Source organism: Sphaeramia orbicularis, chromosome 10, assembly GCF_902148855.1.
Source record: "Sphaeramia orbicularis chromosome 10, fSphaOr1.1, whole genome shotgun sequence".
Taxonomy (NCBI): Eukaryota; Metazoa; Chordata; class Actinopteri; order Kurtiformes; family Apogonidae; genus Sphaeramia; species Sphaeramia orbicularis.
This window is the reverse complement of record NC_043966.1, coordinates 54,137,915-54,210,003: the sequence shown is the minus strand read 5'-3', so window position 1 is coordinate 54,210,003 and position 72,089 is coordinate 54,137,915. Positions and strand designations below refer to the sequence as shown.

The following is a 72,089-nucleotide window of genomic DNA, read 5'->3' as shown; positions in this document are numbered from 1 at the left end:
CAGACTGGTCACATCTAAACCAGTTCACCACCACAGACTGGTCACATCTAAACCAGTTCAGCACCAGACTGGTCACATCTAAACCAGTTCAACACCACAGACTGGTCACATCTAAACCAGTTCACCACCACAGACTGGTCACATCTAAACCAGTTCAGCACCAGACTGGTCACATCTAAACCAGTTCAACACCACAGACTGGTCACATCTAAACCAGTTCACCACCACAGACTGGTCACATCTAAACCAGTTCAGCACCAGACTGGTCACATCTAAACCAGTTCAACACCACAGACTGGTCAGATGTAAACCAGTTCAACACCAGACTGGTCAGATGTAAACCAGTTCAACACCAGACTGGTCACATCTGAACCAGTTCAACACCAGACTGGTCACATCTAAACCAGTTCAACACCAGACTGGTCACATCTAAACCAGTTCAACACCAGACTGGTCAGATGTAAACCAGTTCAACACCAGACTGGTCACATCTGAACCAGTTCAACACCAGACTGGTCACATCTGAACCAGTTCAACACCAGACTGGTCACATCTAAACCAGTTCAACACCACAGACTGGTCAGATCTAAACCAGTTCAACACCACAGACTGGTCAGATCTAAACCAGTTCAACACCACAGACTGGTCACATCTAAACCAGTTCAACACCAGACTGGTCACATCTAAACCAGTTCAACACCACAGACTGGTCACATCTAAACCAGTTCAACACCACAGACTGGTCACATCTAAACCAGTTCAACACCACAGACTGGTCACATCTAAACCAGTTCAACACCACAGACTGGTCACATCTAAACCAGTTCAACACCACAGACTGGTCAGATGTAAACCAGTTCAACACCAGACTGGTCAGATGTAAACCAGTTCAACACCAGACTGGTCACATCTAAACCAGTTCAACACCAGACTGGTCACATCTAAACCAGTTCAACACCAGACTGGTCACATCTAAACCAGTTCAACACCACAGACTGGTCAGATGTAAACCAGTTCAACACCAGACTGGTCAGATGTAAACCAGTTCAACACCAGACTGGTCACATCTAAACCAGTTCAACACCAGACTGGTCACATCTAAACCAGTTCAACACCAGACTGGTCACATCTAAACCAGTTCAGCACCAGACTGGTCACATCTAAACCAGTTCAACACCACAGACTGGTCAGATGTAAACCAGTTCAACACCAGACTGGTCACATCTAAACCAGTTCAACACCAGACTGGTCACATCTAAACCAGTTCAACACCAGACTGGTCACATCTAAACCAGTTCAACACCAGACTGGTCACATCTAAACCAGTTCAGCACCAGACTGGTCACATCTAAACCAGTTCAACACCACAGACTGGTCAGATGTAAACCAGTTCAACACCAGACTGGTCACATCTAAACCAGTTCAACACCAGACTGGTCACATCTAAACCAGTTCAACACCAGACTGGTCACATCTAAACCAGTTCAACACCAGACTGGTCACATCTAAACCAGTTCAGCACCAGACTGGTCACATCTAAACCAGTTCAACACCACAGACTGGTCAGATGTAAACCAGTTCAACACCAGACTGGTCACATCTAAACCAGTTCAACACCAGACTGGTCACATCTAAACCAGTTCAACACCAGACTGGTCACATCTAAACCAGTTCAACACCAGACTGGTCAGGTCTAAACCAGTTCAACACCAGACTGGTCAGGTCTAAACCAGTTCAACACCAGACTGGTCAGATGTAAACCAGTTCAACACCAGACTGGTCAGATGTAAACCAGTTCAACACCAGACTGGTCAGATGTAAACCAGTTCAACACCAGACTGGTCACATCTAAACCAGTTCAACACCAGACTGGTCACATCTAAACCAGTTCAACACCAGACTGGTCAGATGTAAACCAGTTCAACACCAGACTGGTCAGATGTAAACCAGTTCAACACCAGACTGGTCACATCTAAACCAGTTCAACACCAGACTGGTCACATCTAAACCAGTTCAACACCAGACTGGTCAGATGTAAACCAGTTCAACACCAGACTGGTCAGATGTAAACCAGTTCAACACCAGACTGGTCAGATCTTCAGTGTTATTTTTACACTCCATAAAATCCTGCTGCAGGGCCGGACTGGAACCTTTGGAGGGCCGTTTTTGGCCCACAGCCGCATGTTTGACACCTGTGGTTTATTCTTTCCAACTGACGGCTTTGTTTTGATCAACTTACTAATTAATCATGTTACACAGATTTTCAATTAGTGGAATGAAGTGAGTCCTGTGTAAACCTGAGGGTTTGTCCATTATTCACAGGCTGAACCTGCATGTGTTGGACTTTTATCTGGAACTGTGACACAGTCACATATAAACCAGGTTTATGCCCCCCCCCCCCCCCCCCCCCCAGTCCTTTGTTATTTGATGAAGCAAATAAGCCAAACAGTATACCACAGATACCAGCTTCACTTTGGATGATCAATATGAACCAAATGTGAGTTTGATTGGCCGACGATATCTATTAACAATGTCCAAAAAAACAGATTTTTCAACAGAAGCTCCCCCAACTATTTGGAAAAAAAAAAATTAAATAAAAAAAAAAACATTTAGTGTCCAAATATGACAACATGTAAACCAGTGCATGAGGCAGAAATAGAGGGACAGGGTGTGTGTCTTTTTTTTTTTTTTTACTCATTTTTGGATTATTTTGTTCATTTTGTTGATTATTTTGGTGTTTTTTGTTTTTTGTTTGTTTTTTTTTTTTGCTGTTTTTTGATTGTAATTTTTTTTTTTTTACTCATTTTGTTGATTATTTTACATTTTTTTTATTATTTTGTTCATTTTGTTGATTATTTTGGTCTTTTTTTACTATTTTTTTTGATAAACCAAACCCAAACTAACCAATGCACTGATATCTATCCCATAATATCCAACTCTATTCTGACATTAGTCCTTATTGTTCTGGATCCCAGACCCTGTTAGAACCCAAACAGCTGGATTCAACGGGTCCACAGACACACATGTCTGAGTTAATTATGATCTGAGGATAATCATATGTAGATCCACTGTGTTAATGCTAAGATGAGACATAATATTGTTGAAATTGCTTTTATATTTTCCAAAGATATTTCAGGATGTACATGGTTGTTCAGCTCATTCCCATTTTTTCCAGTGTAATTGAACTTTCAGACTCAAACCTGCAGAAACCTTTGGATTCTTATTCATAGTGGATCATGTGAGTGCTCTGACCCACCGTAGATCACATGACCCCTGAACTCCAATGACAGCGCTGACATATGAGGAATCTGACCAATCCAACCTGTGTGAATCCACAGCAGGATGGATGGATGGATGGATGGATGGATGGATGGATGGATCCAGGCCTGTGGTGGACCCCTCTGTCATTTCCATGCCTCTGTGTGTTTGTGTGTGTGGAAGCGTCCTGTACATGAGTTATGACCGCTGCAGTCACATTCAAATGTTAATGTGCATCAACAACACAGGAGACAGTGGAGAAAAGCACTGGGTTTAACTGGTGGTGCACTGGGTTTAACTGGTGGTGCAGTGGGTTTAACTGGTGGTGCACCGGGTTTAAGTGGTGGTGCGGCGGGTTTAACCGGTGGTGCACCGGGTTTAACCGGTGGTGCACCGGGTTTAAGTGGTGGTGCGGTGGGTTTAACTGGTGGTGCGGTGGGTTTAAGTGGTGGTGCACCAGGTTTAAGTGGTGGTGCACCGGGTTTAACTGGTGGTGCACTGGGTTTAACTGGTGGTGCACCGGGTTTAAGTGGTGGTGCAGTGGGTTTAACTGGTGGTGCACTGGGTTTAAGTGGTGGTGCAGTGGGTTTAACTGGTGGTGCACTGGGTTTAACCGGTGGTGCAGTGGGTTTAACTGGTGGTGCGGTGGGTTTAACTGGTGGTGCGGTGGGTTTAACTGGTGGTGCGGTGGGTTTAACTGGTGGTGCGGTGGGTTTAACTGGTGGTGCGGTGGGTTTAACTGGTGGTGCGGTGGGTTTGTGTGTTTGTCAGGTTACAGCTGCAGTGCATTTGGAAACACACCAAACGCTCTGGAGCTTCAGTTAAATTTATAGCTTTAAGTGCTTGCGGTGTTTGGATACTAAATGTGTTTTTTTCCTGTGCGTCATGTGGTCGTCTGTCAGCGAATGCAGAGATGGATTAAACTGAGGACGTTTACCGCAGGACTGTGAAGTCAGAGTCTAAACGTTGTGTTCGTACAGAAGCCACGTCTGTGTTCATGTGAGTTCAGCAGAGGTCAGTTTCTGGGCTCGTTCTGCTGTTCAGACCGTACATGAACCAGGACTGCAATGGAGGACGAGTCTGAAACTGAAACTACATCCATTTGAATGAGTGTGTGTGTGTGTGTGTGTGTGTGTGTGTGTGCGTGTGTGTGTGTGTGTGTGTGTGTCCGTCCACAGCTGACTGTACAGTTTGTTATACTTCTGTATTTTTGGTGAATGAACAGACTCATTTTTAGTTGACTTTAGTTTATTTCAGACACAAACATAATCGGGTCATTCCATGGCAATTCAATCAATGGTCCCCACATGACCCCCTCAGAAAATTCTGAAAAAATTCACACTTGTTCACCTACCAGACAAACCAACACATCCAACATGTTAACCCTTTCATGCACAAAAGATGAGAACCTTAATCAAATTTTTTTCCTAAGTGTTTTTATTCCTCTTTAGGCATGAAAAAAACAACAATGCGATTAAAAATTTTCTTCTGAAAAATAAAAAATAATAATTAAAAAAATAACACTAATAATTTTTTAAAAAATTAAAAATACATAAAAAAATAATAATGAAAAAAAAATCTTATGAACCTATTTTTCATGAAGTTGCAAAACTGTCCACTCAGCTGGACACCACACGTTTAATTTTTGACACACAGAAATATGTATTTACTGATGAATTGTGTGGAAGCTATGGGGAGGGCTTATGCTCAGGAGAGATCTACATAATGTTACCAATTCATGCCAGCAAAGATATGTAGTGTCTTAAAACTTTAATAAAGATATGTGTAAAAAAACAACAACAACAACGAAAAGAACAAGAAAATCTATGAATATACAAGAGAACAGCTGTAGAATAGCTGTCCACTGTAGAGACCAGTGTGCATGAAAGGGTTAATGTCATATCTGTAATAGTTTAGCAGATACAGCCCTTTGAAAATTAATGTTTGGTTTTTTTTTGTTTTGTTTTGTTAATTTTGCAGTTGTGCTTTTGGTCCAACTCTGAGCAGCTGTCTGTCCTCAGGTATTCCATCCACACTGAAACTGAAACTGAAACTGAAACTGAGTGTCTGGGCTGAAACCCCCTGAACAGAGCAGACTGTGCATCAGAAGAACTGTGTGCTCCTTCATGTTTGGTCCATGAGGCCTTGAAATCAGGCCCAAAGGCTCATTCTGCAAATGTCCTCTGTCTTCAGACTGTCACTGGGACAGAATGGATGAATGGACACACCTCATGTTTTTACATGGATTCTTCTGGTCCAGATGCAACAATCTACTGAAAAAGACCACATTTAAGGAAAAGTGTTGATGTGAGGACATGAAGAAAATGGCTCCATTTCAGTTTTTCACAAAAATCCTCTTTATTTGAGCACCCACATGAGCATGTGGACAGTTCAGGAACATTTGGACATTTGGACCATGTCTTCATATATGTTTACAGATGTTGTGCACAAAATTTTAGCTTTGGGATAGAACTGGTTCTATTTTTAATTTTTTTTTTTTTTTTTTACTGAATGACTGTATTTTCTTCCAGTTGTATCCAAACGTAGGTGTAAATGTCATTTGAACAGTAGAATGGCATTGGTTATTGCACCAGTTCTGATAATACTGCAGATATTTGAACTAGGCTGTGGAACTGCAGGATGGCTCAGATAGAAGAAGGACACATTTACCACAACTGGCTCAGGTTCATGCCTGGAGTAGAGACTTCTGGGAAAGTGGATGGAGCTGGTCAGCGGACCCAGTTCCACCAGGGTCAGCTGACCCAGTTCCACCAGGGTCAAAGACAGAAATGGAGCTCAGATTTCCCAGAATTTGTATGATGCTGTCCAGCCTAATTTTGGGAATTCTATTTCTAATCCTGAACAAACTTATTGATCATGGAGGAAAAATGCGTAGTTGGATTGATCTGACAGGAGGAATGTCACAGAAAGACATTATCAAGACAAACAGGCTTTCTGAAAACTGGGGATTCTGGGAAATCTGAGCTCCATTTCTGTCATCCTGCAGTTCCACAGCCTAGTTCAAATATCTGCAGTATTATCAGAACTGCTGCAATAACCAATGCCATTCTACTGTTCAAATGACACTTACACCTACGTTTGGATACAACTGCAAGAAAATGCAGTAAAAAAAAAAAAAAAAATAGAACCAGTTCTATCCCAAAGCTAAAATTCTGTGCCCAACATCTGTAAACATATATGAAGACATGGTCCACATGTCCAGATGTTCCTGAACTGTCCACATGCTCATGTGGGTGCTCAAATAAAGAGGATTTTTGTGAAAAACTGAAATGGAGCCATTTTCTTCATGTCCTCACATCAACACTTGTCATTAAATGTGGTCTTTTTCAGTAGGTTGTTGCATCTGGACCAGAAGAATCCATGTAAAAACAGGAGGTGTGTCCATTCATCCATTCTGTCCCAGTGACAGTCTGAAGACAGAGGACATTTGCAGAATGAGCCTTTGGGCCTGATTTCAAGGCCTCATGGACCAAACATGAAGGAGCACACAGTTCTTCTGATGCACAGTCTGCTCTGTTCAGGGGGTTTCAGCCCAGACACTCAGTTTCAGTTTCAGTTTCAGTGTGGATGGAATACCTGAGGACAGACAGCTGCTCAGAGTTGGACCAAAAGCACATTTACAAAATTTAAAAAAAAAAATTCAAAGGGCTGTATCTGCTAAACTATTACAGACATGACATTAACATGTTGGATGTGTTGGTTTATCTGTAGGTGAACAAGTGTGAGTTTTTTCAGAACTTTCTGAGGGGGTCATGTGGGCACTTTCTGAAATCTGGTTGATTTGGGATGGAATGACCCCATACAAAACATATGGAAGAAAAAAAAAATAAACTAGAAAAGCCCTCGGAGAGCGCGCACCTCCGCCAAGGCAGATCAGCGGGCCCTGTGGCCCCCCCACCCCCCCACCCCCAGTCACCACCAAAATTTAATCATTTGTTCCTTGTGCCAGTATCAACATTTCCTGAAATTTTCATCCAAATCTGTCCAGAACTTTTTGAGTTATCTTGCACACACACACACACACACACACACACACACACACACAGACACACACACCTACACACAGACACACAGACACACACACACACACACACACACGCACACACACACACACACAAACCAATGCTGGCTAAAACAGAAGCTCCTTGGCGGAGGTAATAAACAGTACGAACATAAAATATCCGATGACAGAAAACAGAAGTGTTGGTGCTGATGGGAGCAGGATGAAGCCGGTGCTGCAGTCCGACCCTGACCCCAGTCCTCAGACTCACGTACAGAACCTGAATGGGATCTGAAGTGGGTCACACCAGTCAAAGAGTATCATAATCAGGGTGCCATTTGTTGAGGGGGATGGGGGGGTTAACCTCCCCTCTGGTTTTTCCATCCCTACTTCTGCTGAATGAATTTCACCCTGGGGGTGTGGGGGGGTGTGGGGGGTGTGGGGGGATGTGTGTGTGTGTGTGTGTGTGTGTGGGGGGGGGTCCATCCAGCCTGCTGTAAATCCCATCAGGTTGTGTCAGTTTTCTTCCTCCTTCATCCTCCATCAGTGACACTAACGTTCACCTGAACCCGACTGTCACAGTCTGACAGTTCACCAACGTCCACATGCACTGGGGGGCCATAAAGGAGGGGGGGCAGGACAAAGTCATAGGCCCAGCATTTGTGGGGGGGGCCATAGAGCAGTGGAGGGGGTCCAGTAGATACAGGTTACAGTTGTGACAGTTTAGTGTAAGATCTGCTGTAGAACAGAGGAATAGAACCAGGAGTTGAAAGTATGGAACGTTTGACTTTCGTTTTACATCAGTGTTAGTTATGGACCACACCCCCACAGATAGAACTGCTGTTGCCACCCCCCACCCCCTCTGTGTGTTTGACAAATCACACCCTGATCATAATAACCTATAATCCAGGGTTCTCAAACTGCTGTTCTTTCAGGTTCCACATTCGGTCTGATTTGATCTGCAGTGGACCCAACCAGTCAAATAAGAACAGAAGAACCCAGAAATAATGACAACTGCACATTTATGCCTTTTTCTTTAGACATTTCAGGTTGTTCAAATTTGTTCAGGTTATTCACATTTTATTGTTACAGGAGTTTGGAAATGTAAATATTTTCATAATTGAATGTTGTTTTTTGCACTAAAACAAAAACTTGGAGTTGTTAATTCAAGATTTTTGGCTAAATTTAAGTTTTTGGGTTTTTTTTTTTTTTTTGCTTAATTGAAGATTTTTTTGGCTTAATTGAAGATTGTTTTTACTTAATTGAAGTTTTTTTTTTTTTGGCTTAATTCAAGATTTTTTTTCGTTAATTCAAGATTTTTTTTTTTTTTTGCTTGATTCAATTCAAGACTGGAATTTTTGACTTTGCAAAAACATCCCAGGTGCCAGATTGGAACCTTTAGTGGGATATATTTGGCCCCCGGGATGCATGTTTGACACCCCTGCTATAAATAATGACAACTCCAAATTTGTTTTTGTTTTTCTTTAGACATTTCAGGTTGTTCATATTTGTTCAGGTTATTCACATTTTATTCTTACAGGATAGCTTGGAAATGTAAATATTTTCATAACTGAATGTTATTTTTTGCACTAAAACAAAAACTTGAAGTTGTTAATTCAAGATTTTTTGCTAAATTTAAGATTTTTTTTTTTTTTTTTTTGCTTAATTCAAGATTTTTTTTTTTTTTTTTTTTTGCTTAATTCAAGATTTTTTGCTAAATTTAAGATTTTTTTTTTTTTTGCTTAATTAAAGATTTTTTGGGCTTAATTGAAGATTTTTTTTTTTTTTTTTTTTTTTTTGCTTAATTCAACATCTTTTCCTTAATTCAAGGTTTTTTTTTTTTTTTTTTTTTTTTTTTGCTTAATTCAATTCAAGACTGGAATTTTTGACTTTGCAACAACATTCCAGTGGCCGGATTGGAACCTTTAGTGGGACGCATTTGGCCCCCGGGACGCATGTTATGACAACTCCAAATTTTTGTCTTTGTTTTAGTGTAAAACAAGTGAAATTACATGAAAATATTTACATTTACAAACTATCCTTTTAAAAAAAAAGTGAATAAGCTGAACAAATATGAACATCCTGACATGTTTTAATAGAAGTCAGTGCAATTTTAATAATAATCTGTCTGATATTAAATGTTGTGTGTATTTGCAGATCCACTGTGATCTGTAAGTTATAATACACATGTATAAATGATAAACTTCTCCCCCTCAGACCCAGCTATGGGTTTTCTGTCCACATCTGTGGACGAGAATTTCACAACTTTGTACAAAAAAAAGAAAACTATCCACCACAAAGGACATTCCATAAAATTTTAAAAACTGCATCTGAAAAAACTGTTGCATCATGATGTTTCCAACATAGGCACTTATTTAATAAAAAACAAAAAAAACTGGTAGTTTGCTGACATTTCCTGGGTCTGAGGAGATGAAGCAGAATATTGTTAAAATTGCACTTTTTTTTTTTTTTTTTTTTTTAATAAACCAGCTTGTTCAAGTTATTCACATTTTTTAAGGAACCTTTGTTGCTGTAAACCTTTTCATAATGTCTTTTTCCTTTTCCACTTTTCTTCTTGGACTGGTCCGGCCCACTTCAGACCACATCAGGCTGAATGTGGAACCTGAACTAAACAGAGTTGGACAGCCCTGCTCTACACCCTCCATGTCTGTAAATAAATTCACCCTAATTTGGCCCCAGCTCAGACTTTCAGATAAAAATAAACCACATTCAAAGCATGCAATTTGTGAAGAAGAAGAAGAAGAAGAAGAAGAAGAAGAAGAAGAAGAAGAAGTGGGCATTTAATTCCCTGACTCCATGATGAGACACCTGAAGATGAAGTGAAAAACACAAACATTTTAATCTGACATCCAAACACATGAGCCTTAGACTGGTGTGGGCCGTTGTCATCCAGGAAACAACTACATTTAGTATTTTAATACAGATTAATATTGATTAAAGCTGCTGCGTGAAGCAGCTTAAAGGAAAAAAATAAATAAACCATGTCATGAGAATCACTGTAAATATTGTGAAAGCCGTGTCAACCCCAGTGGGCTTTAAAGGAAAAGGAAGCAACTATAAAGTACAAACAAGCATTAGTAACAGAAAACCCATATTCACACTGACATATGGAGCATTATTAAGGACAAATGAGTCCTTTGACAGAGCAGAGTTAGTGTCACTGCCTTCCCACTGCTCCACATTACTGCCACTAATTAACTGTGACCTAATTTAAAGCTTTGAAAAGACGTGTTTATTGTGGGTGACGTCAGAAAGCTATTCCACTGAACAGAACAGAAGCATTAGCATGAATTTAGAAACAAAACAAACAGCACTGTTGTGTTCTGTCAAAACAGAGTTTGTACTGAAAACATGTCACAGATCCAAACCAAGAACAGACACTGAAACTGGAGGTGGAGGAATGGGTGGAGGTGGAGCTTTATAAAAGCTCAGATTCCGGTTGAAGGTTCTTCTGTCAGAAACAGATCCGACTGAATAAACAGTGTCTGTTTCAGTCCAGTCTGTCCTGAACTGAACACAAACCCAGTGGGTCCGTCCACTGGCACTGATCCAACTGCATGGGTTTGACTGGAGAAGCAATGTTGGAGAAGATGACGGTGTTTCTACAGTAACTATGGAGCCTCTGAACGTCCAAATATGGTCATATCTGATGACCATGAAAAGATGAAGAACTGTATTTGACACCAATTATTGACATGGATTGATAGGATTAATGGATCAACAAGAATTGTAAATTTCCCTGTGGGATGAATAAAGTATAGGGTGGTCCAAAAAGTTTTGTTTTTTTCAGATTCTCTGGATTCGAACCCTGCATTTGGTTCCATATCTGGACAAATTACTTCAGTCCAAATTTCATGCAAATTGATTCATATTTAGAGGTGTCCCAGACAGGTGCAGATGTCTGTATATACTCTAACAGAACTATCCAAATGAATAAGGCAGATTAGAAGAATTTGTCATTTTATTCTCCAAATCAAACTGACACTCACATAAAAATGTTCCTTAGAAAGTCCAACAACCACTGTTGGTTTACTGAAATGACCAAAAATGTTCCTGTGTTCTTTGACAACTTGTTGCCAGTACTGTTTGTGATCTGCATTTGTTGTTCGGCTACAGTTGAAGTCTGGAATAAGCTCCGCCCCTCTGTCAGTGACATCACTGACAACTTTAGTGGAATGCCCAGTTTTCTCCTCCTTCTGAAAGTCTGCATCATCAGCCCAGTCTACTGGAGGAACTGTTCCGAATGTTTGTGGCAGATCCAAAGGTTCAAACAAACGCATGGTGCTGGTGGAGACAAAAGTAATTCAGGGTACGGGAGGGTCCAACTTCCAAACTCTTATTTTTATTGGATAATGCGGCTGCCTACACGAGTTACTGTGAGGTCAAGAAGTCAACTTCCTTCCTTCTAATGAAATAGTCAGCTAGCTAATTTACGCAGAGGGCCCTTGACTAAGAAGATGGCTAAAAGAAAAAAAGATGACGAGTACCGTACATTTGAGCAGGAATGGACAGAGGAACTCGCCTTTGTGGAGAGAGCAGGTTGTGCGGTGGGTCTAATATGCGCTGATAAAATTTCTTCAATGAAACGGTCAAATATAAAGCAACGCTTCGAGACACGCCATGCTACATTTACTTCGAAATATCCGGTGGGGCACAGCAGGCAGAAAGCATGCCAAGAGCTACTACGCAGAGTGCAAGCTAGTCAGCAGCAACTCCATGTATGGACCCAACAAGGGGACTGGAACTCAGCTAGCTTTGCTGGTTCTTTAGCAATAGTGAGGAACGGAAAGCCATTCACAGATGGCGAGTATGCTAAAGCATTCATGCTTGATGTGGCCAGTGAACTTTTTGACGACTTTTTGGATAAAGAGAAGATAATCAAGCGTATAAAAGACATGCCTCTGTCAGCAAGAACTGTTCATGATCGTACCATCATGATGGCAAAACAAGTGGACGATATGCAAGTGAAGGACAAATGCAGCACCTTACTTTTCCCTTGCTTTGGATGAGTCAACAGACGTAAGCCATTTATCCCAGTTCAGTGTGATTGCTAGGTATGCTGCCGGTGACACTGCGTGAGGAGAGTCTGGATGTTTTGCCAATGAAACTGTCAACAGGAGGGGAGCATTTATTCAAGTCTTTCATTGAGTTCGCTAAAGAAAAAAAATCTACTGATGGATAAATGTATTGCGGTGTGCACTGATGGTGCTCTGTGCATGGTGGGGAAAAACAGGATTTGTAGCACTTCTTCGTGAACATGAAAATAAACCCATATTGAGTTTTCATTGCATTCTACATCAGGAGGCGCTGTGTGCTCAAATGTGTGGTGAGCAGTTTGGTGAGGTGATGTCGCTGGTCATTCGGGTGGTCAGCTTTATTGTTACCTGAGCTTTAAATGATCGCCAGTTTAAAACACTGCTGGATGAAGTTGGGAATAATTATGCTGGTCTGTTTTTGCACAGCTGTGTGTGTTGGCTATCAAGAGGGAAGGTGCTCAGCCGTTTTGCCGTTTGCCTGAGTGAAATCTGGACTTTTCTGGAAATGAAAAACGTCGAGCATCCTGAGCTAGCTAACACTGAGTGGCTCCTGAAGTTTTACTGTCTAGTACAGGGGTGTCAAACTCATTTTAGTTCAAGGGCCACATTCAGCCCAATTTGATGTCAAGTGGGCCGGGCCAGTGAAATAATAGCATAATTGTTATGGCGCTAGTACAGGCACAGAATCCAAATGCAGAACTCAGAGTCAAAATGTAAAGTTCAAAAGATTTATTAGTCACACACAGGTGTAAGAAAAATATAATTGACAAAATCTTGAGGATAATGGGTGGCAATTTCCTCTTCGAATCAGTCCTCCGGACCGAGAACGGCAACCCGTCTCCCCGTGTGGTTAGCGGGGTCTTTTTCCTGACTGGGGAAAAGCAAAGGGAGGTCAGGGACGGAAACAGGTCATACACAGGTAAGCTATTAATCAGGCGACAGGACATAAGGGAAAGGCAAAAACTCACGTACCAAAAGTCAGGCAAGGCGATCAGAACCAGGAATCAGATGAGGCAGAAAAAACCGACAGGGAGCAGGCAGTAGGCAAAAACCGGGTAAGCAAAAAAGGGTCAAAAAACAGGAATCCAAAACAGACAGACAAGATCAGAACGCTGGTAAGTACTACAAGAGTAACAAACTGGCAACTGACAGAGGGAAGAGACAGGGTTTAAATACACAAAAGGGAGGGAAGACAACTAGACACAGGTGGAGCAAATCAGGGCGGAGACAGGTAATCAGGTGAAAGGTAAGAACGATCAGGGAACAGGAAGTAAAGACGACAGACAAGACACATGAGGGGAAACTTAACAAAATAAAACAGGAAGTGACAAACAAAACATAAGAGACAGACAAAACCAGACTAACGTCTGGCTGCAGGCATGACAATAATAACCTATAAATAATAACTCCAGATTTTTGTCTTGGTCCTAGTGCAAAAAAAGACAACAACATTATATCATGAAAATACTTGCTTTTATAAACTATTCAAAAACAAAAAAACATATGAGGAACCTGAAAAAAGTGAAATTTCTTAAGAAAAATAAGTACATTTTTAACAATATTATCCCTTAACTTCTCATTAGTCCATGTGCATTATGGATCCGATCTACAAAGACACTAAACACTGAGGAACAGGGAGGAAAATGTTAAAATTGTGATGAATTTTCTTTAGACATTTCAGGTCGGTCATATTTGTTATTCACATTTTATTGTTACAGGATAGTTTGTATATGTAAATAGTTTAAATAATTTAATGTTATTTTTTGCACTAAAACAAAGACAAAAATTTGAAGTTGTCATTTATAATGTAATTTTTTTCTTCACATCAAACCAAAAAGAAAATATGGAGTCATTATTTTTTGTAGGTTATTATGTTATTATTTGACTGTAGATCACATTGGTCTGTATGTGGAACCTGAACAAAAATGAGTTCCACAACCTTGACTGGAATTTTTGCACTTTGTAAATTCACCCCAGGGGCCGGACCGGAACCTTTGGCGGGCCGCATTTGGCCCCCGGGACGCATGTTTGACAGCCCTGATCTAGTGGACATGACTGAACACCTGCACCAGCTCAATGTGAAAATGCAAGACAATGGAAACACAGTCTTATCCCTTCAACAAGCAGTGTTTGCATTTGAAAACAAGCTGGAACTCTTCATCGTGGATATTGAAACAGGTCGTTTACTACACTTTGAAAAACTGAAAGAATTTCAAGATGCGTGCACAGCAAGTGACCCTGTTCAACATTTTAATCTCCAGCAGTTAGCTGGCTTCACGTCTGATCTCCTGCAGTCACTCAGAGCACGCTTTGGAGAATTTCATGAGCGCACTCGTCTTTTTAAGTTCATCACTCTTCCACACGAGTGTGCAGTGGACAAAGTCGACCTGAGTTCCATCCCTGGTGTCTCTATCAGAGATTTTGAGGTTGAAGTTGCTGACCTGAAGGCCTCAGACATGTGGGTGAATAAGTTCAAGTCACTGAATGAAGATTTGGAAAGACTTGCACAGCAGCAAGCAGAGCTGGCAAGCAAACACCAGTGGACAGAAATGAAAAAACTTCAGCCTACAGACCAGCTGATCATCAGAACTTGGAACGTGCTTCCTGTCACACACCACACACTGCAGCCGTATTGACCATGTTTGGCTCTACGTATGCATGTGAGCAGTCATTCTCACATCTAAATAACATCAAAACCAACCTACAATCACGTTTAACGGATAAAAGCCTCAACACCTGCGTGAAGCTTAACCTCACCACGTACCAACCGGACTACAAAGCCATCAGCAAAACCACGCAGCACCAGGAGTCGCATTAATGGTAAGAAGTATTTTACTTATTATTGGTCAACTCCAGTATAACAACGTTATTAAAAAGAATAAATTAAGTGACTTATTATACTCTAAAATTGTTGGTCTAGCTTGAAAATTCACAATTTTTGTTATATTCAGTGTTAAAAAACTATTATATGGCTCTCACAGAAATATATTTTAACATATGTGGCTTTCATGGCTCTCTCAGCCAAACAGGTTCCTGACTCCTGCTCTGGAGGATACAGCAGTTCAGAAGATGGATGGATTATTTATTAGTAGTATTTATTATTTTGTTATATTTTATTATTATTTATGCAGTTTTATTCAGACCCAAATGTATTTTACTTTTCATTTCTTTCTTTCTCTTTTTAAATCGTTTAAATTAAGTTGTTTTAAATATTGCATGTCTAATCCTTTCTGACCACATGTCTGTTTGAACATTAGTGTGTATTCTTTTGAAGTGTCTAACCTTGTATCGTGTGTTCTATAGTTGTTCATTTCAGCTCATAAATGCAGTCACTAGTGTTGTTATTATTATTATTATTATTATTATTATTATTATTATTATAATCTTGTGCCTTGGTTTTGTACCTTTGTAAAGGCCAACTGTGTGGTGTCAATGCCAGCTCCAGTTCCACTGTACGCCGCACTGAACACAAATGAACTCCAGATCAGATTAATGTGTGAATGTGCTAATGTTTGTAGGAGGCGCTGCTCACTTGGTTATACTAGTGTTAGTGTCTTTACAACGTCAGACAAAGGAGATGTTTCCAATGACACTTCAGATCAAGAGCTTTATCAAGGTTTTACATTCGATTTATTTCATTGTGACTGAATGACAATGACGCTGAGAAAAGTCCAACACTAACACTTTATAATAAATACACACTGTGAAGAATTAGTTTAGCATTAATACATACTGAATTCATCATTTATAAAGTATATTTCTGACATGAATACTCATTAGTATATGGTTTATAAGCACAGTTATAATGGTTTAACTCAACATTAATAAGCTCATCTACACTGTAAAAAAATCTGTAATTTAACAGAATTTTCACTGTTTCTTTTACAGATTTTTCCTGTATTTGTAAGATACAGGAAAATATCAATGAAATGACAAAAAGTAGACTGTGATTTTACATGTCAAATGTAAAATAACACAAAAAAACTATAACTGAATAACCATAAAATTTACATTTCTTTAAAAAAAAATGGGTTTTTTTTTTTCACAGAAAAATGCAGTTAAAATACTTTTGCAAATGTATCGGAATTCAACAAATATTTCTTTTCTATTTATGAGATTAAACTGTTAATTTAAAGTTTAATACTGTAAAAAAAACAAAATAATAATAATAATAATAATAATAAAATTACTGACAGTTAACAGTAACAGGAGTATTAGTTCTGTCAGTTGAACCAGACTTGTTTGTTAATTGACAAATATCTTGTGTAATTACAGGAGGTTTCACAACAAAAATGTTGAATAAATTTATTTTTGTGAATGTATAACATGTATAAGCACTGATAAACTGTCCAAATACAGTTTTTATCAGTGGATTGGACAACTGAGTCTCATTGAAAATTATTTCTATATATATTTATAGGGAATTGGATTGTTTCAATACATGTAAATATTCTTTATTAAACATCAAAAAGTCAAAAAAAAAAAAGCAAAATCTCATGTAAAGTTAAGGCAAAAAACTGTATTTTAATTATGGAAAATTATCATATTTTTATGAGATGGTTATTTTCTGTTATTTAACAGTATTTTTTTGGCGCCCCAGCTGCCAGAATATTACTTTTTTTTTTTTTTTTTTTTTTTTACAGTGTACAATCTGCTTAATTAATAGTGTGTACTTATTATAAAGTGTTCCCAAGACGTTAAATGTTGTCTGATTCTGTGCTTTAATGGTATTTGATCTACTCAGTAGAACCACATGCACCTGTCCAAATGGTCCTCCTGTTGGATTTTACAGCTAATATGGTTTTATCTTCGTATTTTTCTTGCCAACCTCAGTCACAGTTCAGTAAAAGTGTCCCTTGGTCTTGTCCAATTAAAACAGGTGTGACAGGAACACTCACACTGTGTCTGTCCAACCACAACCTGTTCAAGAGCAGAAAAAATCCACTGAACGATGGAGTTCTAAAGTGAGCAGGAGGAAAACGGAGCGGCTTCCAAACTGTCATTAGCCCATCAAACTGGAAGAACAATCCAAGGCACTCTCTTTAACCCTTTCATGCATAAATCCAGAATTTTTTTGTGTTTTTATTCCTCCCTAAAGCATGAAAAAAAACTCTCCAATTGAATTTTTTTTTATGGAATTGCAAAAATATGCAGTCAGCTGGACACCATGTGTTTAATTTTTGAAGCAAAGAAACATGTATTTACTGATAAACTGTGTAAAACCTGTGAAAAAATGTTTTAAAATGCTGCTAATCTGATGTTTTGTCACATTTTTACGTACCCTAATATTAGTTATTACTCACTTTATGGAGATAATATGCAAAACAAAACAAAAAAAATAAAATAAAATAAAAAAAAAAATCTGTTAATTACAGTCTCATAACAAACACAAGGAGTTGATTTCCACTCAAACATGTGACTGCAGATTAAGTTTATCTAGAACAGTAAAGTGACAGTACTGGTCTGAATGTCAGTGTGTGGGATGGTGCACAGGTTCCACTGTGTTGGATCTGGAACTGAAACAAAAAAAACCCATGAATATACAAGAGAACAGCTGGAGAACAACTGACCACTGGAGTGACCACTGGGGTGACCACTGGAGTGACCACTGTGTATGAAAGGGTTCAACATTCAAATGCCTTCATTAACCCTTTCATGCACACTGGTCACTACAGTGGACATACCAGCCAACACAGTGGACGCTTATGCCTCATCCCATACACTGACATTCAGACCAGTACTGTCACTCTGCCGTTCTAAATAAACCTGATCTGCACTAACATGTTTGAGTGGAAAATACATTGTCAATTTTTTTTTGTTTTTGTTTTGTTTTTTTAAACAAAAAGTTGTTTTTTTTGCATATTATCTCCATGAATTGAGTATAAAACAGTATTGTGTTCAAATGTGAGAACACATCAGATTAGCAGCATTAAACATGTTTTTATCTCCTAGTTTTCACACAGTATATCAGTAAATACATGTTTCTTTGCTTCTAAAATTAAATGTATGGTGTCCCGTTGAATGGACATTTTTGTAACTCCATGAAAAATAGGTGAAAAAAAATTCAATCACATTGTTTTTTTGTTTGTTTGTTTGTTTGTTTGTTTTTTTATATCTAAAGATGAATAAAAACCACTTGGGAAAAAAATCTTGATGAATGTTCTCATAATTCATGCATGAAAGGGTTAACATGGCACGGTCATATCTAGACCCAAAAACACTTGGACATGTTTGGGCTTCAAACCTTCATCAGGAAGTCAAACAGGAGCCTGGAAAAATGCAGTAGGTTCATAGACAGGAGGATCTGACCAATAGGAACTCACCAACTGGGCATGAAGGTAACGGCCTGCAGGGGGCGTCCCTGCACAGGTGTTTGTGTCAGACTGCAGTGGAAGCTCAGCTGACCTAAAATGACTCCCATTAAATGCTCAAATCTGTTCAGTTGTTTTCATTTCATTGACTCCAAATGTGTTGGAACACGTTCATCTCTCAGACCAGTTGGTTCAGAATCAGTTTGATCCCAGATCAGTGGACTGGATGTTGTTCACTTCTCCTCCATTCCCATGTCTGTGTTTGTTCATTCCATCTCTGCTCAGTGCATTTGTCCGTAGACGCTCAGCGTCCATGCACTTCAATGGGACTGAGTGGAACTGGTTCAAAAACCACTACAAACCGGACCAGCACTGGACACATGACACCCTGTTGTTCCGCGCCCAGACGCTCGGTGTCTCTGGGGGTGAACGGAGCTGTGGGCGGAGCTCGGCCGGGCCGGTTGCCGAGCTTCCGCGTGCCGATCGGAGGACGGGTCTGAAGGCTGAATGCGGTTTGATTGACAGCTGTTTTCAGATCTGCTCCTTCACTGACACAGTTCAGTTTAATACCGTCACACATTCTGCTGTGAAATCACAGAAACCAAATGAACTGTTCATTTACTGACCTGGAAGAAAACACAACCACTGGATGAACTGGGTTCACTGGACTGAATGTCAGCGTTTTCTTGTTTCAGTTCCATAATTGAATCATGTCTTGTTGAGTTTCAGATGGTTTTGTAGATGGTTCAGTCAGACTGTTGGACAGGTGGGAGGTTAGCTGAATAGAGGTCATGTGTCAAACTGAGGTCAGAACAGCGTTATTTCAAACTGTGTGTGTTTCAAAGACAGAGGTGGACGGTGCAACGCCTCAGCTTTACTTCTACAACAGCTGAAGAGAAAAAGGGTCCAGTCTAACACCTGGAAGTGTGTGTTAATGTGGTTTTATGGAACAGACGAAGCACAACAGCCTCAGTTCAACATTCCTGTGATTTTGACCGGCTTTGCTCTAATACGACAAGTTTTATGACGGAGCCGTAAGATGAGCTTCCCCTGTTTGAAAGAGCAGCAGACGCCTCTGATGTGCACACCATGTGTGAGTGAGAGGAAGGCAGTAGGTGTGACTGTGACACAGGTGTGGACACTGAAGGGCTCCAGGACAGCACTCCTGAAACAGGAGGGTTTTTGCATTTGTGATCATAATTCACGTCATGTAGAGCTGATCAAACAAGCCAACAAGAAGAGTCAGTCAGTTCTAGCCATTTTGACACCCTAGGTGAGATATGAATTTGGAGCCCCCCCCCCCTTAAAATACACACACACACACACACACATACATATGGGGGGGGGGGGGGGGGGCACAAAGAGGAGATACATGAAGCATGAGAGGAGATGCACAAAGCAGCCAGCAGTAAACCATATAGAAACATATATAAACCACTTATAAACATATATAAACCATTTAGAAAAATATATATAAACCACTTATAAACACATATAACCCAGTTCAGCAGCAGTAAACCACACCTTATCAGATCTCTCATATCTTAATCATCTACAGTTCCATTATTAGCCAACTTTGCTTCATTTCAGTTCAGCTAGCTGTAGCTAGTAACATCAAATGTTTTTTAACATTATAACAGGTTACATCCTTCTATAATTGGATTACTTCTCTGCCTCCTCTTCTAAACTGTGCAGCTAAAGCCTTGGAAGGCCTTTTCATGCTGATAAACTCTCCATCCTTTACCTGGATGTTCAGTTCTACACCTGTCTGGCTGACATTCAGCTCACAGTGAGCACCGGTCTGGGAGAGTTCACCTGACAAATTACTGGGGAGGTTGTTGTTTTGTTTTTGTTCTTTTTTCCCTCTCATTTCTTTATTTTTAAGACAATTAATGATAAATTATCATGTTGTCAGTTATCAGCCTATGCCACAAACCAGCCCTGCACGCACGGACACACATATGCATGCAGGCAAACACACACATGTACAAATGTAAATGACACCTCTGATATTCTAATCCGTCTAGCTGACCTGACCCAGGCAGAACAAATGCACACATGTTGACAACTTATGCTAAGCAGTTGGAGATACGAACTGCCTCCTGTCCTGTCCAACTTTGCTTTTTTCCTGTCCTGTCCAACTATCGGGTAACTGTAGCATTTACAAGTAGATAGAGTAACAGCGGGGATGGCCAATCACATGTACGATAGCAAAACTGCAGAGCCAATCGGAGAGTAATAATTAGGTTAGAGGCGGGACTTCTGGCAGAGACCGACTTCATTGACTAAACACTACGGACAGCGGTTTTATTGGTCGGGACAATACAGTAGTGGATGGATATTGGTAGGGACGTGTCCCTAGTGTCCCTACGCAATTCTATGACCCTGTGTGACTGTTCAGCACAAGTAACAATTCACTAGAAAACACAGTGAAAATAATAAAATACATTCACATTTCAATCATTTTAATGAGAAAATGTGTTTCACATGAAAAACAGGTGTAACTGTTCAGTCTGAGGAACAGTTCACTCACCAGTTCGCACGAGGGATAAAGCGGAGGTACAAAATGGCGGCACTTCAACGCCTCGGATTTCTTCAACTAAGAAAAGTACACAAAGAAGATAAAAATAATGAATTTCTAAACCTTTAATAATAATAATAAGAAGAAGAAGAAGAAGAAGAAGAAGAAGAAGAAGAAGAAGAATACATTTTATTTATAGGCGCCTTTCTTGGCACTCAAGGACACCGCACAGTAAAACAGGAGAGTATAAAACAAGCAATAAAGCAGAGTAAAAAATAAAAGGCAGGTTAAAAAAATTGGACAATGCAGTTGTGTTCACAAAGAGACAGAGGTCCTAAACAGATGTGTTGTGAGTCTGGATTTGAAGACAGGGAGTGAAGTGGTGTTTCTGAGGTCTGGTGGCAAAAGGAGTTCCAGAGTTAGGGAGCAGAGCAGCTGAATGCTCTGGTCCACATGGTGGTGAGACGGGCAGAGGGAACAGTGAGGTGGATGGAGGAGGAAGATCTGAGGGTACGAGAGGGAGGGGCAACATGAAGGAGGTCAGAGATATGGAGGAGTGGAGTTATGGATGGACTTGAATGTCAAAAGAAGGATTTTAAATTCAATCTGGAACTTAAGCAGGAGCCAGTGGAGCTGTTGGACAGGAGTGATGTGGTGAGTGGAGGGGGTCCTGGTGAGTGGAGGGGGTCCTGGTGAGGGGAGGGGGTCCTGGTGATGACAAAAGCAGCAGAGTTCGGAACTAATTGAAGTTTATGGAGGGATTTGTGTGTGAGACCAAAGAGGAGAGAGTTACAGTAATCTAGACGAGAGCTGACAAGACTGTGAACAAGGATAGCAGTGGTATGGGGGGTGAGGGAGGGGCGTAAGTGGAAGTATGCAGACCGAGTGATGTTATTGATGTGGGATTGAAAAGATAGAGTACTGTGGAGGATGACACTCAGACTGTGAACCTGTGGGGAAGGGGAGACCGTGGAGTTGTCAATGGTGAGGGAAAAACTGTTGGTTTTGGATAAAGTGGATTTTGAGCCAATGAGGAGAACCTCGGTTTTGTCACTGTTTAGTTTGAGAAAAGTGGAAGTGAACCAGGATTTTATGTCTGCCAAGCAGTCAGTGAGGGAGGAGGGTGGGGAGGGTGGAGGGGGTTTGCAGGTGAAGTAGAGCTGGGTGTCATCCGCGTAGCAGTGAAAGTTGATATTGTATTTCCAGAAAATATTGCCGAGGGGAAGAAGGTAGATGGTAAAGAGGAGGGGCCCCAGTACGGATCCCTGGGGCACACCTGAAGTGACGGGGAAATGGTGGGATGTGAAGGATTTGATCTGGATGAACTGAGTGCGGCCACAGAGGTCTGATTTAAACCAGTCTAATGAAGTGTGGGTGATGGAGATGGAAGAGAATCTACTGAGAAGGATGTGGTGACAGATGGAGTCAAAGGTCGAGCTGAGGTCAAGGAGAAGGAGGATGGAAGGTAGACCAGAATCTGCTGCACTGAGGAGGTCGTTGGTGATTTTTGTGAGTGCTGTTTCTGTGAAGGGGGCGGAAACCAGACTGGAACTGTTCATACAGATTATTGTGAGAGAAATGAGAATGAAGTTGAACAGCTACTGTTTTCTCGAGAATTTTGGAAATGAAGGGTAGACTGGAAATAGGGCGGAAGTTATTGAAGTTGGTTGGATCTGAACCAGGTTTTTTCAGAACTGAGGTTATTGCAGCAGTTTTGAAGGATGCAGGAACAGTTCCAGTGGTGAGAGAAGAGTGAATGACTGCAGTGATAAAGGGGGCCAGAGAAGGAAGGCAGGCTTTCACCAGGACTGTGGGGAGGGGGTCCAGCTGACAGGTGGACGGCTTGGACTTATGAATAAGTTCTGATATTTCATCGAGGGAGGGGAGGTCAAAGGAGGATAATTTTAGCTTCATTTCAGAGCATAAATGAATCCAATAATATTTAGAGTGAAACATGTTGGAGTTAACTGAGCAGATTTCTGAGTTTACCTTCCCACGGGTCAAGGTGAAGTTTTCGCTTCATGATGGAGGAAAATCCAGCAAAGCACTCGATAAGAGTCTGAAAAAGGAGTTGTGTCACTGCCGACGGTGGAGCTGACTGCTGCATTTGACCTGTTTTACTTTTCTCTCCTTTATTTGTCGCTCTTTTCTCCGTCTCAGTCCGTCCTGCTGAGTTCAAGAGCTCCCGGCAGAAGGAAGAGGAAGTGACGATAACGGAAGGTTCTGGAGAAAAGGGGTGGGACAATGAGCCCATTTACAACAGCTCATAGGTCAGGAGCTGTGTGTCAAACATTTTTCCAGGAAGTTAACTCTTTGGCTACTGAACAAAATTTGTTTATTACTAATAGGAAAATATAACAATCAGAAACAGAACTGAATGACAATTTAGTGAATACGTTCTGATTATATTATATTATATTATATTATATTATACTGTATGAGTTACAAGCACCATGGTCATCTGGACAGAACATGTGAGAAATACAACAGACAGAAATACAACAAATAGAAATACAGCAGATAGAAGGGACATGTGCTCAGTAATTCTATGACTGTACCAATAATTCCTAATATTCTGATATTTGAACTGTCATGTGGTTTGTGGGTCTTCCATCTTCACTTCTTGTGGACACTTCTTCTGTGGAATGGGGTTTCATTGACCCTTTCAGTCTGGATTATTTAGACTTAGATGTCTGTTATCACCACCATCCATCAAATCAATGTCAAAACTGTGTCAATCAAACAACAACCGTCCAATCAAATCCTGTTTTTATTGAAATCAGATCCATTTATTCCAGACTTTTATTGACTCACAGATCCAATTAAACTCCAATCAAACACAAACAGAGGCTTTTCTCCGTTTCCATTTCCAAGTGATGACAGAGTGATCAGATGTGATCTCAGCAGGTCCGTCCGTCCGTCCATCGTTGGACAAACGGTGGAATTTCTACTGGAAGCATCAATCTACTTTCAAAATCAGGAGTTTGTTGACAGACGGCAGAGTTCATCTGAACGGCACAAACACAACACCAGAACCATTCAGACTGAACAGTGAATGGAGGACAGAAAACTGTGGTCCACTCAAAGCTCCCAAAACTCTGGTTCATGTTGGACCTGATGAGATGGAACCTCATCTGGATGTGGATTTGGAGATCTGACACATTTACCCACAATTCAACTCTTCAGTCAAACATGGTTGGAGGTTTAGGATCACGCCAGGGAATCAGTCTTTTTTTTTTTTACACATAAAAAGTCATATTTCAGTCTAAATGTTGTTCTACTGTTTTAATAAAAGCATCATACCCAGAGTGAAGAACTGTGGACATTCTGAGTAAAAAGTATTTTCAAAAACAAGTCAGAATCTGATCAGAATGCTGTCGTATTTACATGTGTATAAACTCTGTGAACAGAAGCTCAGACGCTGATGGATGTTGAAGCGTCCGAACAGAATGAAGGCATTTATTGGTTCAGCTGTGAAACTGTTGATCCGATCCAAATATCAGCTGGACTCACACTGAACCACTGGGACTATTATGGGATGTTTCTTCCACAACTCTCATCGTGTTTGACTCCGCCTTCATTCTGATCCACTTCACGGAGACCTGGAACAAACATGGCAGCACACATGTCCAGTTCAGACTGATGTGTGAGACTCAGTCTGAAGTCCAATGGATCCACTGAGGACAGATGTGAACGTACCTTATAGAAGAAGAAGAGGCAAAGATCAAATATGAGCAGAGCCGGGACCAGAACCACCACCCTGATGATCAGATTTGTCACCAAGTCTGAAACACAAGAGAAACAACCTGTGAAACAACGACCATGGAACATGTGTTTGAAGACAACGAAGAAGTACCAAAGGACTGGAAGGAAGGAAGGGAGGGAAGGAGGGAGGGAGGGAGGAAGGAAGAAAGGAAGGAAGGAAGGAAGGAAGGACAAGTTCCCACAGAAGTCAGCCCAGAGTAAAGGGCAGGACTCCAGAGGCAGAACACTCTCGTCCACACCTGGACAGATTTTCACTAGAACTCTATCAGAGGATCAGAGCAGCAGCAGAGGACCAGCTGGGTTCAACCAGGCTGGATTTGACCAGAACAGGTCAGGTGTTGATCCCAGAGCACCCAGTGGATCCTGGTGGAACAGTCTGTAGAGTGGAACCTGCCTGCAGTAGTCCACTTCAACCACTGTCCAAAAGCATTTATGACACAAACTGCTCCAACACTCTGGAAACTCAGGAGACACTACGGAATACCAGAGAAACTAGTCAACATTGTGAAGGCCATGGACCAGGAACCAAGTGCACAGAAAGGACAAGTGTCCCAACCTGTCCATGTACAGACAGGAGGAGCACAAGAGTTCTGTTCATCCTGGCAGTCGACTGGATCATGAAGGAACCGACCAAAGGAAGACCACATGGACTCCAGTGGACACTCTGGTAACACCTGGAGGACCTGGACTGTGTGGACGCTCTTGTCCAACTGTCTCATACACATGCACACAAGGGAGGAGGGTGGATTCAGACACTGGTGTGGACACTAAAGGGCTCCAAGGAAGCACTCCTGAAAGTTGAAGTAATAATTGTCAGGAAAAAAATTCAGTCATTGACATGTTTATGATGCATATCTGAATACAGTAACTGAGTACAGTTACTGCCTGATGAAAAAAGACTTTTACTTTCAATTCATACATGTAATTGATTCCCCACAAACATGGATGTTTAAAATCACATCTAGAATCTGAGGTTTGATTGGGTTTCCCCACAAATAAACAGCTGCTCTCTTCCACACAAAAACATGAAAATAAGTCAAAATAACTTTTCAAAAGTGTGTCTCTTTGGCATTAAATACTGTCTTTTATTCAATATGTGTATTGTTTATTGATTTATTTTGCATATCCATAACTAATCCCAGACATAATAAAACAGGACAGATGCAGTTAGAGGCAGAAAGCCTCAAATGGCTTCTGTTAAAGCCTCCACCTCATAAATGCAGAAACATTATAAAAGTTATGAGACTTCCATAGTCTGTACACATTCAGAATTAATAATAATAAAAAAAAGACTATATTATATGGAGTCTTTTTATCAATATATAATCAATGCCATATCATAATTGATTTCCTTCAGTAGTTCTTAAAGGACATCTGTGACGTGCTATTTCCAAGAACAAACTCAACTGTTGAGCCTGTCCACGTTCATACCCTTGAACTAACTTACACTGGGACTCCTACACAAGTGTCTTCTGTCCAGTTTTCTTCTCTTCCACATCCTTCAAATCCTAATTACTGAACACACACACACAGATGCACACGAACACGGACGCACGCACACACACACACACACACACACACACACACACACACACACATACAAATGTAAAAGGACATGACTCCACTGATTTAAACTCCGTCCAGCTGACGTGACCCAGGCAGAAGAACAGTCCAAACCTGTTGAACACTTCCACTGGCTGTTGTCTCACATACACATGCACTGACGCCTGTCCGCTCCAACCAGCATGTTGGAAGGAACTTTTACAAGCAGATGGAGTGACAGCGGGGACGGCCAATCACATGTACGTTAGCGGCAGAGCCAATCAGAGAGTGAGATTTAGGTTAGAGGCGGGACTTGTAGCAGAGACCGACTGTTAACCCTTTGTGTCCAGAATCATTGACTACGGACAGCGGTTTTATTGGTGGGGACAACGCAGTAGCGGCTGGACATCGGTATGGACGGGTCCCTAGTGTCCCTTTGCAATTCTACGGCCCTGCATGTACAGAGGAAACACAGACAGATGAACTGAAGCTACAGCCCACACAGACATCCAGGAAAGTCCAGAGTTCTTCATTCATTCATTCATTCATTCTTTTTTTTTTTTTTCTTATTTTTTTATTTTGAACATGCAAGGAAAATAAAACAAAACAAAGCAAATTAAGACATAAACAAAATAACATTTAAATGGACAGAATCAATCTTCAAGCACATATAAGTCTGAATTTTGCATGGTCAAAAAGGAGTAGGAAGAAGTATAAACTTATTTAATCCTACCCCTCTGTGCTTTTACACTTTTATTGTTTACTTTATACAGCAATCAGCCGATACTATTTCCCTAATTTTAGCATTGTACCACAACAATCCATAATACAGTAACTGAATTATCCACAACAGTATGTTCGTATCAGTACAGTCATACAAACTGCAAACCGCCCCAGTGCACGCTGAAGGTCCAGGTTCGATGAGGCCAACAGGACAACATCATCTGCAAAAAGCAGAGATGAAATCCTGTGGTCCCCAAACCGGACCCCCTCCGGCCCCTGGCTGCACCTAGAAATTCTGTCCATAAAAATTATGAACAGAACCAGTGACAAAGGGCAGCCCTGCAGGAGTCCAACATGCACCTGGAACAGGTCTGACTTACTGCTGGAAATGCGAACCAGGCTCCTGTCATACAAGGACCGGACTGCCCTTAGCAAAGGGCCCCAGACCCCATACTCCTGAAGCACCCCCCACAGGATATCACGAGGGACACGGTCGAACGCCTTCTCCAGATCCACAAAACACATGTGGACTGGTTGGACGAACTCCCATGAACCCTCGAGCACCCGATGGAGAGTATAGAGCTGGTCCAGTGTTCCGCGACCGGGACGAAAACCGCATTGTTCTTCCTGGATCCGAGGTTCAACTATCAGTCGGATCCTCCTCTCCAGTACCCTGGAATAGACTTTCCCTGGGAGGCTGAGGAGTGTGATCCCCCTGTGGTTGGAGCACATCCTCCGGTCCCCCTTTTTAAAAAGGGGGACCACCACCCCGGTCTGCCAATCCAGAGGTACTGTCCCTGACTGCCATGCGATGTTACAGAGACGTGTCAGCCAAGACAGTCCTGCACATCCAGAGACTTAAGGTACTCAGGGCGAATCTCATCCACCCCCGGAGTCCTGCCATCGAGGAGCTTGCCAACCACCTCGGTGACTTCAGCTTGGGTGATGGACCAGTCCACCTCTGAGACATCAGCCTCTGCTTCCTCCATGGAAGACGTGGCAGTGGGATTGAGGAGATCCTCGAAGTATTCCTTCCACCGTCCGACAACATCCCCAGTCAAGGTCAGCAGCTCCTCCCACTTCCTCTGTAAACAGCATTGGTGGTGCAGTGCTTTCCCCTCTTGAGGCGCTGGACGGTTTGCCAGAATTTCCTCGAGGCCAACCGATAGTCCTCCTCCATGGCCTCCCCAAACTCCACCCAGACCCAAGTTTTTGCCTCCATAACCACTTGGGCTGCGGCACGCTTGGCCTTCTGGTACTCATCAGCTGCCTCGGGAGTCCCACGGGCCAACAAGGCCCGATAAGACTCCTTCAGCTTGATGGCATCCCTTACTTCCGGGGTCTACCACCGGGTTCGGGGATTGCCGCCACAACAGGCACCGGAGACCTTGCGACCACAGCTCCGAGCAGCCACTTCGACAATGGAAGTGGAGAACATGGTCAACTCGGACTAAATGTCCCCAGCCTCCCCCGGGATCTGGGAGAAGCTCTCCCGGAGGTGGGAGTTGAAGACCGCACTGACATCAGGCTCTGGGCAGATGTTCCCAACAGACCCTCAAAATATGTTTGGGCCTGCCGAGTCGGTCCGGTTTCCTCCTTCGCTAGCGGATCCAACTCACCATCAGGTGGTGATCGGTTGACAGCTCTGCCCCTCTCTTCACCCGAGTGTCCAAAACACGCGGCCGGAGGTCTGATGATACGACAACAAAGTCGATCATCGACCTCCGACCTAGGGTGTCCTGGTGCCAAGTGCACTTATGGACATCCCTGTGTTCGAACATGGTGTTTGTTATGGACAAACTGTGACTAGCACAGAAGTCCAATAACAGAACACCACTCGGATTCAGATCCGGGAGGCCGTTCCTCCCCGTCACCCCCCTCCAGGTCTCACTGTCGTTGCCCACATGGGCATTGAAGTCACCAAGGAGAGCAATGGAGTCCCCAGTTGGAGCACCATCCAGCACCCCTCCCAGGGACTCCAAGAAGGCCGGGTACTCTGCACTGCTGTTCGGCCCGTAGGCCGAAACAACAGTGAGGCACCTGTCCCCGACCCGGAGGCGTAGGGACGCGACCCTCTCGTTCACCGGGGTGAACTTCAACACATGGCGGCTGAGCTGAGGGGCTATGAGCAAGCCCACACCAACTCGCTGCCTCTCACCGCGGGCAACGCCAGAGAAGTGGAGAGTCCAGCCCCTTTCGAGGGGTTGGGTTCCAGAGCCCAAGCTGTGTGTGGAGGTGAGCCCGACTATATCTAGACAGTATCTCTCAACCTCCCTCACAAGCTCCGGCTCCTTCCCCCCCAGCAAAGTGACATTCCATGTCCCAAGAGCTAGACTCTGCATCCGGGGATCGGGTTGTCGGGCCCCCTGCCGTCGACTGCCACCCAATCCACATTGCACCCGGCCCCTATGATTCTCTTGGTGGGTGGTGAGCCCACCGGAGGGCGGGCCCATGTCACTCCTTCAGGCTGGGCCCAGCCAGACCCCGTGGGCATAGGCCCGGCCACCAGGCGCTCGCATTTGAGCCCCAACCCCAGGCCTGGCTCCAGGGTAGCGCCCCGGCTGCGCCATACCAGGCGACGTCACGTTCATGAGTTTTTTCATTATCATAAGGGCTTCTGAACTGCTCTTAGTCTGACCCGTCATCCAGGACCTGTTTGCCTTGGGAGACCCTACCAGAGGCATAAAGCCCCCGACAACATAGCTCCTGGGATCATCCGGGCACTCAAACTCCCCCACCACGATAAGGTGGCAGTTCAAGGGGGAGCAGAGTTCTACAGTTCCACAAAATATCAAGTAATCCTGTCACAGTGGATAAAAGACCCCTGGAAGACTCCAACCTTTGGAGGCTCATCGACAAACAAGGCAGAGCACAAGCTGAAAATAAAGGCAAGAATCAGGAAAGAAAGAACAGCATTCAGCCACTGGACACAAGTTTGCAAAGACACAAAGACCTGACAACGCACACAGATACAGCTTTAAATTCAAATGTGAAATCAGGTCTGTTCTGTGGCTGTGAAACATGGAAGACACAAAGACAGTCCAGACAAAGTCCAGACTGTCACCAACCCATGCATGAGAACAATCCTGAAGATCAAATGGAAACAAGGAGACAAATGAAGAAGCGTGGGACACAAGTGGACCGAATCCAACAGAAGAAGAAGAAATCCAACTACGGAAATAGACTTGGACTGGACAGACCCTCAGAAACCCAGGAAATGACATCACAAGACTAGCACTAGAGTGGAACCTACAGGGAACAGGAGGCAGAGGAAGACCAGGGCCAACCTGGAACCGCTGTGTAGAAAACCACATACACACAATGAAGTTCTAGAGGAAGGAGCTGACAAGGACTGACCAAGAATAAAGGTGGAGTACCCTGTACCCTATACCCTGTACCCTATACCCTGTACCCTGTACCCTGTACCCTGTACCCTATACCCTGTACCCTGTACCCTGTACCCTGTACCCTATACCCTGTACCCTATACCCTGTACCCTGTACCCTATACCCTGTACCCTGTACCCTATACCCTGTACCCTGTACCCTGTACCCTATACCCTGTACCCTGTCAGGGGTGGAAGGAAATGGTGATGACCTCATCTAATGGAACCAGTATATGGAACCAAGACCTGACCCATTGAACCAAGCCCACATCAGAACACTGACCCCACAGGACTGTACTGGAGGCACTAGACATGATGGACAGTTTATTCCAGTTTTTTTTTTTTCAGCTTGTCCTTTTTCTTCTTGGTTCAGGCCAATGATTGGACGCCTCTGAAACAGTTCCATCTGTTCCTCGACCACAGGACATGTTTGATCTCATGGTTGTTTCAGACAGAAGTTGCTGGTTGCCTCAGTTAGTCTTAAATTGCTTGTTGCAGCTCAGACCCATGGGTCAGTGCAGTAATTCTCCACTGGACAGATCTGAACTAGTTCTAATAAAATCGTGGTTCAGACGTTTGTGTTTTTCAGACTGAATGTGTCTGTGGACACTCGAGACAGAATGAACAAACAGGACCAGTGTCTCCAACTGGTCCGATCCAGACCAGTTTAGGTTGGACTTGAATCTGTGGACATTGTGGACCCTCAGACCCACAGGTTTTAGTGGGACTGGTTTGTAGATTCCATGAGTTGAGTTCTGAGCTGAAGTTGACTTCAAAGTGATGGTTGATGTGGTTGAAGTGGACTGGTCCTATTGGACAGATTGGACTCCAGTGCATGTGTCCAACTGTGTTGGTCCAGACCTCCATCTGCTGTAGGTCATAGACTGACTGATACCAGCAGACCCCCTCTAGACCCTGGACATGTGGACCACACACACACGTACAGATGCACCTTCAACTGTGGAACCTAACTGGGCTCCACATTCAACTGGATGGACTGGCTTTAAACCTGGCTTTAAACCTGGCTTTAAACCTGGGTTTAAACTCAGCTGTGCTTTGAACTGAGCTCAGATTACAGCTCCTTCGACAAAGACACTTTAGAGCTTCCTACAATATTCTGCCATTTAGCAAATAGAAATAATTTTGGTAATCCTAATTGACCTAAAACAACAGAAGTTTAGTCTGATTTCATGTCACACAGTGAGAAGAAAAAGCTTTTTATAGTGTATGTAAACTTCTGGTTTCAACTGTATCTGGAAACAACAGGACCTGATCGTGAGCGTCGTATGTCAGACCTGAGGAACAGTTCCAGTGACATTAGTGTTTATGGAAAGGAGCGCTACATTCAACTGGATGTACTGGCTTTAAACCTGGGTTTAAACCTGGGTTTAAACTCAGCTGTGCTTTGAACTGAGCTCAGATTAAAGGAGTGTTTGTTGGTTCAGCCCAGTCTCTGACAGGTTCAACTGGACCGGCTTTACCTGATCTCAGTTCTACCATCGTGGTTCTGCTCACACCTGTTCACTCTGCTCACTGGGAATGTTGTGGAACATGGTCATGTGACTGTTACTGATGCATTGTGGGTGTTTTGTGTGCGTTTGTCCTGACGTTACCTCCGACAGTGAGATAGAGGGCGGGGCTCTGAGACGACGTGAAGCTGCGGTTATAAACGTCCACGTGATAAACACATGTGTAGTTCCCTCGGTGGGCGTAGCCCATGGAAGACAACAGGAAGTGGGCAGAGTGATTGACGGCCGGCAGGGTGAGGTTCAGGGGCTTCTTGGTGTCGGAGATCAGCCGGAAGGAGCCTCCTGGGTACTGCGGTCGGACGGAGCATGTGACGGTGAAGTCGGAGCCCACCAGCACCCGGAACCCCTGCTGGTAGACCTCAAAGACCCCGTCAGACAGGGAGATGTTGGGCTGAGGCAGCAGATCTGTCCACACACAGAGACATGATTGGACCAAGCAGCACACATGAGCACAAACAAGCAGTCAGAGAATCCATCCTCCTCAGAGACACAGATGGATCTGATCCACAGGAGTTTGGGATGGGATGAACACTGACCAATGAAAACATGAGGAATGGCTCATTTAGAGCACAGCTGACCTTCAAAGGCATTATGGGTAAAAAAGGACACGTGGTGCTTTTACAGTCTCACATGTCAACATTTGGTCCTTTTGTCCTAAATGAGACTAATGGGAAATCTGTTTGTGTTTTCAGCCTCATCTGGTCCAAATGAAGACGTTCATTTGGGATCTGGACGTTCCAAAGGTCAAAGGTCAATATTTGACACATTTGACCAAAAAAAAAAACAATGAACTGAGACAAAATAATCAACTGATGAAATGAACAGATTCATTCGATGGAACTTTAAACGTCAGAGTCAGAACCATCTGGTCACTGAGAATTCAGTTCAGACACAGTTTGTGTCCGTTTGTACCTGAACACACCACGTCCACAGCAGAGGAGTGTCTATAGAGATCATATAGTCCAACACAGTCCCTGGGTCCAGATGTCAGCTTTACACAAGGAACTGACACCCTCCACACAGGTCTGCGTGGAGAATCATCTGTTGTGTTGACTGAAACAGCTGATCCACAGTCCAGATACTGACACACAGCAGATCCAGACTTCAGGTCCCAGTGTTTATAGGGGTCTTCTACTGGTCTCCACTGTCCCTGGTGTTGGATCTCCAAAGCACCAGCACAGCGGCTCGGCTGTCCCACCAACCTGACCCCAGCTGGATCTGAGCAGAGACACAAAGACATGAGTCACACAAACACACTGTCAGATGAAAGCCACGCCCCCTTGGTACCTGTACAGGTGAGTCCTGCAGCTGTTCCAGGTGAGCAGGTCTTCCCAGCTGAGCTGGACCTCCTACAGTCCAGGACCGCAGACTCATTTCCTTCACACTGGAGCTCACTGGTCCAGACTGGAGCCTCCCCCTCTCCATAAAGCCCCCCCTGGAGGAGCCCAGGAGCCCCACAGCCCAGCTCCCTACAGACCACCTGGGTGTCGTTCAGGTCCAAATCCTCTTCACACACTGAGGACCAGGACCGGTTGGAGCGGACCTCCAGTCTGCCTGAACACCGACTGGAACCATGGACCAGTCTGACAGAGTCTGTGGACCCACAACAACACACACACATGTTTAAAGACACTAAAGCCCCTGGACAGACGGCAGTGTGAGGGTGGACTCTGTCAAAGCCTCCTGTCAGTCATTAGTGACACAGGAACTAAACTGGACTCATGGACCAGTTCAAGCAGAACCACAACGTCCTCAAAGAAAACAGCAGAACACAGAACACACCAATAAAAGGCCCTTTAGTGTTGAATGTGGAGCTGAAGGACACAGTGAGTGTGTGCTGTTGTTGACCTGGATTCCAACAGAGGGCGCTGTCTACATTCAGACTGGACTCAAACAGGCCTCAGGTCCACTCTGTGGATCCTCAGTCACAGGTTAGAGTTAGTTGAACGTCAGCGTTGGTGGACACACAGTCATTCTGAAGTCAGACTGAACATTCAGTATGTGTGAGTGGGGTCTGTTCAAAGGCACACACACAATCCCAGTGGTCAGTGAATGCACCATAATGCAGTGGGTTTGATCAGTGACCTGTGCACTGGTTCATCTCAGACCACTGGAAACATGTGGCTCATGTCAAACATCTGCATTTAAGGACATGCTTTAGTGTCAGTGATGTTTCCATGGTGTCCTCAGAGTCCAGCAGACCCACATAGAGCTGGAAAAAGAGCACATGGACCAACACAAAGTCCAGTTCAAACTAATGGACTCAGTCCTTCTGAGCTGTTCAACAGCCTGTTGGAAAGCAGAGTCATGTGACCACGTTCATGGACTGGAACTGAATTCAGCTGCATGTGTTTGATGGTTCAGTCCAACTGTCCAATGTGTGGACCTGGTCTGACTGGGTCTGGTTTGACCCAGCTCAGATAAAACACACCTGAATCGACTCATGGAAGAACTGGGACAGAACCAGGACCATCATCAGTAGACTTACCTGAACAGTTGAGGGACAAGGCGGAGTCAGTGAAGTCAGGATCTGTTCTCACACAGTCCATCAGTGCAGATGTAGAGAGAAGACAGGTGGGGCTGATGGACCACGCAGGACCATATGGACCAGATGAACCAGGTCTCCCAGAAACAGCAGATCCACAGTCCAGTCGACGACATATGACATCTGCTGCCTTCAGGGTCCAGGGGTCAGCATAATCACCAAATTCCATGATTGTCCATTTTCCATGATGTTTCATCTGTACTTCACCGTTACAGCGACTGGCTCCTCCCACCAGTCTGACATCATCAGGATCTGATCAAATACAAGTGACAGATAAATGAGCTCAAAGTGAGTGAACTGATGTCAGCTGGTGTCAGTCAAAGCTCCGCCCACCTGTGCAGGTAAGGTCCACAGCTGTTCCAGATGAGCAGGTCTGTGCCCCTGAGCTTCCACAGTCCAGCAGAGCAGACTCATGGCCTTCACAGGTGAACGTCTGCACCACAGGAGCCTCCGCTGCTCCAGAGAGCGCCCCCTGGAGGAGCCCAGGAGCCCCACAGCCCAGCTCCCTACAGACCACCTGGGCACCACGAAGGTCCAAGTGTCCTTCACACACTGAGGACCAGGACCTGGACTGGTTAGACCGGACCTCCAGTCTGCCTGAACACACACTGGACCCATTGACCAGTCTGACAGAGTCTGTGGACACAGATGGAAGAAGACTGGAATAAGACTAGAGTCTCAAGTGGACTCTAATGGACTCTAGTGGACTGGAGTAGACCAGGGTCTGGGGCTTGGACTACATAGTGGATTTGACTGGACTGTAGTGGACTGGAGTAGACCAGGGTCTGGGGCTTGGACTATATAGTGGATTTTACTGGACTGTAGTGGACTATATAGTGGACTGTAGTGGACTGTAGTGGACTATATAGTGGACTGTAGTGGACTGTAGTGGACTCACATTCATATGTGTTTGTGTTTGTTTCTTCTGTGTGTGACATGATGTTCATGATGTCCATAGCACTGAAACTGCGTTAGTCAAAGTAACTAATGACTTGTTATTAGCTGCTGACGATGGTTTGGTCTGGATCCTGGTCTTATTGGACCTGAGTGCAGCTTTTGACACTATGAACCACAGTATCCTACTGCAGAGATTAGAATGGGACAGAGGCATCAGAGGAGCAGCCCTCTGCTGGTTTAAATCCTATTTATCTAATAGGTACCAGTTTGTTCATGTAAACCAACAATCATACACATATTCCAGAGTTAGTTGCGGCGTGCCACAAGGGTCGGTCCTCGGGCCCATTTTGTTTACACTATACATGCTGCCTTTAGGTAACATTATTAGAAAACATGGCATTAATTTTCACTGTTACGCAGACGATACACAACTGTATTTATCGATTAAACCTGATCAGACCAGACAAGTAGATAAACTAAGTTCCTGTGTCCGTGACATTAAAACCTGGATGATTATCCAGGATGATAATTATCTTTTACTTAACCCTGAAAAAACAGAAGTCATTATAATAGGCCCTAAAAATGCAAGAGACTCCGTAACTGACCAGATAGTCACTCTGGACAATGTGGGTGTAGCCTCCAGCGCCACAGTTAGAAACCTAGGAGTTCTATTTGACCCAGATGTATCATTTAAACCACATATGAACCAAGCCTGCAGAACCGCCTTCTTCCACCTGCACAACATATCCAAAATTAGAAATATTCTTTCTAAAAATGATGCAGAAAAATTAGTTCATGCGTTTGTTACATCTAGATTAGATTACTGTAACTCCCTTCTCGTAGCATGTCCTAAAAGCTCTCTAAAAAGTCTTCAACTGGTTCAGAACGCGGCAGCGAGACTACTAACAGGAACAAATAGAAGAGAACACATCACCCCTGTGCTCCAAGCCCTTCACTGGCTTCCAATCCAGTTTAGAATTAGATTCAAAATCCTCCTCCTCACATACAAGACCATTAATGGTATGGGCCCCTCCTATCTCAGAGATGCTCGGGTGCCGGACCATCCCAACAGAACCCCTCGTTCTCAGAATGCAGGTCTACTGGTAGTTCCCAGGGTCTGTAAAAGTACAGTAGGAGCTAGAGCCTTTAGTTACCAAGCTCCTGTTTTATGGAATCAGCTTCCAGTTAACATTAAAGAGGCCGACACAGTCTGTACATTTAAGGTCAGACTAAAAACATTCCTATTTGAAAAAGCTTCTGGTCAGGCTAGTTCAAACCAGACTGAAGCCACAGTTCAGTCTAAGCTGCCCTAGGAGCAGTAATGCTGGGGGAAGTCCAGGCACCGAGTCCTATCTCCTGTTTCTGCTTCTACGTACCACTTCTGTCTGCACTTATATTTTTAATATTTAGCCAACTTAGTCTGTGCAGTACTATTCACCCGGTGTCCCCTTTCCCCACTCCCCTCCGGGGGAGTGGGGAACTTTTTCAGCAACTTTTTCAGCAACCTTTTCAGCAACTTTTTCAGGACTTTTTCAGCCGTAGCCGATTGGGAGCCAATGACGACAGGATCTGCGCTGACCCACCTGTGTCCTGCCCTGACCTGTGTCCTGACCCCCTCCCCCACCTGTCTGGATGGACGTCCTCAGCCACACCGCTGTGGATGGGCCTCCTCGCTCCTGCCTGTCTCATCCAGCGGGACGGACCCCCCATGTGTCCACCCTACTGCATCCGTGCAGACTAGAACTACATCTGCAAATGGACGTCCATCAGTCCTGGTGCATCTACAGCCTGTCCGTCCATGGGAGTGGATCTCTCCTTCACTGTGGTTCTCCCCGAGGTTTCTCCCTTTTCCCACTGGGTTTTGAGTTTTTCTTTGCCGAGAAGGAGGGTCTAAGGACAGGGGATGCCCTGGACATGACTCATTTTCTTGCTGTGTATTTGACTGTTGTTTATATCCAACTGACTCTGTAAAGCCCTTTGAGATAACCTTGTTGTGATATTGGGCTGTACAAATAAAATTGAATTGAATTGAAAATGTTCATCAGCTGTTTGTTTGTGGACGTGGATATTATTGATTGATTGATTGTATTGATCAGTTTGTGTGAGTTCACATTAAATCTGAGTTGAAGTCTTGGACTGACCCAGATCTGAGAGTCCACAGTGACAGTGGAAGGGTTAGGGTTCAGTGTTCATGCTCCTACCTGAACAATTCAGCTCCAAGGATGAATAGAGACGTGTATGAGATTCAAAACAGCTCCTCAGTTCAGATTCATTGCAGACTTCTTTGATCCTCCAACTATCTGTATCTGAATACTCAAGTCTTTCTCTTAGTGAAACTGCAGATCCACAGTCCAGTTCTGCACAGACTCTGTTTCCTAACTTCCTGTACCAGTATCTCCCTTCCACTGGTTTCCAGTTTCCATCCTGTCGTTTCATCTCCAGGTCACCATGACAACGACTGGCTCCTCCCACCAACCTGAAGTGGACCGACTCTGTAGAAATAAGACAGACCAGTCAGAGTCCAGTCCAGAACCAGCCCAGCCCATGTGGACCACATGGACTGGATTATTGAGCACATGTGGTTTCCATGTGTGAACAGTGTTTTCAGTCCCACTGACAGATTTTGTGTCCAAACGGACTCAGTTCATCCCTCATTCATTCAGTCAGTGAATTGAATGGCTCAGTCTGCTCCTGTTTGTCAGTGTTTCCTTCACTTGTGGATCTTTAAAGCCACACTTGTCCAAATGTCAGGAACAGGAGCTGAGCGTGCTCAGTGGAGCTTCTGTAAACCCATCCTTCCTGAATCCTCTGCATTGGCTCCAGTTTGTTCAGATGAAAACCACCTGAACCAGGATGTTCAGCTTCAGCCCAGTTCACATCCCTCCTTTGTGCATTTCTTACCTGTTGAAGTGCTGTTGTTTTCAGACAGGAGCCCTGCAGGAAAAACACAAAGGACAGCCATGAAAACAGGACAAGACTGGGATTAGAACTCCAACATGTCCACATGAGGAACCAAACAGGAAACTGAGGCTGATCAGGTTGGAACCAAATCTGTCTGAACTGTGTTTGTGCTTTGACTTTGACAAACGGCGTCTAAATACCAAAGCAGCACATGAGACACAGATGAAGGTTCAAATCCAAATCTATGACATGATTGAACAGCAGCAGATGAACCACCACAAGATGAAACTGACACATTTAGGTTGAGCAGGATCAGTCCAACTGGAGGAATCATGAATGAATCGACTGAAATCAACCCAGACTGAATAAAACTGATTATTGTTCAGTTTATGTTTGATGGTTGGATTAAAAACCCACTGATCCACAACTGATCAGAATCAGAATTGCTTTTATTGTCATTTGACAGTACGAAGTACATCAAACAAAATTGAGTTCAATGATTAGGGACATGGGGCTGCTGCTCGTAACTGGTGCGCCACCACAGAACCCTTTAAAGAAAGAATTCCAGTGAAGAAAATGCAAGCACATCCATCACATACATAAGACATAAGACATTCAAAACACAGTACACGTGGTCACGTGATGGAAGTTTTTCAATGGATTCGGTTGTGGGAGGGGGACAGGAAGCGAAGAAGAATGTTGTGAGGCAGACGGAGATGGGGGGGGGGGGGGGGGGGGTTTAAATGCTTGCATGTGGTGAGTCCTTGAAAGTCTGTTTGTGTCTGAAAAATAAGAGACTCAGACTTCTGTCCTTCTCAGTTCATTCAGTCCTGTGTCTTGGCCTTGGAAGGATGTTTGGACTGCATTTTGACTGATCTGTAGTTATTAAACTCATATATTAATCATTTGAATCCAAATGTTGAGTTGAACAGGTTCTGTCAGTGGATTGTGGAACAGCGGCTGATGGACAGACTGTGGAACCAATCACAGAGCTGGAATCAGCAGTTGTTGTGACAAACAGGAAGTGAAGCAGTAAAGTTGGTTTAGACTGAGGCCGGTGGTAGGCATGGGCGGGGCTGGGCTCCACCCACCCAATTGTCCGTCTTGCACCCCCCAATCCAAAGTTCAGGGAAAACGTTTATCCAACAGACTCCACTACTGTTGGGTCTTATCTGTGATTGGGTGGACAGCCTACAGCCCGCCCTATCATCAGTGATCACCCATCAGTGATTGGTTGTCATTATTGTTTTGTTTTTTCTGAGCGCTTCATTGGCTCATACAGCAGCTCACTGTCTGTGGTCCGTTTCTGAGCTGGGGGGGGCACACCCTCCTCAGTCTCTGCTGCACCTGTCAGGGTTTCTGTTTAATACCTGTTCTGTCTGTGGCACTTTCACTGTATCTGTGACTTTTGGACGTGCCCTTGGGCTCTGGGCTCCTGTAGAGCAGCCGGCCCACTGCAGCATCATCACCTTATGTACGGCAGTGCCGTCATTAGGCCTGTTTTAGGGGGGCTGACCCCCACCCAAAATATTCTTAAACACCCCTAAATTATTTGGTGCTTTTTTTATTAATTTTTTTTGGTGCTTTTTTTTTTTTTTTTTTTTTACAAAAAAGGCCCTCCAAATCCAATATAATGTGTCCAGAATATGAGTTTAAATCAATAATCCTATAACCTGTCATTATTAGGCCTGGGTAAAAAAACAGATTTGATCGATTTCTTTTTAATTTTGCGTAATTGATTAATGGTGGATGACATCAATTTTTCAGAGCAGGACCGCGAGTAAATGACCTGGAAACCACCGGCGTGAAAGCACGTCTGACTCTGTCTCGCCAGCCCCTCGCGGAGACAGGGTGTCTTGGTCACGCTCGCCACAGTTCTGGTGCGGGAGGAACGTGGAGGAAGGGTGGAGAAACCCCCTCAGTGGGAGTTCCTCCAGGCCTCAAACTGGAACTGGCCAGCGGAGGCGGATTGCAGATGCTGGTTGTTCTAGAAATATTAACTTGGATCACCTGTGGCTGAGGGCGGAGTTAGAGGAATGGTAAAGTGGAAATCACGTTGCTCCGCCTACCCTCCCCCTCCAGTGAGTTTGTTGTGCCAAGGGCCCAACATGAGTCTGTTTCAGGGGCCAAACTGGTGTCAGTGCCCCAGGGTGACAGTAATGAGCCTTAAGACTGGAAACAGCAGGAATAAAACAGAATAAAGAAGAAGAAGAAGTCTGATCTGATCCACTGGAGAAACATGGACATGTTTGTGTTCATTATTTCAGAGCAGATTCATCTGTTTACTGATGAAATGTCAGATTTATTTCCTTTCTAATATCAATATAGATTATGTGTTGCATGGCTGCAGTAGTCAAATAATCAAGTTACAAACACAAAATTGTACTTTGGTGTCACTAAATGAATCTGAATCAATCAATTAATACTGAATTGAATCGCAATTAATCGATTCAGAACCTTATGAATGGAAATTGAATCAGTTAAGGAAATTGGCCATGATACCCAGCCCTACTCATCATTCACTTAAATCTGATCCTAAATCTGTCCGTTTCCCTTCTCTTCATAGTTTCAGGTACAGACCCCCTTCAGTGCGTCCTTATCCAGTCCATTCCACTTGTCCATATAGAGGACGCCCACATCACTGAATCCAGTCCACGTTTTCCCTGCCACTTGGCTCCTGTCTACCTTTGTAGCACACATAGTGGACTACAGTAGCATGAGGAGAAGAACAGGAACGGATCTACCAAAGGCTTTACAGACACTAAGTATTCATCAGTGCTAGTAGGAACAGTTAGTTAGCTCCACCCCCACTGAACAGCAGACAGTCCCATGAACCTGTTGGACAAATACAAACGTGGACAGTACAAACCCTGCCCACTCCGTCCACAGATCGATAAGGTCAACCAACTAATGATTAATGGATTAATCAATAATTTGCATCCCTAGATTGAATATGTTTTGAGACATGAAGTACCTTCCTCCCTGCCATGAACTGCACATAATTCCATACCATATTTACACAGAACTAAATCCCAACATCCATGTGTTTGATCCTGATCCATAAATCCAACACAGACCAGTTAAAGACAGAACCTGAGGCTGATGAAAGCACATCACACATGTGCACTGGTTTATGCCATGGTATCTATGTGTGAGCGCTGGTGTGGTCTGTGCGCTGTGTTTCTTAGTGGTGCGATGCAGAATGGACCAGCAGGACACAACGACATGATTGGAGGAGGAAACAGCACTCACACTCTGTTTAGTCTGGTTCTGACAATATGCAAATTAAAACAGAATCAGTAAGGATGGGAATCGACAACCGGTTCTTTTAGAGAACCGGTTCCCAGTAGATCATTTCCTTGGAATCGTTTGCCTGCCTGCTTAACGATTCCGCCTTCGTTGTGCATGCGCGATGATGTCACACATACGCTGCATTGTTTTGGTCAGAACGTAGACAACGTCGTGTTGAGGCAGAAACGGTCTAAAAAGACGACACCAGGTCGACTTACTTGGAACACTGGCAAAGCTTCCATTTCTTCTAAAGGGTGGAATCCCTCCAATCTGCTCAAATATTTGTCCACAGCATGGGAATCATTTACAGGAATGTCACATATTTGATCCTCTACTTAGCGGCACTTGTGAATGTAGCGGCAGAGTGAATGCCGGGCTGGTTCCGGTTCTGGTGGGGGAAACAAACGTTGTAACTCCTCAAATACAAGTTTCCGAAGGTAAGAAGGGAAAGGAAATGAGGTGCACAACAACAGGAGACAAGCCGAGCCGAGTCAAACCAGTTCCACGTAGTAGAAATGCGGCAATAGAGGAATTAGTAAAGAGTCTGTAGTTTCACTTTCACTGTACCCCCCCCGCCCCGAACCAGCCCGGCATCATCTGTTCTTATTGTTTGTTCATACTGTATATGTTCTATTTTCTGTGCAGATGGAAATATAAAAGACAGTTAATGCAAACACACCTGTTTGTACTCTTTTATTCCCTCACCCAATGAGAACTGATAAGGAACCGGATCAATAAGCAAAATCGATAATGGAATTGGAATCGTTAAATTCTTAATGATTCCCATCCCTGATAATCAGTCCTGACTACGGTCCAGCCCTAAACTATAATGAAAAAGACAGCGGTTAGCATGCTTTCATATACGCACCTCGTCCACCCTTCACAGTCAATTAGTATTGACACCCGATCCACTCGACCACCACACACAAATATATAGATCACATTAGATTCCAAAAAGGAACAGGAAATCACTTAATAATACACGATGACAATGGATAACAACAGATGACCTACTACTTCCCATTACAGGACATTCGAAAAGGGAAGAGGAAGGGGAGGAGCCTGACTTTATACTGGGGTACCCCTGGAGATACATGAAGAAGAACGGACATAAACCAACGAAGAAGAGGGTGGAGGACCAAACAAAACACAGGACTACGACTAAAACAATGACAGGTAACACACTTAAGTTACAAGAACAATTAATTACATAATAATTAATAATTAATAATTAATTACAAAAGTAACATTATTATTCCAATCAATGAACTTATAGTTTGCGAACATCCTGCACCACAAGGGGGCGCCACCTCCCAATTTATCAGGATTTAAAACTGCTATAATAACTATGTTCCAAATGACAGAAGTCAGTAATGGACCCAGTCAGCAGCTCCTCCTTCTACATCAGCTCTGACACTGTCACTGTTGGAACAGACTGGATTCAAACCAACAATATCTGACTGGATTCACACTGGTCTGAGTCGGACCTCATTTAGCATCAGGAGTCACATGACCATCAGCACACGCTAGGACACAGGTGTCAAACATGTGTCCCGGGGGCCAAATCCGACCCACCAAAGGGTCCAGTCCGGCCCTGGGGATGAACTTGTCAAATTCACAAATTACACTAAGATATGAACAGTCCTTTTAGTTCAGTGTAACCCAGCTGATAAATAGGGTTAAAAAGTCGAAACAATAATAAATAGATTAGGTTAAAATTCTGAGAATAAAGTTCATTAGGATTAAGTTGTGTTTAAAAACATTATTTTGATAAAGTAAAAGTTTTACTATATAATTTACACACACACACGTGCTTTTATTTTGAAATGCCAATGCTTTGTGACGCACTCAACTTTATTTCCTGTTAGTCGGAAGCAGAAGGGGGAGGAGCAGACTGCCATTTTGCTCGTGCCATGTTTAGCCGTTTTCTCTGAGACTGAACTTTACGAAAAGCAAGGAGTAAGTTAATGAAAACACTGTCGGTTGTGGAAAGAACCTGTAAGGGATGAACTGTGACAGTGTGAATGATGGTACTGAAGGGAAGCGTAGTAAACGTCGAGTTTCCGTCGTGTCACCCTGCCTCGGTAAGCTAGCTTGTTTCATTCCATGTTTTAGTGGCATGTTAATGTTCTGAGTCACTCGTGCCTTAATTAGTTGAACTTGTGCTTAAAAATAGTTTGATAAAGATGTGAAATGTATGTTTTTGTGTTACTTTATCACATTTAGTAAATTAAAAGCTACTAAAAGTATTTTGTTGAAATAAGCTTCTACTTTTAAAGAGAAGGAAAGGTTAAAAACATGTCACTGAAACTCAGGTCATGTTCATGTGTAAAATGCATACCAAGTGCCAATGTGAAATGTTATTCAAATGTCTTAAGCTGGAACTGTTGATATTTTTGGTACAATTGTAAGTTATAACAGTTGTGAATAGAAATATTCTAACTTCTTATATCAGTTAAGTATTCTATCTGATTACTTTATTTGGTTAACTGATTGGTATTCACTACTATTCAGCATTTAGAAGCATATATATTTCTGTAATGTGAGATTCTGGCCAGGAAGTTCTAATGTGAACATGTTGCCATGTGAATGTTAACATTTGATAGATAAATATAAGTAACCTGCATAATGATAAAAGTTATAATGTTTACAAAAGGTTATAACCTGTTTGTAAAATGCAGGTCAAGTTTTGTTGGATTTGAAACTCCTTGAAGATTCACCGATCTCAATAGATGGCGAGCCAACCCCACTGATGCGCTGAGAACTGAATCCTGTCCACTGAAAGGTCGGATGCCCTATCTGCTTTGTGGTAGGATTGTACCAGTCGTTCCACTGGTCCAAAATTGGATGTCCACACACATGACTTTGACTTAAATGACTATTTGACGTTCGATTTTACGTGTACCCGAGGATCTGAAGAACTTTACTTCATACAAACTCAAGGAAACAAAAACTCAACATCATCTAGAAGGACTCTTTATTTTGTTTTATATTTTTTATTTTTAAAGGGCCCATTTATTTTGTATGTTGGTGTATGTATTATGTTCATATATACAATTTCCTAACTAAAGTTAGAGTAACTTTACCCTTGGTTTATGTGTTGCTTATTGCATCTGAACTCTGCTCCTCATGAACCTAGAGTGAGGTGTGCTTACCAGGAGTGGGTTACATCAGGTTCCACATTCAGACCAATTTAATCTCAAATGGGCAGGACCAGTCAAATACTATCAGAATAACATAGAAATAATGACAACTCCAAATTTTTCTATTTGTAAATGTAAATATGTTCATGTATTTACACTAAAACAAAGTATAATTTCACACAAAATGTGAATAATCTGAACAAATATGAACAACCTGAAATGTCTTATGAGAAGTAAGTACATTTTTAACAATATTCTGTCTGTTATTAAATGTTTTGTGTGTTTGTAGATCCACTGTGATCTGTAAGTTCTAATGTACATGTGTAAATGATAAACTGAGGCAGAATATTGGTAAAATTACACTGATTTTTTCAGTTTGCTCATGTGATTCACATTATTTGAAAGGACAGTTTGTAGATGTAAACCTTTTCATAATGTAAATTTACTTTTTTCACTCTAAAACATAGAGGAAAGTTTGGAGTTGACATTATTTCTATATTATTATGTTGTATTGTTACATAAGTTCTATTATTTTACTGGTCTGGCCTACTTCAGATCAAATTTAGCTGAATGTGGCTCCTGAACTATAATGAGTTTGACAGCCCTGCACTAGGACTTGTATCAAACGCACACATGACGTGTCTGTAACCATGGAGATGAGCCTGTGTTTGTACATTTATGTCATTTCTCAGAAACAGAATCTAGGTGTGGTTTCCTGTTGACTGAGGCCTCTCTTCACATGAACGTATGCGGTTCATCAGTTAAAAACAGCTCCTTTTATGGTCTGTTAGGGTCTGTCTAGGGCACAGGTGTCAAACATACGGCCCATGGGCCAAAAGCAGCCCACCAAAGGGTCCAGTGCGGCCCATGGGAAGAATTTGTCAAATATAAATATTACACACAGATATGAACAATCCTTTTAGTTCAGGTTTCATATTCAGACCAGTTCAATCTCATAATAACCTATAAATACTCACAACTCCCCACTTTTCTCTTTGTAAATATTTTCATGAATTTTACACTAAAACAAAGTATAATTTTGCAAAAACTCTGAATAACCTGAAAAAATATGAACAACCTGAAATGTCTTCAGAGAAATGCAATCTTAATAATTTTCTACCTGTCATTAATATTTTGTGTAATATTTGGGATCTGTGCATTATAATGTACATGAGGAAATGATAAACTAAAGCAGAATAGTATTAAAATTACATTGTTTTTTTTTCAGTTTGTTCATGTTATTCACATTATTTTAAAGGATAGTTTGTAGATGGAAACATTTTCATCATGAAATTTGACTTTTTTCACTTTAAAACATGGAAAACTTTGGAGTTGATATTATTTCTATATGATTCTGTTCTTATTTGACTGGTCCGGCCCACTGCAGATCAGATTTAGCTGAATGTGGAACTGAACTAACATGAGTCTGACCCCCCTGGTCTAATGGGACAAACACATGAAACAGAGTGGGTGTCCAACAGCAGTCCCACTGTGTCCACTGGAGACGCTGGAATGCATCAGTGTGTCCACAGTGTGGTGCATTCAAAGCCTGTCGTCCATCTATATTGTAAGACCGGATAAATTGAGTTTACTTCAAAAATCTGAGGTAACTCGTTGTCTTAAATAATTTCAGTAATGAGTACTGAAAACTGGAGTGTATTAAACTGAAATGCTTGATTTGAATGGAATTACTATTTTAAGTCCAACACACTAAATGACAACTACATTTAACTGAAAATATGTTGTAATGTCAGTTGCATTGTATAATCATTAGACTGAATATCATCAGTTCATTTAACTCAATTCCAAGTTGATTTAAATTAAACGTACTGCGATATAAATTGCTTTGTCCAGTTATTCACCGTCATATATCGTAGCGTGGATGGAAGTTCAGACAAAGTTATCTGAGTGTCATCAGCCAGTACAGACAGTGCTTTGAATTTGATAAGGCTTAAAGTTTCCCATTGGACTAAAACGATCCTAAAACAGTTCTAAATGAACAGGAAATCCACTGTTCTTCCTCTGGCTCTGACTGATGGTGCAGCTGTACAAAAATACACAAACAGACACAAAAAGGCCAAGAAACACTGACACACACACATTCAGTCCAAATGAACACTAACAGCACAACCCACTGAACCTGCACAGAAAAACAACACATTTACAACTACAGCAACAATACCCACAATGCACTGCACAGAGAAAAAGAAGTGGTCAGGACTAAAACTGAGGGATTTAAATCCATTCAACTTAAACATTTGCAAACTTTCGACTATGTCTGCAAATGAGTAGAACAGACTGAACATTTTATAGAAATGGAATCAAACTGAAACCATTTAAGTAGACTGGAATTAAAGCATTTTAGTAAAAACAAAGTCTGGGCTGACAGTGAAAGCACACACACACACACACACACACACACACACACACTCTGTCTCATCCATCCTGTTCTTACCTGGAATGTTCAAGGACACAAACACCAGGATGTAGATGCTGTGCTCCATGTCCAGTCAGATGTTCTTCTCTTCTCAGTCGTCCTCTTCACTGTCTCATCCTTCGTTCTTATCTCCTCATCGATGCTTCCTCCGCTCAGTGTCACAGTCGACCTCAAACATTTCATCACATCAGACGTGTTCAGAGTTCAACCCAAAAACTGTCCTGATGAACGTGACGCAGCTCCGACACCACAACCAATAACTGACACCTTAGACCAGGGCCGTCAAACATGCGTCCCAGGGCCCAAATGTGTCCCCCAAAGGTTCCAGTCCGACCCCTGGGATGAATTTACAAAGTGTAAAAATTCCACAGTCCAGGTTGTGGAACTCATTTTAGTGTCGGTTCCACATCCAGACCAATCTGATCTACAGGCAAATAATAACAGCAGAAGAACCCACACAAAAGAAGGACTGCAGATTTACTACTGGGTTTGATGGAAAAAAAAAAAAAAAAAAAAAATTATATCACATTATGTCTATAAATAATGACAACTTCAAATATATATATTTTTTTAGTGCAAAAATAACATTAAATTATGAAAATATTTACATTAACAAACTATCTTGTAAGTTACTACTCAAAAAACACCTAAAAATCACCCAAAAATTACCCAAAAACCACCTAAAAATCATCCCAGAAAATACCTAAAAATCAGCTAAAAATGACCCAAAAACCACCTAAAAATCATCCCAGAAAATACCTAAAAATCAGCTAAAAATGACCCAAAAACCACCTAAAAATCATCCCAGAAAATACCTAAAAATCAGCTAAAAATGACCCAAAAACCACCTAAAAATCATCCCAGAAAATACCTAAAAATCACCCAAAAATAACACCAAAACCACCTAAAAATTACTCAAAAAACATCTAAAAAAAAACCACCGAAAAAAACACCTACAAAGCACCCAAAAAAACAGCTAATCACCTAAAATCACCTAAAACCACCAAAAAATTACTCAGAAAACACGTAAAAATCACCAAAAAAACCTCACCTAACATTATGCCTATAAATAATGACAACTTCAAATTTTAGTGCAAAAAAAATCACATTCAATTCTGAAAATATTCCATTTCCAAACTCTCCTGTACCAGTAAAATGTGACTAACCTGAACAAATGTGTCCAACCTGAAATGTCTGTATTAAATTCAGTCCAGTTTGAACTCTTTTCTTCCTGTTCATCACTGTTTAGTGTCTTTGGAGATCTGATCCAGAATGCACATGGACTAATGAGAAGTGGAGGAAGAAGACTGAGAAAATTACACTGATTTTTATTAAGCAATTTCTTTTTTTTTTTTTCATGTTATTCACATAGTTTATAAAAGTAAGTATTTTCATAATTTATTTATTTAATTATTTAGTACATTAAAACACAGACATAAATTGTCAGTTGTCATTATTTCTGGGTTCTTCTGTTCTTATTTTACTGGTCCGGTCCACTGCAGATCAGATCAGACTGAATGTGGAACCTGAATGAAATTGAGTTTGAGAACCCTGGTTTAAAGTTAGTTCCAAAGGAATCAAAAAACAGGACGAAGCACCGACAGCAGCAGCTTTAAACGGTTCTGTTTTCCAATCCCAGTCTAATCCACTAAATGTGGAGTCTGGGAATGAAAACCAACCTGTGTTCGACACCAGGGAAACCAATGAAACCACAGGAGCAATGAGCAGGCACTTTAAGCCAGGGGTCAAACTCATGTTAGTCCAGTTCCACATGCAGCCTAATCTGATCTGAAGTGGGCCGGACCAGTCCAATTATTTAAATAATAGGAGAAGAACTGAGAAATAATGTCAACTCCAATGTGTTCTCTGTTTTTGAGTGAAAAAAGCAAAATTCCTTAATCAAAATGTTTACATGTACGAACTGTACTTGAACATAATATGAACAAATATGAACAACCTGAAAGTTCTTCAGAAAAATATTTGTAATTTTAACAATGTTAGGCCTTAGTTTATCATTTATACATGTGCATCACAATGTACAGATCACAGTGGATCTACAAATACACAAAACATTTAGTACCAGGCAGAATACTGGTCCAATTCCACAGACTTCAGACATTTTTGTTCAGTTTTATTCACATTTTTTGTAAAAGGCTAGTCTGTAAATGTAAACATTTGTGAACTTTTACTGGTTTTCCACTCAAACCAAGGGGAAAAAAATGGTTTTCATTATTTATAGGTTATTATGATAGTATTTTACTGGTCTGACCCACTTTAGATTGAACTGACCTAAAATAAATTGAACATCTTTGATTGTTCATTTCTTCAGTGTAACTGTTGCATTCACAGGGCCGGACTGGAGCCTTTGGTGGGCCGGTTTTGGCCCCCGGGCCGCATGTTTAACACCTGTGTTTTAAACAATCACCCAGATCATGGGCGTCCTTAGACCTGGGCACTCGGAGCTCAAGCCCTGGATGTTTGGGCAGTAGCCCCAGATCTGAGCACACCGGTTTTATTACCCCCCCACCCCCACCCCCCCCAGAGAGGAGGCAAGGGGTATTGTTCTGGCTCCATTGGTTTCTTTGTGTGTTTGTTAACACTTCAGCAGCAAAACTATTGGTTGAATTCAAACCAAACTTGGTTTAATGACTGACAGTGACCCAAAATAAATGTCATTACATTTAGGGAAAATAGGTCAAAGTTCACATTTTTTTATGATTTTTATTAAAAAAAAAAAAATCCCCATCTACTTGTAATGGGCAGAATTTCAAGTGTCTATAAAAACATCAATTTAGTTTGAGTTTCCTTCAAACTTGGCACAGATACAGAGGTGACTGATATGACATCATGAACAAATGTGTCCAACCTGAAATGTCTGTATTAAATTCAGTCCAGTTTGAACTCTTTTCTTCCTGTTCCTCAGTGTTTAGTGTCTTTGTACATCTGATCCAGAATGCACATGGACTAATGAGAAGTGGAGGCAGAAGACTGAGAAAATTACACTGATTTTTCTGAAGAAATTTCAGTTTTTTCAGGTTATTCACATAGTTTATAAAAGTAAGTATTTTCATAATTGAATGTGTTTTTTTTCACTCAAACACAGACATAAATTGTCAGTTGTCATTCTTTCTGGGTTCTTCTGTTCTTCTTTTCCTGGTTGGGTCCACTGCAGATCAGGTCAGACTGAATGTGGAACCTGACAGAACAGGAGTTTGACAGTCCTGGTCTAAAGTGTCAGTGCAGACCCAGATCCTGTTCCATCATCAGTGTCTTTGACAGAATGGGAACTTCCACCTCTGGAAAACCACCACTGATGCACAAATGGACCATCAGCCGCTCCGTCTCACTCATCACTTCTGTTTCTGACCCTTTTCACTGCGTACGTGACTTCAGCCTCGTCCACAGGCCGCCGCCACCGCCACCGCTGCTGCTGCTGTGGTTTCCTGGGCTTTAGCTGCAGTGCATTGTGGGACACGTTGTCCTGGGCCGTATGAGTTGGACCTCAGTCCCAGGAGTCGGTGCAGTCGACAGGACTTTCACCTGCTGAACTTGTGTCTGGATTCAACCTCCATTTGGACCTCTGAGCTGCTGATCAGGAACAACAACAACAAACTGCAACAAACAACAAACAACAACAACAACAAACAACAAACAAACAAACAAACAACACTAACTCTCCCAAATGGCTGTGCAGTTTGACCCACACTCATCACTTCTCTGATCCGTATCACAGGATGCACAGACTTGAACTCATCCCACAGTGGTTCCTGTGGTTCCTGGTTGCTATGGTGACCACAGTCAGAGATGTAAACTTGCAGATACCTGATTGGCTGATGCTGTTATCGTGTCTCATGATGCTTGTGTAAACAGAGACACAGGAAGTGTGTCATGATAAAAATCAGCTGAACTTGAATTTGTGGTTGTAGGTCTAGATTCAGTTTAGTTTCTGAGTTTAACCCTTTCATGCATCAACTATGAATAAAAAATTCCATTGATTTTATCTCAAAATTAGGCTGAAGTTCAAATGCACTTTGAATGTTTTAAAAATATGCTTTTAATCAGCAGATACTGAAGCTCCTCAGACCCAGGAAAGGACACGTTTGGCCTTTTTTTAATTCAATAATTAGGTTTAGGTTTAGGTTAGTTTATTTCAGACACAGATATAATACAAAACATATGAAACAAAAATAAAAATAATAATAATAAACAATACACAAATACAAAAATCAAACAATAGAAAAATAATAATAGTAATGATAAACAATACACAAAAAATCAAATAATAGAAAAAAAAGAACAATTGCTGTGCCTGAAAGGGAGTAGGAAGAAGCCACTGCTTATCCAGTCCTGCCCCTGATTCCAGTCCTCAGACTGTTGGCGCTGAATCACTTGATATACAACAGAAGATTGTGATTATCTACATACACTTCTACATACACTCATACAGTCACATACACTCATACAGTCACATACACATCTACATACACACCAGTTTATATTCTACCGCTGTACACACACGTCTGCACCCCCATGTTTATATACACACACCATACAACAGACCAACCTGACAATCCAAATAATGATCACACCCTTCCTTGAGCCAGATATTGTGAAAATAACATTTCTTTGTGCATTTAATTTAATTTCTGAATATTTGGACACTGCTTGAGGTCTATCCCCAACCCATTCCAAAGCCTGGCCCACACACTGATACACAAACTGTTCCTGGATGTCCTGACCGCTGGGACTGTGAAATTCCCACATCCCCTCAGGTTATAGACCCCCTCTCTATGGGCAAATAGTCTTTGTATGTTGTCTGGTAGTTGATTTTTATTGGCTTTATATAGAAGTTGAGCTGTGTAAAAATGTACCAAATCACAGAGTTGTAATAGTTTTTGACAGCAAGAATAATAAATGAGTGTGATCCAAAAAGCCCACTTTATGTAAGACTCTGACTGCACGTTTTTGTAAAATGAAGAGAGGGTGTACAGTAGTTTCCTAGTTATTGCCCCATAATTCTATGCAGTAGGTTTGGTATGGCAGGACCAGACAACAATACAATATATAGAGTGCCTTCTAATCCAGGACGTGTTTAGCTTTGTTAATGACGGAAATGCTTTTGGATACTTTTGTTTGGATGAATCTGATGTGTGATTTCCAGCTTAATTTACTGTCAATAATTATACCTAAAAATGTGTGTTCTGACACTATTTCTAACGGAACGCTATCTATGCATATGCGTAATTCTGAGGGGTTTTTTTTATAATTGCCAAACAATGCCTTAGTCTTGTTTATATTTAGCGATAATTTATTCATGTCCATCCATAATTTTATTTTGGTTAATTCATTATTTATCATACCCACCAGTTCATTATAATTATCATTAGAATAGAATATATTGGTATCATCTGCAAATAATATTAATTTTAAAGCTTTAGATACATTGAATATATCGTTTATATATAAAATAAACAATTTGGGCCCCGATATTGAACCTTGAGGGACCCCACAAGCAATGTCCAGATATCCAAATGTATACTCACCCTTCCTCACATACTGCTGTCTCCCCGTCAAATAGCTTTTGAGCCAATTCAAGGCCACTCCCCAAATGCCATACCTTTCCAATTTATTGATTAAAATTGAGTGATTAAGTGTGTCAAAGGCTTTCTTTAAGTCAATAAATATTCCAGCTGCGTATTTTTTTATTATCCAATGCATTTGTAATCTCTTCCACTGCTTCCACTATTGCCATAATTGCTGATATTAGAAACATCATAATGCAACAGTTGTTTCAGATGCATTTTTTCATATTTTATGGAATGTCCTTTGCGGTGGACACTTTTTTGGGGGGTTTGTTTTGTGCACAGCCGTCAAACTCTTGTCCAATCGTGGACAGTAAACCCACAACTGGGTGTGATGCTGTGTTCAAGGCAGGTTTTTGACTCTGTAAGACACCACTTCAAGCCACGACTCACGACTTTGCAGCATTCCAGGCAAGTCACGCCAAACTGCCTGAGCGCAAGGAATTGTGGGAGCTACATGTAAACAAACCGGCATGGTGGACCGTACGGGCTTATGCTCATTTATAGTCATTTCTATCCTAGAGGTGTTTGTTCTCTGCCCAAAAGGCAAAAGAAGCTGTTCTGCCTGTTATGTGACACTAGCAGCATTGGACCCGTGGCTACAACACCCTCCTGTGGTGCAACAGCACCATTGCACCCAAACGCCCTCCCGTGTCCCGTGCTGCAACATCGATCGGACATCGATGGGACGGGCGGACAGGGGGCGGGGCCAAAACGTGCATTATATAGTAGGATTATTTGGATACGTATTTGGTATTAATTTATTCTTGTCTTCAACGGACTAAAAACGGTATTATTCCAGCAGCAGGAGCGCGGAAAAAATACTGTTAAAAAACAGAAAATAACCATATCATATAAATACGGTAATTTTCCATAATTCAAATATAGTTTTTTGCCCTAACTTTACATGAGATTTTGCTTTTTTTTTTGACTTTTTAATGTTTAATAAAGAATATTTACATGTATTAAAACAATCCAATTCCCTATAAATATATATATATATATATATATATATATATATATATATATATATATATATATATATATATATATGTATAAATAATTTTCAGTGAGACTCAGTTGTCCAATCCACTGATAAAAACTGTATTTGGACAGTTTATCAGTGCTTATACATGTTATACATTCACAAAAATACATTTATTCAACAGTTTTGTTGTGAAACCTCCTGTAATTACATAAGATATTTGTCAATTAACAAACAAGTCTGGTTCAACTGACAGAACTAATACTTCTGTTACCGTTAATTGTCAGTAATTTTATCTCGCTTTATTTTATTTATTTATTTATTTATTTTTACAGTATTAAACTTTAAATTAACAGTGTAATCTCATAAATAGAAAGGAAATATTTGTGAAATTACAATACATTTGCCAATGTATTTTAACTGTATTTTTCTGTGAAAAAGAAAAAAATTCTTTAAAAAAATTTTATTTTACAGTTATTCACAGTTACAGTTTTTTCCTGTTATTTTACATTTGACATGTAAAATTAGTCTTTTTTTTTTTTTCATTTCATTGATATTTTTCTATATCTTAAAAATACAGGAAAAGTCTGTAAAATAAACAGTGAAAATTCTGTTAAATTACAGACTTTTTTTACAGTGCACTGTAACACACACACACACACACATGCACACACACACCTAAAGTCAAATGTCACAGATAAAAACACCTCTAATAGTCTTTAAAGTAGGTGTGTGCTTGTGAACCACAGTGTCGGACTGACATTTGTGACCCTGACTCCACTGAGGCTAAAAATAGAACACAGACTCTTCTATTTGTGCTGCTGTGTGTTTACTGAATAGAAATGCCACATCTCCATATCTGTGACACTGACCTGTGGGTAAAAAAAAATACTGACGTCCACGTTCAAAAGAACCACTGAGACACACACACACACACACACACACACACACACACACAGTGGAGTGTGTCTGAATGCGTGGTTCTACTGATGCAGTCAAACTCACAGAGGAGCAGGTAAATGTTGAACAGCAAATGAAAAAACAACAACAACAAAAACCCAACACTAAACCATGAATCCAGGCAGAGTCAGCGTCACCCAGACAGACTACAGGCCTGTTCTGTCACTGTTCAGGCTGCTTTATGCTTACTGCGGTCAATTGACGTCATTTTCACAGCCACGCCCCTTCACGCGGCTCATCTCAAGTGGAAACTTCCAGTGTTGCGCACCTCAGAAAATTTGTAAGAGACACGTGGACAACATGGCCGACATTGAGGAGCTCCTGGTGGTAGAAGTACAGAAGTACAGGCACTGGGATGACTGGTCACACTGGGACCACCGCCACAGCTGAGTGGGGAAGGATTCAAACGGTCGACAAAGAGGAGGAATGGGCAAAAAAAACCTGGAAAAACATTTGGGACAGATATCACTGGTCTACAAGGAAAATGCTTCCAGAATAAAAGTAATGAAATTTTACCACATGAGAGTCACTGATAAAGAAAAATCAAGTCGTAAATGTTGGTTGGCTGAACTGTCCAAGATACAGCCTTGGGTCAAAATGTGAAATTCAAGAATTAACGAGAGAATGGGTTTGACTCCAAAGGAATATTTGTCTCAGAGCTACAAGATCTACTTCAAAACACTGTCTGCACATTAGAATACATTCACTTTACAGGTTCTATTTAGTGGAAGATTTATAAAACTGTTATATAAATGTACATAAACCAATATATATGTGGAATAACACTTTATCATATACTTTGAAAACATCAGCAAACCGGCACTTTTGTCATTTATTTTCCAATTAATCTTATTAAAATACGTAACATTTAGCACATTTAATGTCTGAAGCAAATCATTTCTAAAAAAATTATAGACCAGTGTATGTGACGGCAAAAAAGACCGCCAAAGGGAGAAGTGGAGACCCAGGGGGAGGGGCCAAACATCCCATGGACGAATGAGAGAGTTGAGCTGGGTCTGGAATTTATTAAAGACAGGAAACACACACACGTCCCTCTGGAGGAGGTACGTTTATCGATAACTGTGTGAAAACAGAAAATGAACTGATGAATTTTCTTCTCTAGTTTTTTTTTTTTTTTTTTACTTGTGGCACACTGCCCCCTGCAGTTTGGGAGTAGACGCCGCTCAGAGTATAAAAGCACCACGCGTACTCTCGTGCCGACTCCCTGCGTCTATTTTCCACATGTCACGTTCGTGCGGCGAGCATAAACCAGCCTTTAAGGGACGAAGGTTCCACAGCCAAAGAAAGGAAACAAGACAGAACAAAAACCACTGAGAAACAAATGAGTGAAAACAGAACAGTGACAGGAGGAGGCTGTGTGGGGGGGTGATGGTGTCCTCCCCTCTTCGGGCTCTGTGTGCTGGGCTCCACCCCCCCATAGCCATATTAATTTAAATGCATTCATATAAACTCAAACAGACAGTAACTGATACAAATACATGATTACAAATGTTCAAGTATTTAACTCGTTATATTGTGACTGCCTCCGCCGCTGACACCGCCACAATAATACTAGCAAATTACACTACTGCTGTTATTATTGTTGTGTATTTTTGTGTTATTACAACAATTATTACCCCCTTCCCTTTTTCCCTATCACCTCCTAACCAAGCTTTATTGTTCAGCTGCTCTTTACATTTATGACCCTTTTCATTGTAATATGATGTTGTCCTTGTTGTTCGTCAATACTCTGTCATTGTTGTTGTTTTGGTTTGTTTGTTTGTTTATTTGTTTGATTAGAAGAAAAAATAAATCAATAAACAGAACAGTTACAGAAGGAGGAGCCAATCATAGAAACAGCAGGATTTGATATCAGGAGAAAGAGAGGAAGACTTTAATTTGATATTTTCATTAGATTTATTTTGGAAAAGGTGACAAATGATCACCAACATTCCAAATCTGTGTGTCATATTTTATACATACAACAGTCAAAAACCAACACATGAAGTCTTCAGAGTCGACATCACCACAGTTTGTCCACGCACTCTGGTGTCAGAAAAGCACTGGATATGAAGGGAGGGAAATGGACAGAACAGAGAAGACAGATGTGTGTTTGTGCTGCAGGTTCACAATAGAAATGATAAAAAAAACAACCTTCACTTTTACTGAATACTGTGGTTCAGGGCTCCCAAACTCCTGTTGTTTAAAGTTTCACATTCAGTCTGATCTGATCTGCAGTGGACCCAACCAGTAAAATAAGAACAGAAGAACCGATAAATAATGACAACTGACAATTTATGTCTGTGTTCTACTGCAAAAAAACCCATTAAATTATGAAAATACTTACTTTTATAAACTATCCAAACAAAAAAGATGTGAATTACCTGAAAAAACTGACATTTTTTAAAGAAAAATAAGTGCAATTTTACCAATATTCTGCCTCCACTTATGATTTGTCCATTTGCATTTTGGATCAGATCTACAAAGACACCAAACACTGAGTAAAATAAAATACTGAAAAAATGAAAAAAAAAAAAAAAAAGTATAAAATTGAAAAAAATAAATAAATAAAATAAAGTAAAATACTGAAAAAAATTAACAAAAATAGGGTAAAATAATTTAAAAAAACAAACAAAAAGAAAGTAAAATAATGAAAAAAATGAAAAAAAAATAATTAAACAATGAAAAAATTAATAAAAATTTTGTAAAATAATGAAAAAAAAAGAATTAAAATTGAGTTACATAATGAAAAAAAAATGAACAAAAATAAAGTAAAATAATGGGAAAAAAATTAGAAAGTGAAGAAAAAAGTCAAATACTGAAAAAAAATTAACAAAAATGGGGTAAAATAATGAAAAAATGAACAAAAATTGAGTGAAATAATGAAAAAATGAACAAAAATTGAGTGAAATAATGAAAAATGAACAAAAATTGAGTGAAATAATGAAAAAATGAACAAAAATTGAGTGAAATAATGAAAAATGAACAAAAGTAAAGTAAAATAATGAAAAAAAAAGAAGAAAAATAGTCAATGATGAAAAAACTGAAGAAAAATTTAATGAAATAATGAAAAAATGAACAAAAATAAAGTAAAATTATGAAAAATTGAACAAGAATTGAGTGAAATAATGAAGAAAATGAACAAAAATAAAGTAAAACAATGAAAAAAAAAAAAGAAGAAAAATAAAGTAAGATGATGAAAAAATTGAAGAAAATTTGAATGAAATAATCAAAAAATGAACAAAAATAAAGTAAAATAAGGTAAAATAAGATCTCCAACTCCTGTTCTTTCAGGTTCCACATTCAGTCTGATCTGATCTGCAGTGGACCCAACCAGGAAAAGAAGAACAGAAGAACCCAGAAATAATGACAACTGACAATTTATGTCTGTGTTCTACTGCAAAAAACCCCATTAAATTATGAAAATACTCACTTTTATAAACTTTCTAAACAAAAAAGATGTGAATAACCTGAAAAAACTGAAATTTCTGAAGAAAAATCAGTGCAGTTTTAACGATCTTCTGCCTCAAGACTGAACTGGGGGGTGTTAGTCTGTATTAGCATCAACATCAAACAGCACGTTATGGTAATGGTGAATTTCCGTGCCCCCCCCCAACCCCTAACCCCTAACCCCCGCTCCTCCACAATAAGACCCCCCCCCATTAGCATTAGCATAAGGCTGCTGTGTGAGCCCAGTCCTCCAAACCACTGGACGTTTGTTAACGGTGCTAAAAGCAGCAGCGGTGCAAACGGAGGCTTTGATTGTGAAAAATAGATGGAATTACTGCAGGTCATTAATTATTAATGCATTAGAATTATACAGTGTTCATAAATAAGTGAACTCCATAAATTAGTTCAATTCGCTTCAGTCCTTTTGGTTTAATTTGACCATTTAAAACGTTGAATAATTCTGTACAACTTTTCCATCATATAATCCTATTATTATTATTATACTATTATTTCCCCACCGTGGCCTGGTCTCCCTGTCTGAAGCCTGTACTGAATATTACGTCTGTTTTTCTTTTATTTCTGTGGCAGATCGAGTCTGTGAATGTTCTGGAACCATGTGTTGGATTAGGGTTCACTTCTGTGGAGGCTCCGACATCTGCTTCTGTCTATTTAACCTGTATGAAGCAATTTATTCACATTTATTATGATATTATCTTCTGTAATTTTTTTTTTTTTTTAGTATAAATCCTGTATTTTTCTATATTTAATTCACTGATCACGTAGATGTTCAGTAAAACTCAGAGTAAATTCAAAGGTTATATCAAAACAGAGACTATTTCCAGTAAAATGTCATTATCTGAACACAAACCCAGTGTGTTCGTCCACTGGCATTGATCCAGCTGCATGGGTTTGACCGGAGAATCAATGTTTGAAGTTTTTTTATTCATTTCTATTAAAAAAAAAAAAAAAAAAAAAAAAACATCTTCAATTTAGTTCAGTTTCTGGCTAATTTTGTTGATGTTATTTATTATTTTGTTGATTTATTATTAGTTTTTGTTCACTTTATTCATTACTTTGGCTTTTTGGTTCATTTTGTTGCTTATTTTATTTTATTTGGCTACTTTATTTTAGTAAATGTGGATGTTTGGGTCTTTAAGGGTTAATGTTCTGTTAAATATCAGTAGATGCTGGTTTGATGGTTTGATGCTGACATGTTTCCAGTGTTTTCAAACTCAATCGGAGCCGATGGGACGGTTTTCAGACTCGGACCGCTCCTGTCAGCTGTTTTGAAGGCTTCACATGACGCTGCTATTTTAAGGAAAACACAAAACACAGAAGAGAAAGACATTAGAATAAATAAATAAAAGAACACCAACAGTCACAGATGAATTATGGAAATGAATGAGTGTAACTGAGTGAATGTGTCTGATTTTGGATGTTTTTTGATAAATAATTGTTCTGTCTGTTTTCAAACACGTGCCTCTGACTCTGTGGGCTAAACAAGTGTCTAAACATTCAGCAGATCTGTGTGCGTATTAGTCTGGAGGTGTGCAAAAATACACATGTATAAACTCTGGAATGAGTTGAATGGTTCATAAAATGAGCTGTGTGTATTTTATGTGTCAGAATACTAGAGCTGTGCCGGTGCACCGGTTTGGACCGAACTGCGTGGGTTCAGAGTCTTCAGTACGACACGGAGGTGAACTAAACAAATACATGTAGAATATGGGCGGAGTCAAGGGAAGGCTGACATCTGGTCCAAAAAATTAAACAACAATAATCTACACCAAACTTATAATTTTGGGTCGGTAATTACTTCTATTTTCAGGAAAATGTCCTTTGAAATGAGAAAAAATGTGTGATTAAAAAAAAAAAAAACTGAGTATTTTAGTGAGTGTGAATGTTTGTCCAGTGACCCCGATTTATTTTCCATTTGACATGTAAAATCACAGTCTGTTTTTGTCATTTCATTGATATTTTCCTGTATGTTAAAAATACAGGAAAAACCTGTAAAATAAACAGTGAAACTTCTGTAGAATTACAGATTTTTTTTTTACAGTGTATGAATATTTGGACAGTGGTCTAAGCCTGTAGCCTTGTCCAGTTCCTGTTTGTAGGACACGCCCCTTGTGTTCAGATGGAGGCGTGGCCACACACACACACACACACACACACACACACACACACACACACACACACACACACACACACACACACCTGGATCCATGTGGTCTGGTGGCTGTTGTTCCATATCCATCTGAACACTTGTCATTTCAGTCCGACAGCTGAACCAAAGCAGATGATGAGCTGTGTTTGTCTAAATAAAGGCAGACGCAGCAGACTAATGCATGTCCATGTCATCCTAAAGAACGTCCAGAGGCAGAGTCTGAAAGAAGACCATTTAAAACAACAGCAGGTGAAGAGCAGAATGCAGATGAGAAGCAGCTGGTGGAACGTTTAAAGGACACATTCTACTGGAAATACATCAGAAAAGTAGAAAAGCACTCGTACAGTGCAGACCTCCACCAAAGCAGAGCACCACCCAGGGCCGTTTCTAGGATCTGACCTTTGGGGGGGCTCAGCCCCCAAGAAGCAGTTGACATCCGGTCTTGACACAGAATTATTAGGCCATTGAATTTAATCCACCTTTTAAATTTCTTATAAAAGCCAAAGATTTTTCATAAAAGCATAAAGTATATAACAAGAAAGTGTGAGAATCCAACCATGACCTATGTACAGACGTACAGTCCACCACTGGATCAGCCATTTGACCACATGATGTTAAACCTGTGATGTGTAATATTAATGATCAAGGATGAACAATGATCACCTTTTCTCCAAAATGAGTGAATGTAAACTGAGCAGAAGGCTCCGCTGACCACAGCTGTCTGTTCTATTGTGTCTCAGCTTTTTTGGCCTATTAAGGGATAACAGACCGTACTGAAGTGTAGTCTGTTTTGGCCTGTTTCTAAACGCCCGTGCCTTCTAAATGTGGTGTAGTACTGAGTAAATATGATACAGAATCATGTGCTGTCCATGACATGAGGAAGGTCCTTCATGTCTCAGTACAAACCCCTTTTACTCCAAACTGAACCTGCTGCTGGTTCAGTGCTGGTGCTAAACTGGTTCTAACCTGGTGCCTCCAGAGAACCAGTTAGCTTTTCCATGTGCTAAGAGCTAATCGGAGCCAAGTCAGAGCCGCGTCATTATGTCATCGTAAAACGTGATCACATGACTGGGTCTGGTGCAGGAGACGCTCACCCTGAAGCAAGTGCCGCTCTTGTGTTTACAGCCAATATTATATCCACAGGCGAAAAACACAAATATGGGTTTCTATATGACCTAAGTAGAAACATAATGGAAGGATAGTGTGTAAACAGATAATTAGTGAGGTCAGCAGAGCAGTACTGGGACCCAAAGGAAAAAATAGGCTCAAATTTAAAAAAATGCTTCAAAAACTTTACAAAAGGGAAGAAAACTCCAGGTGGTGTTGGTGTGAATCTGCCTCCGCGTCCGTGGACAACAACTGAAAAGAACAAAACAAAGAAACTGTGCTTTAATTGGACAGGTTCTCCATAATGTGGACAAGAACCCGGTCTACTGGAACACGGGTCAGTTCACTACTGGGCTCAGTTCTGACTTTTATGAACCCACCGAGGAAACAGCCTTTCGGACACAACACAGAAATGTTATTGTTAGCTTGTTGTTAGCATACCAGCAGCTAGCGATTTAACATCTGTAACGTTTGTAGCTCGCTTTAATCTCTGAAGTCGACTTTTTGTGAACTATTAACAATGTGTTTGAGCAACAAAACTTAGTGGTATGGTTTGGCTCTGTTTGAACCACAGACTGGTCCACAGTCCAGAGCCTCCAGTCTGTGTCTGCTGTGTCCCAGTTCAGTGCACCAGTAGTCTGATTCACCGGCTGTCCCCTTAAACCCAGTCCAGCAGGTCCAAATGTGGGATTCTTGTGGGCCGGCTGTCTGGCCCTGGTTTAGCCCAGTTCAAAGCTGGTGCCTGTCTGGCCCTGGTTTAGCCCAGTTCAAAGCTGGTGCCTGTCTGGCCCTGGTTTAGCCCAGTTCAAAGCTGGTGCCTGTCTGGAACTGGTTTAGCCCAGTTCAAAGCTGGTGCCTGTCTGGCCCTGGTTTAGCCCAGTTCAAAGCTGGTGCCTGCCTGGAACTGGTTTAGCCCAGTTCAAAGCTGGTGCCTGTCTGGCCCTGGTTTAGCCCAGTTCAAAGCTGGTGCCTGCCTGGAACTGGTTTAGCCCAGTTCAAAGCTGGTGCCTGTCTGGCCCTGGTTTAGCCCAGTTCAAAGCTGGTGCCTGTCTGGCCCTGGTTTAGCCCAGTTCAAAGCTGGTGCCTGTCTGGCCCTGGTTTAGCCCAGTTCAAAGCTGGTGCCTGCCTGGAACTGGTTTAGCCCAGTTCAAAGCTGGTGCCTGCCTGGAACTGGTTTAGCCCAGTTCAAAGCTGGTGCCTGTCTGGCCCTGGTTTAGCCCAGTTCAAAGCTGGTGCCTGTCTGGCCCTGGTTTAGCCCAGTTCAAAGCTGGTGCCTGCCTGGAACTGGTTTAGCCCAGTTCAAAGCTGGTGCCTGCCTGGAACTGGTTTAGCCCAGTTCAAAGCTGGTGCCTGTCTGGCCCTGGTTTAGCCCAGTTCAAAGCTGGTGCCTGTCTGGCCCTGGTTTAGCCCAGTTCAAAGCTGGTGCCTGCCTGGAACTGGTTTAGCCCAGTTCAAAGCTGGTGCCTGCCTGGAACTGGTTTAGCCCAGTTCAAAGCTGGTGCCTGCCTGGAACTGGTTTAGCCCAGTTCAAAGCTGGTGCCTGTCTGGCCCTGGTTTAGCCCAGTTCAAAGCTGGTGCCTGTCTGGCCCTGGTTTAGCCCAGTTCAAAGCTGGTGCCTGCCTGGAACTGGTTTAGCCCAGTTCAAAGCTGGTGCCTGTCTGGCCCTGGTTTAGCCCAGTTCAAAGCTGGTGCCTGCCTGGAACTGGTTTAGCCCAGTTCAAAGCTGGTGCCTGCCTGGAACTGGTTTAGCCCAGTTCAAAGCTGGTGCCTGCCTGGAACTGGTTTAGCCCAGTTCAAAGCTGGTGCCTGCCTGGAACTGGTTTAGCCGGTGCTTGGGTGCTGGAAACACAAAGAACTGGTGCTAAGTGAGACACTAGCTCCGACCCAGCCCTGGAACCAGTTTAGTGGAAAAGGGGTCCGAGCGCTACAATGGTAGACGAGTGCAAGCAAGGTTACAGGGAAAATGTGGACTGGATTTTCAGTGATGTGGGTGTACTCTGTATGGACCAGTGGAATGGACTGGATAAGGACGGACTGAAGGGACTGTGGACCGGAAACTATGAAGAGAAGGGAAACGGACAGATTTACGATCAGATTTCAGTTCATTATAACAGGTTATATGAGTATTTATTTAAACTCATATTCTGGCCACAATATATTGAAATTGTCAGAACTTTTTTGTAAAAAAAAAAAAAAAAAAAAAAAAAAAAGTAATAAGTAATTATTTAGTTAATAAAAAGTACCAAATCATTTAGGGGGCTTAAGAATATTTTAGGTGGGCTGAAGCCCCCCTAAAATAAACCTAGTGATGCCACTGTCACCACCCCCACACCCCACAACAAACAAACAAACAAACAAACCCCGATGAAAACATAGCCATAACAGGATATTGTTCTAAGCTACAGGTGGATCCAATTGGAGGCTAATCGGAGTCATTTTGAATTTTTTTTTATGAATTTTGGAAAATGTCTCAATGATGACAGATGGAAAATTGCAGATGTTGTGACCTTGCTGTGACCTTGAACTTTGGCCTACTGGGACCAAAATGGACTGGGTTGGTCCCAGGGCCTAGGCCTATCTGTGGGGAAGATTTGGGAAAGATGGGTGGAAGAGTTTTACACTAAAGTTGAGAACATCAAACAAACACACAAAGCAGTGATCACAGTACCTCCTGGCAGAGGTAAATTCTGGGACTGACAACACAGTATAGAAAACACACAAAAGACTAGAAAAGCATTCGGAGAGCACAGACCTCTGCCAAGGCAGACCCCCCCCGATCACCACCAAAATTTAGTCATTTCTTCCTTCTGTCAGTATCAACATTTCCTGAAAATTTAATGAAAATCCATCCATAACTTTTTGAGTTATCTTGCTAACAAACACACAAAGCAAAGTGATCCCAGTTCCTCCTGGTGGAGGTAAACACTGGAACTGACGACACAGTACAGAAAACCCACAGGAGGAGTTCAGCAGAACAGTTGAAGTCCAGTGATGGGAAGTCTGATTCTTTTTACTAACTCTGTTCTTTCAGTTTGTTCATCTGCTACATTAAAACAAACATGGAGCAGGCGTTGGTCTGGAACCAGTAGTGCCAAATTACCAAGTGTATGTTTAACCCACTGGGACACTAGAAGAACCAAGAGGTGTGAGCCTTAATATGAGTCTGTTCAACTGACAAGAACGCAATTAGAAAAGAATTAAACTGAAAGCACATTTAATACTAGTGTAATAATGTAATGATAGATTTGGAATGGATGGATGGATGACTGTAGCGGTGGTTAACACTCCTTTCTGTCCGTTCTTTCCATTCTTTCTTTCTTTCTTTCTGCTGTTTTCCTCTGGTTCAGGTGTTAGTGTTTGTTCAGTGACTTGAATGAGGGTAAATCCAGGCCTGAAGGTGAGAAAACCTGGAGGAAAATCCTGGAGCAGCTGTGAACTGTTATCCAGGTGGAAGACACCCCCCCCCACCCCACCCCAGTTAACTGTTATCCAGGTGGAAGACACCCCCCCCACCCCACCCCAGTTAACTGTTATCCAGGTGGAAGACACCCCCCCCCCCCCCAGTTAACTGTTATCCAGGTGGAAGACACCCCCCCCACCCCACCCCAGTTAACTGTTATCCAGGTGGAAGACACCCCCCCCACCCCACCCCAGTTAACTGTTATCCAGGTGGAAGACACCCCCCCCCCCCCAGTTAACTGTTATCCAGGTGGAAGACACCCCCCCCCCCAGTTAACTGTTATCCAGGTGGAAGACACCCCCCACCCCACCCCACCCCAGTTAACTGTTATCCAGGTGGAAGACACACCCCCCCCCCCCCCCCCAGCTCTCATTAATTACTGCCAAGTTGCCCCTGAGCAAGGCACTGAACCCTGACCTGAGACCGGAGCTGTTTCCACTGACACATGTCCTTTCAGTGGTTCCACTGGAACAGGCTGTGGTCATTATAGACTTTATTATGTGAGTTGAATTTATCTGTTGGAATGCATGAGAAGTAAAAATGATTCTATAATAAATAATATAAATAAATATTCAAACATCATAACCCCGTCTGTACTGGAAAACTGTCACCAGGTCAGATTGGACTGTTTAATGTCAGCAGAAACTGAAAAATAAAAATAAAAACAGAACCGAGGCTCCTGTAGTCCAACAGCAGATTTAAAGACATTCATTAACATTCGTTTGACCTTTCAGGGTCAAGGGTCAAAGGTCAAAGGTCATGGCACCAAATGAAAGCTCATATCGTCGGCTTCCTGATAAAACCTGCTCTGTGACTTTTGGCAAATTTTACAGGAGAAACAAAAAACTGTTTCTATAACAGAAAACTGTGAAATATAACAAAAAAAATATCTGTTCCATTAATGTTGTACTTATGATGGAATGGAAACCACTTTCACAGGAGACTGAAATTTAAAGCTCTAATAGGGGAGAGAGCAGGTTTTTACTCCCAACCAAAAATGTCACTTAGCAGGTTTTATCAGGAAGTCGATGATATGGGACTTCCTGTCTATTACCAGATGTGCCCAACTCACAACATGTGACTGTGCAGCTAAACAGCCAGCGAACAAAAGAAAGTAGAGTCCAAACAAGGCTTTCTGGTGTAGAGGTTCTGCTTTACTTGACTTTTTCTTTAACATTTTTTTTGTAACTGCAACATACAAAATACATACACCTCCAATGACTAACAGACAGTTCTTATTAATTACACTACATGTGTAATGATCTCACATTGTTAGCTTGAATAGCATAAACGTTAGCTTCATTACATGTTGACAGAACAGTTTCAGTGTATTACACAACCAACATCTACAACTTAATATTGTTTTCGGACATACACACTTACAAAGACGACAATTTTCCAAGGCACACAGTAGTAGAGCACACTTAGCGAACAGGAGTTTTTCTGAACTTTAACTGCAGAGAAAAGAACGAACGGAAATATACGTTAAAGATCATCTCTAGTGAAAGAGCGCTCACTCTGTATACAACCTTAGTGCACAGCAAACACAAAGATCCTTAAGGAGGTGACATCTCACTCCTATCAGTTCTTAAGCCAACTGCATTTTAACAGATTTTAACATAGATTTAACATATTTATTTATTTATTTATTTACTATTAACTTATTGTAACTTATGAAAGTAATTTATACAACTTATGAAATAAGTTATGTCTTTGACCTAAAGACATCACACCAATAGTAATTATATCTGCATCTTCAACTGTTTTCACCTTATAACACTTTGAAATGTGTCCCATTGTAAACCAATGGAGATTTGGAAGATTTTTTTTTGTTTGTTTTTTTAATCATAAAAAAAAATTGTAAATCAGTATTTACCAATTCTTTGATCAAACTTGGTAGACCTTACCCCAGAGATGTCCCACAACAAATATCAACTCATTCTGAATGAAGGTTTAGGAGAAGAAGATTCTAGAAAAATAGTTTCTGGAGGATGGACAGACGTCAGCTGACCCCAGGGACGGACTGGGACTGAAAAAAGGCCCTGGACTGTGTGTGGGTTCAGATTCTACATTAAATGCAACTTCTATCAGTTTTGAGTCTGAACTGAATGTGACCCTGAAGTGACCCACATGCACTAAAGAGGTCCTGAAGTGACCCACATGCACCAAAGAGGTCCTGAAGTGACCCACATGCACCAAAGAGGTCCTGAAGTGACCCACATGCACCAAAGAGGTCCTGAAGTGACCCACATGCACTAAAGAGGTCCTGATGGAATACCAGACCACGCAGACACACACTGTGTTTACAGAAGGAAATATGGTTTTCCTCCGCTCCGACCAACAACTGGGACGTTTGTCGCATTTCAATGACATAAAGGTCGGATAAATGCGACCTGGACGTCCAGACTGGAGTCACATTGGAAAAGATCAGATCTGTATCACATTTATGACCATATATGAAAGTGGTCCAGGTCAGATTTAGGACTGCATATGAAAGTGGTCCGGGTCAAATTAGTGCTGTAACAGATCAGGTCCAGGTCACATATGGACACCGTTACCTACAGACTGAACGGTGCCTCCCATTCCCACCACATCCATCCTCCGTCCTCTTCATGGATTCCTCTGATAATAGAATCTGTCTTTTCTGAGGCGTTTCACGTCTTCACACTCCATGTTCCATTTGTCAGCTCTTTATCTGTGTTGTCCGTTTCAGGGGAAGGTAAATAAAGTGTTTTTTTGTTTTTTTTTTACTGCTTGTTTTCCAAAATAGAAATGAGCATAAAGTGAAGTGATGCTGAAGGGAGACTCTGCTGTAAAGGGCCCAGGAGTTTCAGTTTATATTTTTGAAATATTGTGATATACTGCACACTGTAAAAGAAAAAAAAAAAATCTGTAATTTTTAACAGAATTTTCACTGTTTATTTTACAGATTTTTCCTGTATTTTCAGGATACAGGTAAATATCAATGAAATGACAAAACCAGACTGTGATTTTACATGTCAAATGGAAAAGAACAGGAAAAAACTGTAACTGTGAATAACCATAAAATTTCCCTTTTTTAAAAATATTTTTTTTTCTTTTGTCACAAAAAAATACAGTTAAGATACATTTGCAAATGTATCATAATTTCACAAATATTTTAATTTTTTTTATTTATGAGATTAAACTGTTAATTTAAATTTTAATACTGTAAAAATAAATAAATAAATAAAACCAGATTAAATTACTGACAGTTAACAGTAACAGAAGTATTTGTTCTGTCGGTTGAAGCAGACTTGTTTGTTAAATGACAAATATGTCAGGATCTGTGCCTGTGTGACCCTCAGCTCCTCCTTCTCCTTATTTAATCATCATCAGACTCACCTGCTGGTGCTGCGTGGCTGCAGCCAATTACCTCCAGCCTATTTAAGGCTTAGGTTGGCAGCCATGCAGCGCTGGTTCATCTCTTTCCATTCCACTCCATAACCCAGACATTTATTCATCTTATCTATGGACTCTGACCCAGGTTTTGTGTGGTTTTTTTTCCTGTCTTCTTCTATGGACTCTGACTTAGCTTTTGTGTTAGGTTTTGTGTGTTTCCGTTGTTTAGTTTTCATTTTTGTTAAATAAACTTGTATTTTTTTCTCTTCAGTACTGTGCATTTGAGTCCTCTCATTTCCCCCGTTGTGACAGAATGAACCAGCCATACCTGGACTCAGCCGGTACTGAAGGGACCCGTTTTTTCGTTTCTCCGTGTTTAAGTTTTTTATTCCGGGTTTCGTTCGCCTTTTTTCTTTTTTCTCCCTCTGTGTTCAGTGCTTCCTGATCGCTTACCCAGCCTCTCCGAGACTTACCCTTGTTCCGCCCTTGTCCTCAGCGCCGGCGGCTCGGTCCTCCGTGCTGGTTGGTTCAGGAGGTCCCGGAGCCGTCGGGTGCACACCCCGGTTTTCTTCTCCCAGTGTATCTCTGTCCCCTGTTTGTTTCCTGCCTCGTGTTTCCAGCGTCCTGTTCCATGTGTGGACCTGGGCCTTCGTGGGGTCCGGGTTCTTTTCTTGTGTCTTTTTCTTCGTGTGTCTAATGGTTTCAGTGAGTTCATTAGTTCTGATCTGTCTGTCCATGTTAGTTTGTTTGTTCTGCCTGTTTTATTCGTTCCTTCCGGTCTCTCTCTGTTAGCGTGTGTGTATTTCTCAGTGGGTTTGAATTTTTTTTAGTTAATGTGTGTTTATTGCAGTCCATGTGCGTTATATGTTCCCCGTGTTTTTTTTTTCAGTCTCTGTCTTCAGTCTTTCTTTATTCTCTGTCTGCAGTTTCTGTCTGCAGTTTCATCAGTTTCTCCTTAGTTCAGTTCTTTCCCTTTATGTTCTTCAGTTCCATTTCATCCTTTTCTTCAGTTCAGTTCTGTAGATTGTCCCTCTGCCTGTCCGTGTCTTTGTGCCTGTCTGTCCGTGTCCCTCTGCTTGGCCTCAGTTCCCTTTTCCTTAGTACTACTCGGAGGTTAGTACGCCGTCTGGTAGTTTTTCCCCTTTGAAGTCCAGTTCCGTCCGGCCGCACAGTGTTCCTGAAGTCTGTTTCCGTCTGTTCGCGCAGCGTTCCTGAAGTCCGGTTCCGTCCGGCAGCGTTCCTGAAGTCCGGTTCCATCCAGCAGCATTCCTGTTTCCCCGTCTCGGCCTCGCTCTCCGTAGTCCTGTCAGCCCAGTCTCAGAGTCCGTAGTCCTGTCAGCCCAGTCTCAGAGTCCGTAGTCCTGTCTGCCCAGTCTCAGAGTCCGTAGTCCTGTCAGCCCAGTCTCAGAGTCCGTAGTCCTGTCAGCCCAGTCTCAGAGTCCGTAGTCCTGTCAGCCCAGTCTCAGAGTCCGTAGTCCTGTCAGCCCAGTCTCAGAGTCCGTAGTCCTGTCTGCCCAGTCTCAGAGTCCGTAGTCCTGTCAGCCCAGTCTCAGAGTCCGTAGTCCTGTCAGCCCAGTCTCAGAGTCCGTAGTCCTGTCAGCCCAGTCTCAGAGTCCGTAGTCCTGTCTGCCCAGTCTCAGAGTCCGTAGTCCTGTCAGCCCAGTCTCAGAGTCCGTAGTCCTGTCTGCCCAGTCTCAGAGTCCGTAGTCCTGTCAGCCCAGTCTCAGAGTCCGTAGTCCTGTCTGCCCAGTCTCAGAGTCCGTAGTCCTGTCAGCCCAGTCTCAGAGTCCGTAGTCCTGTCAGCCCGGTCTCAGAGTCCGTAGTCCTGTCTGCCCAGTCTCAGAGTCCGTAGTCCTGTCAGCCCAGTCTCAGAGTCCGTAGTCCTGTCAGCCCAGTCTCAGAGTCCGTAGTCCTGTCAGCCCAGTCTCAGAGTCCGTAGTCCTGTCTGCCCAGTCTCAGAGTCCGTAGTCCTGTCTGCCCAGTCTCAGTCAGTCAGAGTCATGAGTCCAGCCATAATTCAGTTCCAGTCAACATCCTAAATCCAGCTAGAGTCCTGTCTGCCACAGCCCTGGAGGTCCACGAACCAGGGGATTTTTCTATGTCCTATTTCGGAGGGTTTCTCATGTCCTGGTCGGGAGGTTTCTCCATGGTCCGGTCCGGAGGGGTTACAACATCCTGGTCTGGAGGTTTTCCACGTCCTGGTCCGGAGGTCTGCCCTGAGGTTCTTCGGCTGTCTACCCGGAGGCTCTTCACGCCGTTCCACCAGGAGGCTCTTCAGCCTGCCTGCCTGGAGTTGCTTCATGCATTCCACCAGGAGGTTCTTCTGTCAGCCCTGAGGTTCGTCGGCCTGGCTACCCGGAGGCTCTTCAGCCGTCTGCCCTGTGGCCTTCCAGGCCATACCAGCGGGTGACTTTCCACACCGTTCCGCCGGGAGGTTTTTCATGCCCCTTTGCCAGGATCCCCTCTACACTCCAGGATGCCCTGGTATCCGTAGGGGCTTTTCGCATCTCTGGGGACGTCAGGATGCCGTCCCTTGGGGGGGGGGTCCTGTCAGGATCTGTGCCTGTGTGACCCTCAGCTCCTCCTTCTCCTTATTTAATCATCATCAGACTCACCTGCTGGCGCTGCGTGGCTGCAGCAAATTACCTCTTGCCTATTTAAGGCTTAGGTTTGCAGCCATGCAGCACTGGTTCATTCCTCTTCATTCCACTCCATAACCCAGACATTTATTCATCTTATGTACGGACTCTGACCCAGGTTTTGTGTGTTTTTTTTCCCCGTCTTCTTCTATGGACTCTGACTTAGCTTTTGTGTTAGGTTTTGTGTGTTTCCATTGTTTAGTTTTCATTTTTGTTAAATAAACTTGTATTTTTTTCCCTTCAGTACTGTGCATTTGAGTCCTCTCTTTTTCCCCAATGTGACAAATATCTTGTGTAATTACAGGAGGTTTCACAACAAAAATGTTGAATAAATGTATTTTTGTGAATGTATAACATGTATAAGCACTGATAAACTGTCCAAATACAGTTTTTATCAGTGGATTGGACAACTGAGTCTCACTGAAAATTATTTATATATATATTTATAGGGAATTGGATTGTTTTAATACATGAAAATATTCTCTATTAAACATTAAAAAGTCCAAAAAATATGCAAAATCTTATGTAAAGTTAGGGCAAAAAACTGTAATTATGGAAAATTACCGTATTTTTATGAGATGGTTATTTTCTGTTATTTAACAGTATTTTTTCAGCGCTCCAGCTGCTGGAATAATACCCTCTTTTGTTTTGTACCTTTTTTTTGTTTGTTTTGTTTTTTTTACAGTGCAGAGAAAACAGTGAATATGGAAACTAATGACTGTAGTGTGAGTTAAATAAAAGCATTGAGCCGCTGCTGAGCCTTGGCTGGTGCCGCCTTCCACAAAGACGCTGAAATAAACAGACAGAACAAATACAGGAAGAATGGAACAGATATGTGCAAATAAATTCATCATATCAAAAGATGAAGAAAAAGTAAAGTTGGTAATTAAAACCACAGTCCTAAAACTTTAGATAAAAATGACGATTCTAGATCAACAAAAAGACTATTTGTTTGGAAAAAAATGAATAGATAAATAAATGAAGAAACATGGTATTTACACAAAAGACACAATCGTTGTGTTAAATATGATTTAGTATTAAATTATTAGATCT

At 41.8% G+C, this 72,089-nt stretch overlaps 2 long non-coding RNA genes across 2 annotated transcripts; both read right to left on the bottom strand.

The window, feature by feature from the left end:
* Positions 1-32,298: 32,298 nt before the first annotated feature.
* On the bottom strand, positions 32,299-33,457 carry LOC115427722 (uncharacterized). Its single transcript, XR_003936538.1, has 3 exons — positions 33,400-33,457; positions 33,025-33,330; positions 32,299-32,517 (listed from the first exon to the last, which is right to left on the bottom strand). It is a non-coding gene; the product is annotated as an uncharacterized LOC115427722 (long non-coding RNA).
* Positions 33,458-33,646: 189 nt separating this feature from the next.
* Positions 33,647-35,048, bottom strand: LOC115426678 (uncharacterized). The gene is made up of 3 exons (XR_003936386.1): positions 34,991-35,048; positions 34,601-34,909; positions 33,647-33,705 (listed from the first exon to the last, which is right to left on the bottom strand). It is a non-coding gene; the product is annotated as an uncharacterized LOC115426678 (long non-coding RNA).
* Between the last annotated feature and the right edge of the window lie 37,041 nt (positions 35,049-72,089).